The 72089-nt window shown below is 57.1% G+C and overlaps 3 protein-coding genes and 1 long non-coding RNA gene across 4 annotated transcripts; all 4 read right to left on the minus strand.

Moving 5' to 3' along the window:
* Positions 1-23714: 23714 nt before the first annotated feature.
* On the minus strand, positions 23715-26073 carry LOC121045887. The gene is made up of 4 exons (XM_040499310.1): positions 25873-26073; positions 25279-25361; positions 25038-25195; positions 23715-23908 (listed from the first exon to the last, which is right to left on the minus strand). The coding sequence occupies exons 1-4, from the start codon at positions 26071-26073 to the stop codon at positions 23715-23717; spliced, it is 636 nt and encodes a 211-aa protein (XP_040355244.1).
* A 1743-nt stretch (positions 26074-27816) lies between these two features.
* On the minus strand, positions 27817-28146 carry LOC120837058. The gene is made up of 3 exons (XR_005714799.1): positions 28053-28146; positions 27904-27939; positions 27817-27829 (listed from the first exon to the last, which is right to left on the minus strand). It is a non-coding gene; the product is annotated as an uncharacterized LOC120837058 (long non-coding RNA).
* Positions 28147-28751: 605 nt separating this feature from the next.
* Positions 28752-29708, minus strand: LOC120836981. Its single transcript, XM_040206137.2, has one exon. It carries the CDS (start codon positions 29706-29708, stop codon positions 28752-28754), a length of 957 nt encoding a protein of 318 aa, XP_040062071.2.
* Positions 29709-66617: 36909 nt separating this feature from the next.
* On the minus strand, positions 66618-67595 carry LOC120836985 (the record flags this gene model as incomplete). The annotated part of the gene is made up of 1 exon (XM_040206141.2): positions 66618-67595. A coding segment is annotated over exon 1 (978 nt), but the record flags the coding sequence as incomplete, so codon positions are not given.
* Positions 67596-72089: the final 4494 nt, after the last annotated feature.

A 72089-nucleotide genomic window follows, 5' to 3' on the forward strand; every position in this document is an offset into this window, starting at 1 on the left:
CGTCAAGGAACTGTGCCGCCAAGCCGAAAACGCCGATGCGGACGGCAAAAAGCCCCCTACGACCGCTGGGCGACGCGACCACTTCGACGACATTCCCTTCGAAGAGACGCGACGTCAAGGAACTGCGCCGACAAGCCGAAAACGCCGATGCGGACGCCAAAAAGCCCCCTACGACCGCTGGGTAACGCGAGCACTTCGACGACATTCCCTTCGAAGAGACGCGACGTCAAGGAACTGCGCCGACAAGCCGAAAACGCCGATGCGGACGCCAGAAAGCCCCCTACGACCGCTGGGTGACGCGAGCACTTGGACGACATTCCCTTCGAAGAGACGCGACGTCAAGGAACTGCGCCGACAAGCTGAAAACGCCGATGCGGACGGCAAAAAGCATAGAGATCATACATACTAACTCTAGAGGAAAAGGTCCGCCATTTTCCAATACATTCTGGCTGCCACAAGCGGCGCATCATGCAGGCAGACCCTCGGGGTCCCAAACATGGTTACATCATCAGAGCAGTTTCGTGAACTTCAACAATCCACGAACTTACCGGTGGAAAGATATTCGCGTTCCTTTCGAAGCTTTCTTTTTGCATAGCGCGCAGATGTACGGCCTCGCATTAACGCTAAACTAAACCATAAACCCGGCTTCGCCGGTGGGGCGCGGCTGTGCGCGGTTGAGGAATACGAAACTGTGCAACCACCAGATTTCCGAGATTTCGACAAAAGGGAAGTTAATGCAGCATAATGACTTTATTGCTTTTTATAAGCATTAGAATAGCTCAGAATTTTGTTTACGACATTAAATTATCACTGTTTATAATGCTGAGATTTTTCACTCTTTGCGTTTACCCCTGGCAACGTTGCATTCTTTCTCTCCTGTTCTGTCGCTCTCTTTTGCTATCGTTCACTCGGGACCCCGGGTGTCGGCGCACGGGATTTGCCACTCCTCCTCACCCACCTATACCCCCCTGGCAAAAAGCCCCCTACGACCGCTGGGTGACGCGAGCACTTCGACGACATTTCCCTGGAAGAGACGCGACGTCAAGAACTGCGCCGATAAGCCGAAAACACCGATGCGGACGCCAAAACGCCCCCTGCGACCGCTGGATGACGCGAGCACTTCGACGACATTCCCTTCGAAGAGACGCGACGTCAAGGAACTGCGCCGACAAGCCGAAAACGCCGATGCGGACGCCAAAAAGCCCCGTACGACCGCAAGGCGACGGGGGCACTTCGACGACATTCCCTTCGAAGAGACGCGACGTCAAGCAACTGCGACGCCAAGCCGAAAACGCCGATGCGGACGCCAAAAAGCCCCCTACGACCGCTGGGTGACGCGAGCACTTCGACGACATTCCTTTCGAAGAGAGGAGACGTCAAGGAACTGCGCCGACAAGCCGGAAACGCCGATGCGGACGCCAAAAAGCCCCCTCCGACCGCTGGATGACGCGAGCACTTCGACGACATTCCCTTCGAAGAGACGCGACGTCAAGAAATTGCGCCGACAAGCCAAAAACGCAGATGCGGACGCCAAAAAGCCCCCTTCGACCGCTGGTTGACGCGAGCACTTCGACGACATTCCCTTCGAAAAGACGCGACGTCAAGGAACTGCGCCGCCAAGCCGAAAACGCCGATGCGGACGGCAAAAAGCCCCCTACGACCGCTGGGTGGCGCGAGCACTTCGACGACATTTCCTTCGAAGAAACGCGACGTCAAGGAGCTGCGCCGACAAGCCAAAAACGCCGATGCGGACGCCAAAAAGCCCCCTACGAGCGCTGGATGACGTGAGCACTTCGACGACATTCCCTTCGAAGAGATGCGACGTCAAGGAACTGCTCCGACAAGCCGAAAACGCCGATGCGGACTCCAATAAGCCCCTACGACCGCCGGGCGACGCGAGCACTTCGACAACATCCCCTTCGAAGAGGCGCGACGTCAAGGAACTGCGCCGCCATGCCGAAAACGCCGATGCGGACGCCAAAAAGCCCCCTATGACCGCTGGATGACGCGAGCACTTCGACGACATTTCCTTCGAAGAGACGCGACGTCAAGGAACTGCGCCGACAAGCCGAAAACGCCGATGCGGACGCCAAAAAGCCCCCTACGACCGCTGGGTGACGCGAGCACTTCGACGACATTCCCTTCGAAGAGACGCGACGTCAAGGAACTGCGCCGACAAGCCGAAAACGCCGATGCGGACACCAAAAAGCCCCCTACGACCGCTGGGTATTGTGAGCACTTCGACGACATTCCCTTCGAAGAGACGCGACGTCAAGGAACTGCGGCGACAAGCCGAAAACGCCGATGCGGACGCCAAAAAGCCCCCTACGACCGCTGGGTGACGCGAGCACTTCGACGACATTCCCTTCGAAGAGACGCGACGTCAAGGAACTGCGCCGCCAAGCCGAAAACGCCGATGCGGACGGCAAAAAGCCCCCTACGACCGCTGGGTGGCGCGAGCACTTCGACGACATTCCCTTCGAAGAAACGCGACGTCAAGGAGCTGCGCCGACAAGCCAAAAACGCCGATGCGGACGCCAAAAAGCCCCCTACGACCGCTGGATGACGTGAGCACTTCGACGACATTCCCTTCGAAGAGATGCGACGTCAAGGAACTGCTCCGACAAGCCGAAAACGCCGATGCGGACTCCAATAAGCCCCTACGACCGCCGGGCGACGCGAGCACTTCGACGACATTCCCTTCGAAGAGGCGCGACGTCAAGGAACTGCGCCGCCATGCCGAAAACGCCGATGCGGACGCCAAAAAGCCCCCTATGACCGCTGGTTGACGCGAGCACTTCGACGACATTTCCTTCGAAGAGACGCGACGTCAAGGAACTGCGCCGACAAGCCGAAAACGCCGATGCGGACGCCAAAAAGCCCCCTACGACCGCTGGGTGACGCGAGCACTTCGACGACATTCCGTTCGAAGAGACGCGACGTCAAGGAACTGCGCCGACAAGCCGAAAACGCCGATGTGGACGCCAAAAAGCCCCCTACGATCGCTGGGTAACGTGAGCACTTCGACGACATTCCCTTCGAAGAGACGCGACGTCAAGGAACTGCGGCGACAAGCCGAAAACGCCGATGCGGACGCCAAGAAGCCCCCTACGACCGCTGGGTGACGCGAGCACTTCGACGACATTCCCTTCGAAAAGACGCGACGTCAAGGAACTGCGCCGCCAAGCCGAAAACGCCGATGCGGACGGCAAAAAGCCCCCTACGACCGCTGGGTGGCGCGAGCACTTCGACGACATTCCCTTCGAAGAAACGCGACGTCAAGGAGCTGCGCCGACAAGCCAAAAACGCCGATGCGGACTCCAATAAGCCCTTACAACCGCCGGGCGACGCGAGCACTTCGACGACATTCCCTTCGAAGAGGCGCGACGTCAAGGAACTGCGCCGCCATGTCGAAAACGCCGATGCGGACGCCAAAAAGCCCCCTATGACCGCTGGATGACGCGAGCCCTTCGACGACATTTCCTTCGAAGAGACGCGACGTCAAGGAACTGCGCCGACAAGCCGAAAACACCGATGCGGACGCCAAAAAGCCCCCTACGACCGCTGGGTGACGCGAGCACTTCGACGACATTCCCTGCGAAGAGACGCGACGTCAAGGAACTGCGCCGACAAGCCGAAAACGCCGATGCGGACGCCAAAAAGCCCCCTACGACCGCTGGGTAACGTGAGCACTTCGACGACATGCCCTTCGAAGAGACGCGACGTCAAGGAACTGCTCCGACAAGCCGAAAACGCCGATGCGGACTCCAATAAGCCCCTACGACCGCCGGGCGACGCGAGCACTTCGACGACATTCCCTTCGAAGAGGCGCGACGTCAAGGAACTGCGCCGCCATGCCGAAAACGCCGATGCGGACGCCAAAAAGCCCCCTATGACCGCTGGATGACGCGAGCACTTCGAAGACATTTCCTTCGAAGAGACGCGACGTCAAGGAACTGCGCCGACAAGCCGAAAATGCCGATGCGGACGCCAAAAAGCCCCCTACGACCGCTAGGTGACGCGAGCACTTCGACGACATTCCCTTCGAAGAGACGCGACGTCAAGGAACTGCGCCGACAAGCCGAAAACGCCGATGCGGACGCCAAAAAGCCCCCTACGACCGCTGGGTAACGTGAGCACTTCGACGACATTCCCTTCGAAGAGACGCGACGTCAAGGAACTGCGGCGACAAGCCGAAAACGCCGATGCGGACGCCAAAAAGCCCCCTACGACCGCTGGGTGACGCGAGCACTTCGACGACATTCCCTTCGAAGAGACGCGACGTCAAGGAACTGCGCCGACAAGCCGAAAACGCCGATGCGGACGCCAAAACGCCCCCTGCGACCGCTGGATGACGCGAGCACTTCGACGACATTCCCTTCGAAGAGACGCGACGTCAAGGAACTGCGCCGCCAAGCCGAAAACGCCGATGCGGACGCCAAAAAGCCCCCTACGACCGCTGGGTGACGCGAGCACTTCGACGACATTCCCTTCGAAGAGACGCGACGTCAAGGAACTGCGCCGACAAGCCGAAAACGCCGATGCGGACGCCAGAAAGCCCCCTATGACCGCTGGGCGACGCGAGCACTTCGACGACATTCCCTTCGAAGAGACGCGACGTCAAGGAACTGCGCCGACAAGCCGAAAACGCCGATGCGGACGCCAGAAAGCCCCCTACGACCGCTGGGTGACGCGAGCACTTCGACGACATTCCCTTCGAAGAGACGCGACGTCAAGGAACTGCGCCGCCAACCCGAAAACGCCGATGCGGACGGCAAAAAGCCCCTACGACCGCTGGGTGACGCGAGAACTTCGACGACATTCCCTTCGAAGAGACGCGACGTCAAGGAACTGCTCCGACAAGCCGAAAACGCCGATGCGGACGCCAATAAGCCCCCTACGACCGCTGGGAGACGCGAGCACTTCGACGACATTCCCTTCGAAGAGACGCGACGTCAAGGAACTGCGGCGACAAGCCGAAAACGCCGATGCGGACGCCAAAAAGCCCCCTACGACCGCTGGGTAACGCGAGCACTTCGACGACATTCCCTTCGAAGAGACGCGACGTCAAGGAACTGCGTCACCAAGCCGAAAACGCCGATGCGGACGGCAAAAAAAAAACTCTACGACCGCTGTGCGACGCGAGCACTTCGACGACATTCCCTTCGAAGAGACGCGACGTCAAGGAACTGCGCCGACAAGCTGAAAACGCAGATGCGGACGCCAAAAAGCCCCCTACGACCGCTGGGTGACGCGAGCACTTCGATGACATTCCCTTCGAAGAGACGCGACGTCAAGGAACGGTGCCGACAGGCCGAAAACGCCGATACGGACGCCAATAACCCCCTACGACCGCTGGGCGACGCGAGCACTTGGACGACATTCCCTTCGAAGAGACGCGACGTCAAGGAACTGCGCCGACAAGCTGAAAACGCCGATACGGACGGCAGAAAGCCCCCTACGACCGCTGGGTGACGCGAGCACTTCGACGACATTCCCTTCGAAGAGACGCGACGTCAAGGAACTGCGCCGACAAGCCGAGAACGCCGATGCGGACGCCAAAACGCCCCCTGCGACCGCAGGATGACGCGAGCACTTCGACGACATTCCCTGCGAAGAGACGCGACGTCAAGGAACTGCGCCGACAAGCCGAAAACGCCGATGCGGACGCCAAAAAGCCCCCTACGACCGCTGGGCGATGGGAGCACTTCGACGACAATGCCTGCGAAGAGACGCGACGTCAAGGAACTGCGCCGACAAGCCGAAAACGCCGATGCGGACGGCAAGAAGCCCCCTACGACCGCTGGGTGACGCGAGCACTTCGATGACATTCCCTTCGAAGAGACGCGACGTCAAGGAACTGCGCCGACAAGCCGAAAACGCCGGTGCGGACGCCAAAAAGCCCCCTACGACCGCTGGGTAACGCGAGCACTTCGACGACATTCCCTTCGAAGAGACGCGACGTCAAGGAACTGCGCCGACAAGCCGAAAACGCCGATGCGGACGCCAGAAAGCCCCCTACGACCGCTGGGTGACGCGAGCACTTCGACGACATTCCCTTCGAAGAGACGCGACGTCAAGGAACTGCGCCGACAAGCCGAGAACGCCGATGCGGACGCCAAAACGCCCCCTGCGACCGCTGGATGACGCGAGCACTTCGACGACATTCCCTGCGAAGAGACGCGACGTCAAGGAACTGCGCCGACAAGCCGAAAACGCCGATGCGGACGCCAAAAAGCCCCCTACGACCGCTGGGCGATGGGAGCACTTCGACGACATTGCCTTCGAAGAGACGCGACGTCAAGGAACTGTGCCGCCAAGCCGAAAACGCCGATGCGGACGGCAAAAAGTCCCCTACGACCGCTGGGCGACGCGACCACTTCGACGACATTCCCTTCGAAGAGACGCGACGTCAAGGAACTGCGCCGACAAGCCGAAAACGCCGATGCGGACGCCAGAAAGCCCCCTACGACCGCTGGGTGACGCGAGCACTTCGACGACATTCCCTTCGAAGAGACGCGACGTCAAGGAACTGCGCCGCCAACCCGAAAACGCCGATGCGGACGGCAAAAAGCCCCTACGACCGCTGGGTGACGCGAGAACTTCGACGACATTCCCTTCGAAGAGACGCGACGTCAAGGAACTGCGGCGACAAGCTGAAAACGCCGATGCGGACGCCAAAAAGCCCCCTACGACCGCTGGGTAACGCGAGCACTTCGACGACATTCCCTTCGAAGAGACGCGACGTCAAGGAACTGCGCCGACAAGCTGAAAACGCAGATGCGGACGCCAAAAAGCCCCCTACGACCGCTGGGTGACGCGAGCACTTCGATGACATTCCCTTCGAAGAGACGCGACGTCAAGGAACTGTGCCGACAAGACGAAAACGCCGATACGGACGCCAATAACCCCCTACGACCGCTGGGCGACGCGAGCACTTGGACGACATTCCCTTCGAAGAGACGCGACGTCAAGGAACTGCGCCGACAAGCTGAAAACGCCGATGCGGACGGCAAAAAGCCCCCTACGACCGCTGGGTGACGCGAGCACTTCGACGACTTTCCCTTCGAAGAGACGCGACGTCAAGGAACTGCGCCGACAAGCCGAGAACGCCGATGCGGACGGCAAAAAGCCCCTACGACCGCTGGGTGACGCGAGAACTTCGACGACATTCCCTTCGAAGAGACGCGACGTCAAGGAACTGCTCCGACAAGCCGAAAACGCCGATGCGGACGCCAATAAGCCCCCTACGACCGCTGGGCGACGCGAGCACTTCGACGACATTCCCTTCGAAGAGACGCGACGTCAAGGAACTGCGGCGACAAGCCGAAAACGCCGATGCGGACGCCAAAAAGCCCCCTACGACCGCTGGGTAACGCGAGCACTTCGACGACATTCCCTTCGAAGAGACGCGACGTCAAGGAACTGCGTCACCAAGCCGAAAACGCCGATGCGGACGGCAAAAAAAAAAACTCTACGACCGCTGTGCGACGCGAGCACTTCGACGACATTCCCTTCGAAGAGACGCGACGTCAAGGAACTGCGCCGACAAGCTGAAAACGCAGATGCGGACGCCAAAAAGCCCCCTACGACCGCTGGGTGACGCGAGCACTTCGATGACATTCCCTTCGAAGAGACGCGACGTCAAGGAACTGTGCCGACAAGCCGAAAACGCCGACACGGACGCCAATAACCCCCTACGACCGCTGGGCGACGCGAGCACTTGGACGACATTCCCTTCGAAGAGACGCGACGTCAAGGAACTGCGCCGACAAGCTGAAAACGCCGATGCGGACGGCAAAAAGCCCCCTACGACCGCTGGGTGACGCGAGCACTTCGACGACATTCCCTTCGAAGAGACGCGACGTCAAGGAACTGCGCCGACAAGCCGAGAACGCCGATGCGGACGCCAAAACGCCCCCTGCGACCGCAGGATGACGCGAGCACTTCGACGACATTCCCTGCGAAGAGACGCGGCGTCAAGGAACTGCGCCGACAAGCCGAAAACGCCGATGCGGACGCCAAAAAGCCCCCTACGACCGCTGGGCGATGGGAGCACTTCGACGACAATGCCTTCGAAGAGACGCGACGTCAAGGAACTGCGCCGACAAGCCGAAAACGCCGATGCGGACGGCAAAAAGCCCCCTACGACCGCTGGGTGACGCGAGCACTTCGATGACATTCCCTTCGAAGAGACGCGACGTCAAGGAACTGCGCCGACAAGCCGAAAACGCCGATGCGGACGCCAAAAAGCCCCCTACGACCGCTGGGTAACGCGAGCACTTCGACGACATTCCCTTCGAAGAGACGCGACGTCAAGGAACTGCGCCGACAAGCCGAAAACGCCGATGCGGACGCCAGAAAGCCCCCTACGACCGCTGGGTGACGCGAGCACTTCGACGACATTCCCTTCGAAGAGACGCGACGTCAAGGAACTGCGCCGACTAGCCGAGAACGCCGATGCGGACGCCAAAACGCCCCCTGCGACCGCTGGATGACGCGAGCACTTCGACGACATTCCCTGCGAAGAGACGCGACGTCAAGGAACTGCGCCGACAAGCCGAAAACGCCGATGCGGACGCCAAAAAGCCCCCTATGACCGCTGGGCGATGGGAGCACTTCGACGACATTGCCTTCGAAGAGACGCGACGTCAAGGAACTGTGCCGCCAAGCCGAAAACGCCGATGCGGACGGCAAAAAGTCCCCTACGACCGCTGGGCGACGCGACCACTTCGACGACATTCCCTTCGAAGAGACGCGACGTCAAGGAACTGCGCCGACAAGCCGAAAACGCCGATGCGGACGCCAAAAAGACCCCTACGACCGCTGGGTAACGCGAGCACTTCGACGACATTCCCTTCGAAGAGACGCGACGTCAAGGAACTGCGCCGACAAGCCGAAAACGCCGATGCGGACGCCAGAAAGCCCCCTACGACCGCTGGGTGACGCGAGCACTTCGACGACATTCCCTTCGAAGAGACGCGACGTCAAGGAACTGCGCCGACAAGCCAAAAACGCCGATGCGGACGCCAAAAAGCCCCCTACGACCGCTGGGCGACGCGAGCACTTCGACGACTTTCCTTTCGAAGAGAGCGACCTCAAGGAACTGCGCCGTCAAGCCAAAAACGCCGATGCGGACGCCAAAAAGCCCCTTACGACCGCTGGGTGACGCGAGCACTTCGACGACATTCCCCTCGAAGAGACGCGACGTCAAGGAACTGCGCCGCCAAGCCGAAAACGCCGATGCGGACGGCAAAAAGCCCCCTACGACCGCTGGGTGGCGCGAGCACTTCGACGACATTCCCTTGCAAGAGACGCGACGTCAAGGAACTGCGCCGACAAGCCAAAAACGCCGATGCGGACGCCAAAAAGCCCCCTACGACCGCTGGATGACGCGAGAACTTCGACGACATTCCCTTCGAAGAGATGCGACGTCAAGGAACTACTCCGACAAGCCGAAAACGCCGATGCGGACGCCAATAAGCCCCCTACGACCGCTGGGCGACGCGAGCACTTCGACGACATTCCCTTCGAAGAGACGCGACGTCAAGGAACTGCGCCGACAAGCCGAAAACGCCGATGCGGACGCCAAAAAGACACCTACGACCGCTGGGCGACGGGAGCACTTCGACGACATTCCCTTCGAAGAGACGCGACGTCAAGGAACTGCGCCGACAAGCCGAAAACGCCGATGCGGACGCCAAAAAGCCCCCTACGACCGCTGGGTGACGCGAGCACTTCGACGACATTCCCTTCGAAGAGACGCGACGTCAAGGAAGTGCGCCGACAAGCCGAACACGCCGATGCGAACGCCAAAAAGCCCTCTACGACCGCTGGGCGACGCGAGCACTTCGACGACATTCCCTTCGAAGAGACGTGACGTCGAGGAACTGCGCCGCCAAGCCGAAAACGCCGATGCGGAGGGCAAAAAGCCCCCTACGACCGCTGGGTGACGCGAGCACTTCGACGACATTCCCTTCGAAGAGACGCGACGTCAAGGAACTGCGCCGACAAGCTGAAAACGCCGATGCGGACGGCAAAAAGCCCCCTACGACCGCTGGGTAACGCGAGCACTTCGACGACATTCCCTTCGAAGAGACGCGACGTCAAGGAACTGCGCCGAGAAGCCGAAAATGCCGATGCGGACGCCAAAAAGCCCCCTACGACCGCTGGGTGACGCGAGCACTTCGACGGCGTTCCCTTTGAAGAGACGCGACGTCAAGGAACTGCGCCGTCAAGCCAAAAACGCCGATGCGGACGCCAAAAAGCCCCCTACGACCGCTGGGTGACGCGAGCACTTCGACGACATTCCCTTCGAAGAGACGTGACGTCAAGGAACTGCGCCGCCAAGCCGAAAACGCCGATGCGGACGGCAAAAAGCCCCCTACGACCGCTGGGTGACGCGAGCACTTCGACGACATTCCCTTCGAAGAGACGCGACGTCAAGGAACTGCGCCGACAAGCTGAAAACGCCGATGCGGACGGCAAAAAGCCCCCTACGACCGCTGGGTAACGCGAGCACTTCGACGACATTCCCTTCGAAGAGACGCGACGTCAAGGAACTGCGCCGAGAAGCCGAAAATGCCGATGCGGACGCCAAAAAGCCCCCTACGACCGCTGGGTGACGCGAGCACTTCGACGGCGTTCCCTTCGAAGAGACGCGACGTCAAGGAACTGCGCCGTCAAGCCAAAAACGCCGATGCGGACGGCAAAAAGCCCCCTACGACCGCTGGGTGACGCGAGCACTTCGACGACATTCCCTTCGAAGAGACGCGACGTCAAGGAACTTCGCCGACAAGCCGAAAACGCCGATGCGGACGCCAAAACGCCCCCTGCGACCGCTGGATGACGCGAGCACTTCGACGACATTCCCTTCGAAGAGACGCGACGTCAAGGAACTGCGCCGACAAGCCGAAAACGCCGATGCGGACGCCAAAAAGCCCCCTACGACCGCTGGGTAGCGCGAGCACTTCGACGACATTCCCTTCGAAGAGACGCGACGTCAAGGAACTGCGTCACCAAGCCGAAAACGCCGATGCGGACGGCAAAAAAAAAAACTCTACGACCGCTGTGCGACGCGACCACTTCGACGACATTCCCTTCGAAGAGACGCGACGTCAAGGAACTGCGCCGACAAGCCGAAAACGCAGATGCGGACGCCAAAAAGCCCCCTACGACCGCTGGGTGACGCGAGCACTTCGACGACATTCCCTTCGAAGAGACGCGACGTCAAGGAACTGCGCCGACAAGCCGAAAACGCCGATTCGGACGCCAATAACCCCCTACGACCGCTGGGCGACGCGAGCACTTGGACGACATTCCCTTCAAAGAGACGCGACGTCAAGGAACTGCGCCGACAAGCTGAAAACGCCGATGCGGACGGCAAAAAGCCCCCTACGACCGCTGGGTGACGCGAGCACTTCGACGACATTCCCTTCGAAGAGACGCGACGTCAAGGAACCGCGCCGACAAGCCGAAAACGCCGATGCGGACGCCAAAACGCCCCCTGCGACCGCTGGGTAACGCGACCACTTCGACGACATTCCCTTCGAAGAGACGCGACGTCAAGGAACTGCGTAGACAAGCCGAAAACGCCGATGCGGACGCCAGAAAGCCCCCTACGACCGCTGGGTGACGCGAGCACTTCGACGACATTCCCTTCGAAGAGACGCGACGTCAAGGAACTGCGCCGACTAGCCGAGAACGCCGATGCGGACGCCAAAACGCCCCCTGCGACCGCTGGATGACGCGAGCACTTCGACGACATTCCCTGCGAAGAGACGCGACGTCAAGGAACTGCGCCGACAAGCCGAAAACGCCGATGCGGACGCCAAAAAGCCCCCTATGACCGCTGGGCGATGGGAGCACTTCGACGACATTGCCTTCGAAGAGACGCGACGTCAAGGAACTGTGCCGCCAAGCCGAAAACGCCGATGCGGACGGCAAAAAGTCCCCTACGACCGCTGGGCGACGCGACCACTTCGACGACATTCCCTTCGAAGAGACGCGACGTCAAGGAACTGCGCCGACAAGCCGAAAACGCCGATGCGGACGCCAAAAAGCCCCCTACGACCGCTGGGTAACGCGAGCACTTCGACGACATTCCCTTCGAAGAGACGCGACGTCAAGGAACTGCGCCGACAAGCCGAAAACGCCGATGCGGACGCCAGAAAGCCCCCTACGACCGCTGGGTGACGCGAGCACTTCGACGACATTCCCTTCGAAGAGACGCGACGTCAAGGAACTGCGCCGACAAGCCAAAAACGCCGATGCGGACGCCAAAAAGCCCCCTACGACCGCTGGGCGACGCGAGCACTTCGACGACTTTCCTTTCGAAGAGAGCGACCTCAAGGAACTGCGCCGTCAAGCCAAAAACGCCGATGCGGACGCCAAAAAGCCCCTTACGACCGCTGGGTGACGCGAGCACTTCGACGACATTCCCCTCGAAGAGACGCGACGTCAAGGAACTGCGCCGCCAAGCCGAAAACGCCGATGCGGACGACAAAAAGCCCCCTACGACCGCTGGGTGGCGCGAGCACTTCGACGACATTCCCTTGCAAGAGACGCGACGTCAAGGAACTGCGCCGACAAGCCAAAAACGCCGATGCGGACGCCAAAAAGCCCCCTACGACCGCTGGATGACGCGAGAACTTCGACGACATTCCCTTCGAAGAGATGCGACGTCAAGGAACTACTCCGACAAGCCGAAAACGCCGATGCGGACGCCAATAAGCCCCCTACGACCGCTGGGCGACGCGAGCACTTCGACGACATTCCCTTCGAAGAGACGCGACGTCAAGGAACTGCGCCGACAAGCCGAAAACGCCGATGCGGACGCCAAAAAGACACCTACGACCGCTGGGCGACGGGAGCACTTCGACGACATTCCCTTCGAAGAGACGCGACGTCAAGGAACTGCGCCGACAAGCCGAAAACGCCGATGCGGACGCCAAAAAGCCCCCTACGACCGCTGGGTGACGCGAGCACTTCGACGACATTCCCTTCGAAGAGACGCGACGTCAAGGAAGTGCGCCGACAAGCCGAACACGCCGATGCGAACGCCAAAAAGCCCTCTACGACCGCTGGGCGACGCGAGCACTTCGACGACATTCCCTTCGAAGAGACGTGACGTCGAGGAACTGCGCCGCCAAGCCGAAAACGCCGATGCGGAGGGCAAAAAGCCCCCTACGACCGCTGGGTGACGCGAGCACTTCGACGACATTCCCTTCGAAGAGACGCGACGTCAAGGAACTGCGCCGACAAGCTGAAAACGCCGATGCGGACGGCAAAAAGCCCCCTACGACCGCTGGGTAACGCGAGCACTTCGACGACATTCCCTTCGAAGAGACGCGACGTCAAGGAACTGCGCCGAGAAGCCGAAAATGCCGATGCGGACGCCAAAAAGCCCCCTACGACCGCTGGGTGACGCGAGCACTTCGACGGCGTTCCCTTCGAAGAGACGCGACGTCAAGGAACTGCGCCGTCAAGCCAAAAACGCCGATGCGGACGCCAAAAAGCCCCCTACGACCGCTGGGTGACGCGAGCACTTCCACGACATTCCCTTCGAAGAGACGTGACGTCAAGGAACTGCGCCGCCAAGCCGAAAACGCCGATGCGGACGGCAAAAAGCCCCCTACGACCGCTGGGTGACGCGAGCACTTCGACGACATTCCCTTCGAAGAGACGCGACGTCAAGGAACTGCGCCGACAAGCTGAAAACGCCGATGCGGACGGCAAAAAGCCCCCTACGACCGCTGGGTAACGCGAGCACTTCGACGACATTCCCTTCGAAGAGACGCGACGTCAAGGAACTGCGCCGAGAAGCCGAAAATGCCGATGCGGACGCCAAAAAGCCCCCTACGACCGCTGGGTGACGCGAGCACTTCGACGGCGTTCCCTTCGAAGAGACGCGACGTCAAGGAACTGCGCCGTCAAGCCAAAAACGCCGATGCGGACGGCAAAAAGCCCCCTACGACCGCTGGGTGACGCGAGCACTTCGACGACATTCCCTTCGAAGAGACGCGACGTCAAGGAACTTCGCCGACAAGCCGAAAACGCCGATGCGGACGCCAAAACGCCCCCTGCGACCGCTGGATGACGCGAGCACTTCGACGACATTCCCTTCGAAGAGACGCGACGTCAAGGAACTGCGCCGACAAGCCGAAAACGCCGATGCGGACGCCAAAAAGCCCCCTACGACCGCTGGGTAGCGCGAGCACTTCGACGACATTCCCTTCGAAGAGACGCGACGTCAAGGAACTGCGTGACCAAGCCGAAAACGCCGATGCGGACGGCAAAAAAAAAACTCTACGACCGCTGTGCGACGCGACCACTTCGACGACATTCCCTTCGAAGAGACGCGACGTCAAGGAACTGCGCCGACAAGCCGAAAACGCAGATGCGGACGCCAAAAAGCCCCCTACGACCGCTGGGTGACGCGAGCACTTCGACGACATTCCCTTCGAAGAGACGCGACGTCAAGGAACTGCGCCGACAAGCCGAAAACGCCGATTCGGACGCCAATAACCCCCTACGACCGCTGGGCGACGCGAGCACTTGGACGACATTCCCTTCAAAGAGACGCGACGTCAAGGAACTGCGCCGACAAGCTGAAAACGCCGATGCGGACGGCAAAAAGCCCCCTACGACCGCTGGGTGACGCGAGCACTTCGACGACATTCCCTTCGAAGAGACGCGACGTCAAGGAACTGCGCCGACAAGCCGAAAACGCCGATGCGGACGCCAAAACGCCCCCTGCGACCGCTGGATGACGCGAGCACTTCGACGACATTCCCTTCGAAGAGACGCGACGTCAAGGAACTGCGCCGACAAGCCGAAAACGCCGATGCGGACGCCAAAAAGCCCCCTACGACCGCTGGGCGATGGGAGCACTTCGACGACATTCCCTTCGAAGAGACGCGACGTCAAGGAACTGTGCCGCCAAGCCGAAAACGCCGATGCGGACGGCAAAAAGCCCCCTACGACCGCTGGGTAACGCGAGCACTTCGACGACATTCCCTTCGAAGAGACGCGACGTCAAGGAACTGCGCCGACAAGCCGAAAACGCCGATGCGGACGCCAGAAAGCCCCCTACGACCGCTGGGTGACGCGAGCACTTCGACGACATTCCCTTCGAAGAGACGCGACGTCAAGGAACTGCGCCGACAAGCCAAAAACGCCGATGCGGACGCCAAAAAGCCCCCTACGACCGCTGGGCGACGCGAGCACTTCGACGACATTCCTTTCGAAGAGAGCGACCTCAAGGAACTGCGCCGTCAAGCCAAAAACGCCGATGCGGACGCCAAAAAGCCCCTTACGACCGCTGGGTGACGCGAGCACTTCGACGACATTCCCTTCGAAGAGACGCGACGTCAAGGAACTGCGCCGCCAAGCCGAAAACGCCGATGCGGACGGCAAAAAAAAACCTACTACCGCTGTGCGACGCGAGCACTTCGACGACATTCCCTTCGAAGAGACGCGACGTCAAGGAACTGCGCCGACAAGCCGAAAACGCCGATGCGGACGCCAATAACCCCCTACGACCGCTGGGCGACGCGAGCACTTGGACGACATTCCCTTCGAAGAGACGCGACGTCAAGGAACTGCGCCGACAAGCTGAAAACGCCGATACGGACGGCAAAAAGCATAGAGATCATACATACTAACTCTAGAGGAAAAGGTCCGCCATTTTCCCATACATTCTGGCTGCCGCAAGCGGCGCATCATGCAGGCAGACCCTCGGGGTCCCAAACATGGTTACATCATCAGAGCAGTTTCGTGAACTTCAACAATCCACGAACTTACCGGTGGAAAGATATTCGCGTTCCTTTCGAAGCTTTCTTTTTGCATAGCGCGCAGATGTACGGCCTCGCATTAACGCTAAACTAAACCATAAACCCGGCTTCGCCGGTGGGGCGCGGCTGTGCGCGGTTGAGGAATACGAAACTGTGCAACCACCAGATTTCCGAGATTTCGACAAAAGGGAAGTTAATGCAGCATAATAACTTTATTGCTTTTTATAAGCGTTAGAATAGCTCAGAATTTTGTTTACGACATTAAATTATCACTGTTTATATTGCTGAGATTTTTCACTCTTCGCGTTTACCATGGCAACGTTGCATTCTTTCTCTCCTGTTCTGTCGCTCTCTTTTGCTATCGTTCACTCGGGACCCCGGGTGTCGGCGCACGGGATTTGCCACTCCTCCTCACCCACCTATACCCCCCTGGCAAAAAGCCCCCTACGACCGCTGGGTGACGCGAGCACTTCGACGACATTTCCCTGGAAGAGACGCGACGTCAAGGAACTGCGCCGATAAGCCGAAAACGCCGATGCGGACGCCAAAACGCCCCCTGCGACCGCTGGATGACGCGAGCACTTCGACGACATTCCCTTCGAAGAGACGCGACGTCAAGGAACTGCGCCGACAAGCCGAAAACGCCGATGAGGACGCCAAAAAGCCCCGTACGACCGCTAGGCGACGGGGGCACTTCGACGACATTCCCTTCGAAGAGACGCGACGTCAAGCAACTGCGACGCCAAGCCGAAAACGCCGATGCGGACGCCAAAAAGCCCCCTACGACCGCTGGGTGACGCGAGCACTTCGACGACATTCCTTTTGAAGAGAGGAGACGTCAAGGAACTGCGCCGACAAGCCGGAAACGCCGATGCGGACGCCAAAAAGCCCCCTCCGACCGCTGGATGACGCGAGCACTTCGACGACATTCCCTTCGAAGAGACGCGACGTCAAGAAATTTCGCCGACAAGCCGAAAACGCAGATGCGGACGCCAAAAAGCCCCCTACGACCGCTGGGTGACGCGAGCACTTCGACGACATTCCCTTCGAAAAGACGCGACGTCAAGGAACTGCGCCGCCAAGCCGAAAACGCCGATGCGGACGGCGAAAAGCCCCCTACGACCGCTGGGTGGCGCGAGCACTTCGACGACATTCGCTTCGAAGAAACGCGACGTCAAGGAGCTGCGCCGACAAGCCAAAAACGCCGATGCGGACGCCAAAAAGCCCCCTACGACCGCTGGATGACGTGAGCACTTCGACGACATTCCCTTCGAAGAGATGCGACGTCAAGGAACTGCTCCGACAAGCCGAAAACGCCGATGCGGACTCCAATAAGCCCCTACGACCGCCGGGCGACGCGAGCACTTCGACGACATTCCCTTCGAAGAGGCGCGACGTCAAGGAACTGCGCCGCCATGCCGAAAACGCCGATGCGGACGCCAAAAAGCCCCCTATGACCGCTGGATGACGCGAGCACTTCGACGACATTTCCTTCGAAGAGACGCGACGTCAAGGAACTGCGCCGACAAGCCGAAAACGCCGATGCGGACGCCAAAAAGCCCCCTACGACCGCTGGGTGACGCGAGCACTTCGACGACATTCCCTTCGAAGAGACGCGACGTCAAGGAACTGCGCCGACAAGCCGAAAACGCCGATGCGGACGCCAAAAAGCCCCCTACGACCGCTGGGTAACGTGAGCACTTCGACGACATTCCCTTCGAAGAGACGCGACGTCAAGGAACTGCGGCGACAAGCCGAAAACGCCGATGCGGACGCCAAAAAGCCCCCTACGACCGCTGGGTGACGCGAGCACTTCGACGACATTCCCTTCGAAGAGACGCGACGTCAAGGAACTGCGCCGACAAGCCGAAAACGCCGATGGGGACGCCAATAACCCCCTACGACCGCTGGTCGACGCGAGCACTTGGACGACATTCCCTTCGAAGAGACGCGACGTCAAGGAACTGCGCCGATAAGCTGAAAACGCCGATGCGGACGGCAAAAAGCCCCCTACCACCACTGGGTGACGCGAGCACTTCGACGACATTCCCTTCGAAGAGACGCGACGTCAAGGAACTGCGCCGACAAGCCGAAAACGCCGATGCGGACGCCAGAAAGCCCCCTATGACCGCTGGGCGACGCGAGCACTTCGACGACATTAACTTCGAAGAGACGCGACGTCAAGGAACTGCGCTGCCAAGGCGAAAACGCCGATGCGGATGGCAAAAAGCCCCCTACGACCCCTGGGCGACGCGACCACTTCGACGACATTCCCTTCGAAGAGACGCGACGTCAAGGAACTGCGCCGACAAGCCGAAAACGCCGATGCGGACGCCAAAAAGCCCCCTACGACCGCTGGGTAACGCGAGCACTTCGACGACATTCCCTTTGAAGAGACGCGACGTCAAGGAACTGCGCCGACAAGCCGAAAACGCCGATGCGGACGCCAGAAAGCCCCCTACGACCGCTGGGGGACGCGAGCACTTCGACGACATTCCCTTCGATGAGACGCGACGTCAAGGAACTGCTCCGACAAGCCGAAAACGCCGATGCGGACGCCAATAAGCCCCCTACGACCGCTGGGTGACGCGAGCACTTCGACGACATTCCCTTCGAAGAGACGCGACGTCAAGGAACTGCTCCGACAAGCCGAAAACGCCGATGCGGACGCCAAAAAGCCCCCTACGACCGCTGGGTGACGCAAGCACTTCGACGACATTCCCTTCGAAGAGACGCGACGGCAAGGAACTGCTCAAAACAAGCCGAAAACGCCGATGCGGACGCCAAAAAGCCCCCTACGACCGCTGGGTGACGCGAGCACTTCGACGACATTCCCTTCGAAGAGACGCGACGTCAAGGAAATGCTCCGACAAGCCTAAAACGCCGATGTGGACGCCAATATGCCCCCTACGACCGCTGGGCGACGCGAGCACTTCGACGACACTCCCTTCGAAGAGACGCGACGTCAAGGAACTGCGCCGACAAGCCGAAAACGCCGATGCGGACGCCAAAAAGCCCCCTACGACCGCTGGGCGACGCGAGCACTTCGACGACATTCCCTTCGAAGAGACGCGACGTCAAGGAACTGCGCTGCCAAGCCGAAAACGCCGATGCGGACGGCAAAAAGCCCCTACGACCGCTGGGTGACGCGAGAACTTCGACGACATTCCCTTCGAAGAGACGCGACGTCAAGGAACTGCTCCGACAAGCCGAAAACGCCGATGCGGACGCCAATAAGCCCCCTACGACCGCTGGGCGACGCGAGCACTTCGACGACATTCCCTTCGAAGAGACGCGACGTCAAGGAACTGCGGCGACAAGCCGAAAACGCCGATGCGGACGCTAATAAGCCCCCTACGACCACTGGGCGACGCGAGCACTTCGACGACATTCCCTTCGAAGAGACGCGACGTCAAGGAACTGCGCCGACAAGCCGAAAACGCCGATGCGGACGCGAATAAGCCCCCTACGACCGCTGGGTGACGCGAGCACTTCGACGACATTCCCTTCGAAGAGACGCGACGTCAAGGAACTGCGCCGACAAGCCGAAAACGCCGATGCGGACGGCAAAAAGCCCCCTACGACCGCTGGGTGACGCGAGCACTTCGACGACATTACCTTCGAAGAGACGCGACGTTAAGGAACTGCGCCAACAAGCCGGAAACGCCGATGCGGACGCCAAAAAGCCCCCTACGACCGCTGGGTGACGCGAGCACTTCGACGACATTCCCTTCGAAGAGACGCGACGTCAAGGAACTGCTCCGACAAGCCGAAAACGCCGATGCGGACGCCAAAAAGCCCCCTACGACCGCTGGGGGACGCGAGCACTTTGACGACATTCCCTTCGATGAGACGCGACGTCAAGAAACTGCTCCGACAAGCCGAAAACGCCGATGCGGACGCCAATAAGCCCCCTACGACCGCTGGGTGACGCGAGCACTTCGACGACATTCCCTTCGAAGAGACGCGACGTCAAGGAACTGCTCCGACAAGCCGAAAACGCCAATGCGGACGCCAAAAAGCCCCCTACGACCGCTGGGTGACGCAAGCACTTCGACGACATTCCCTTCGAAGAGACGCGACGGCAAGGAACTGCTCAAAACAAGCCGAAAACGCCGATGCGGACGCCAAAAAGCCCCCTACGACCGCTGGGTGACGCGAGCACTTCGACGACATTCCCTTCGAAGAGACGCGACGTCAAGGAACTGCTCCGACAAGCCTAAAACGCCGATGTGGACGCCAATATGCCCCCTACGACCGCTGGGCGACGCGAGCACTTCGACGACACTCCCTTCGAAGAGACGCGACGCCAAGGAACTGCGCCGACAAGCCGAAAACGCCGATGCGGACGCCAAAAAGACACCTACGACCGCTGGGCGACGCGAGCACTTCGACGACATTCCCTTCGAAGAGACGCGACGTCAAGGAACTGCGCCGCCAAGCCGAAAACGCCGATGCGGACGCCAAAAAGCCCCTACGACCGCTGGGTGACGCGAGCACTTCGACGACATTCCCTTCGAAGAGACGCGACGTCAAGAAACTGCGCCAACAAGCCGAAAACGCCGATGCGGACGCCAAAAAGCCCCCTACGACCGCTGGGCGACGCGAGCACTTCGACGACACTCCCTTCGAAGAGACGCGACGCCAAGGAACTGCGCCGACAAGCCGAAAACGCCGATGCGGACGCCAAAAAGACACCTACGACCGCTGGGCGACGCGAGCACTTCGACGACATTCCCTTCGAAGAGACGCGACGTCAAGGAACTGCGCCGCCAAGCCGAAAACGCCGATGCGGACGCCAAAAAGCCCCTACGACCGCTGGGTGACGCGAGCACTTCAACGACATTCCCTTCGAAGAGACGCGACGTCAAGAAACTGCGCCAACAAGCCGAAAACGCCGATGCGGACGCCAAAAAGCCCCCTACGACCGCTGGGTGACGCGAGCACTTCGACGACACTCCCTTCGAAGAGACGCGACGCCAAGGAACTGCGCCGACAAGCCGAAAACGCCGATGCGGACGCCAAAAAGACACCTACGACCGCTGGGCGACGCGAGCACTTCGACGACATTCCCTTCGAAGAGACGCGACGTCAAGGAACTGCGCCGCCAAGCCGAAAACGCCGATGCGGACGCCAAAAAGCCCCTACGACCGCTGGGTGACGCGAGCACTTCGACGACATTCCCTTCGAAGAGACGCGACGTCAAGAAACTGCGCCAACAAGCCGAAAACGCCGATGCGGACGCCAAAAAGCCCCCTACGACCGCTGGGCGACGCGAGCACTTCGACGACATTCCCTTCGAAGAGACGCGACGTCAAGGAACTGCGCTGCCAAGCCGAAAACGCCGATGCGGACGGCAAAAAGTCCCCTACGACCACTGGGCGACGCGAGCACTTCGACGACATTCCCTTCGAAGAGATGCGACGTCAAGGAACTGCGCCGACAATTCGAAAACGCCGATGCGGACGCCAAAAAGCCCCCTACGACCGCTGGGCGACGCGAGCACTTCGACGACATTCCCTTCGAAGAGACGCGACGTCAACCCACACAACACACAGACATCCGCTGGACATCCAAAGGATGTCCTAACTGGGACATTAGGGACGTCCTGCGGATGTCCGAGTAATGTCCAGAAGACATCCGAAGTGAAACACCAAAGGACGTCCTCAGGATGTCCAGGAAAGGATGTTTCCTGGATTTTATTAGGACATATATAGGACATTGTATATTTTCATACTGGTGTACTAAATTACACTACAGTGGGATAAGACCACACAAGTCTCGAAACAAATAAAGCTTTATTATTTCAATGTAAAAAGCAAACACAGAGAAATAACATATGAGGTGGCATCAATAAGTATCTGAACAGCCACCACTGAACAAAAAGAAAATGCAGCACCACAGTGCGACACACCTGACCCTTCCTAGCAGGCTTGCCAGTCACTATGTGGTGACAAAATGAATTCCGAGCTGTGCTTGTTTGCTTAAAAGGTATTTCACAACTTTCTGACCGCATAAGGCAAATAAAAGGCTCAAACTGCACGTTTACATCAAATTTCCTGTGAGAATTGGGAAGAACATGTCAAAATACCACACACTCCTCACCAAGCATTTGGTGACCACGATTTAGTAAAAACATGTATAAGTGAGTGGCATGGACATTTTAGGCGAGGCCAAGAATTCCTTGGAGACGATGAAGAGAATGCCCTCCGAGAAACATAACATTTCAGAATGCCGAAAAAAAATCTATGTGTTATTTCACGAAGACCGTCGGAAGCGCATTTCGGATATTGCTGAACCATAAATAATGTTGAGTTGTTCAGCAATGTCCGAAATCGTTCTCAGAAAGTGTTACTGAATTAACGAGGATTTTTTCTGCATTTTTAAATGTTAGGTTTGTTGGAGGGCATCCTCTTGATTCATTGTTTTCAAGCGATTCTCAGCCTCACTTAAAATGTCCATGCCACTCACAGATTTGTGTAACCTAGATCAGTCACCGAATGCTTGCTGACGGAGTTTCTGAGTTTCTAATGTGTTCTTCTCGATTTTCACAGAAAATGATGTATGGACGTGGTTCGAGTTTTTCGTTTGTGTTTCACGATGAGAAAGTTGCAAAATCCCTTCTGAACAAACAAGCACAGCTAGAGATACTCTCGCCCTGCACAGTAAATTTCGGCACAGACTGCAAGCTTGTCAGGAAGTGTCAGCTGGTGTCACACTGCTGTACTTGTTTTGTTTTTGTTCAGTGATGCCAGTTCAGAAACGTTTTGATGCCCCCTCATATTATCACAGTATTTCACTAGAATGCTTACTTCTGCATATCACTCAAACATTTCCTTTGAAGTGCAGAAATTTAACATAGATTATGTTATCACAGTATTGCACTAGAGTTGTTAATTATAAAAAAATAACACATTATCTAAAACTGAAATACAGTTATGGCAAGGCATAGAAGCAGTACATGCCAAGTACTAAAAATGCAAGTTGCAGGACAGTAATGCCAGTAAAAATGACTAACCCCCTTTCAGCTTAGGTGCCAACAGTGTATAATGATTGTATGCAAATCGTGCAAACGAATTACTTTGGCAAAATCTAGAAAAAATATTGCCATGCGACCAAGGTCAGCAAGACCAGACATCTACATTAAATAATGCACAAAGTCTACAATAGCAGTCGAGCACTGAATAGCTAAATTTATACTAAAAGCAAGTGACATCAGTGACTCTGAACTTGCTTAATACAGGAAAAAAGCATGAACTGCATTGAAAAGAGTAGTGTAAGCAAGTGTGACAAATACATCTTGTATAAAGTATCACGAAACTGAAATGCCAGAATGGCTGTTAGAATGTTGAATCGATAGTGAATTGCCAAAAAAAAATTGGTGCACATCTTACATACAGGGCACTTCAAAGGAACTGTATAAATTGTTGTCTTAATGTACTGTGCTACAATTTACGACACTGGTATCCGTAGGTGGTGAAATTTTCCATCCAAATTTCAATGAATGGCTTTACCTGAGAAGAAAGTTAAAAAATAGGAATGTCTTCTCCTTATCTGCAGCATTCGCCTAACATCACAAGTCTGGCTGGTGAAACAGCCGAGATACGGCCCCCTCGGTCAAAGCAGACGGTCTTTCCAAACCAAAAATGCTATACGAGTATTTTATTTGTGAACTGCTGCTGCAGTTTATCAGCTGTTGCAACAATCAGATGTGTGCCATAAGCAAACAAACACCATATGTAGAGAAAAGCATTCAGACTTTTAAACTTTTACTCAATTAAGTTGTTTCTTTGAAAATGTAGCTCTCCAGATACATTACCACACTCCCTGCGGGCACCGCTGTTGCAAATTGTAGTGCAAAACGTTAAGAAACAGACTTGCATAGTTCCTTTCAAAGGGCTGCCCTGTTGAAGTGATTTCTTAGTCTAGTGTAAATGGTGTGGCGTCCTTCCTTCCCATGGACTTTTTTTCAGCCGCTGCCCGCTCAGCAGCATGACGGAGCCACGACATGCCTGCTTTTTCTATGTCCTTCTTAGTTGCCTTGGCTTCTTCCAAGTTTTGACGGTAGGTGAGGGTGCCTGCATATAAAAAAGTTGTTGTCAAGTTCAGCAAGATATTTTAGACTGGCAGAAAAAATGTGAGCTGCATTATGCAGTCAAGCTAACTGCCATATCAACAACTTCAGGCGAAGTATGCATAAGCAGGAACCAATTTCATTATTCTTGCAAACAAACCAAATGAGAAACACAACCCTTGAAGCAAATTTGTTTTGATGTGCCTGCGTCACTCTACAGCAGTAGCAATCCGTTCATCGAATGCTATTTCATTGACAGATCCTTCGACAGCCTCTTCTTCGCGACATAGCCTTGCATGTACTTCTTTGGTGGCCTGGATGTTGTTGGCATGTAATAAAGCGGAGCCTCTTTGCCGACATTCTGTTTCCGCCATCCCCATTTACTATCCTAGCCTGCTAAGCCTTTGGCGATTCCAAACAGGCTTACCAAAGGCGGAAGCCGGAGGGGATGTTAAACTCCCAAGCGGAGTGAAGCAAGGGATGACAGTGCGCAACACGGTCTGTTAGAAAGCCTAGCTTGCCGGAATCAGCAAAATAAAGCCAAAAGTCCAATGCAATCCACCTAGCGAAATAGTAAGTGACTAGCTCAAGATGCTAGTAACTGGTACTACTCTCATTAACAGAAACTAGTTGCAAGCACTACTTCTAAATAAAAACTGGTGCTCAAAGTAGCCAGAACAGCTAGATGATGCAGCGGCATGTGCTTTGTGTAAGCAGTGTCAATGAAATGTGTGTCAATAAAAAGTTGTCAGTGAAACGTGCATCTATGAAATGATACAAAACCCTTCTACAGGTAGCCATCACATTCCCGGGCATTGATTATGTGGAAAAGCCGATCCACGGTACCTGAAGGCTACGTCTCGTGGATCTAGGACCGTTACTGTGTACCATTTTAAAGAAATAAGAACATGTCTCTTTTTCTTCGGTGGTTGGTGGCGGGACAAGTGCAGGTGCCTGTTATAAACTGCTCTGCTGTATAAGAACATCAATGTAACACTGGAAAAAAAATGACTTACACACTGGAAAATATGCTCTAATTATTTCATTTGTTACACTCTTATATCAAGTTATATACCTAATTTTCCAAAAAGGTTTTGCACTATTCTTTTATATTAGACTTCAGTACATACTAAGAATATCACTTGTGCAGGTTCAGATATCTAACTTACTACACAGGATCTTGCAGATGTTGAGATCAGAAAACTTGTGTTTTCCCTTGGCGCCACACCAGCTGTACTCGGCTGCGACACTTGAAGATAGTATACTTCTCAAAATTCGGGTGGTCCGTTCTTTAGGTGTATCACCTCCTTGAACTAACATGTGTTGTCTATGGCAAAAAAGAATCAAAACAGCAATCAGATCAGAAATATGGGCTAACATTAAACTACTTTAGTATTTTAAGCATATCACAATCTTAGTGTGGTTTCATAAGCATAGTGGTTCTTAAGCGTTCTATCACCACTGGCACATAAAGCATTCACATTGTTTAAACTCTGAAAAATTTTCAAAATGTGCCGTAGTTCTAATAGCTATGTTGAGATATCGATTTTGATGGCATAGCAGGAACATCTTCCCTACGGATGCACATAAATCTTAGAAACAAAACCGCATGCTTAGAAGTATGGGCACTATGTGATCATTTCCGCCCAATTTTGACTCGCTTTCTCGGTACTGTAAGAGTGACCGACATATACACATGATGCAAATTAAAGTTAGGTATACATCTAAACTTAAAAAATAAGATTTTATTGACTACACTGAAGTACCTGTTCAGGAATTCAGTCATGAAATGTGATTACTAACACGAAATTGTGTTCATGCATCTAATGAGGTTCTAATATAAGCTATGCTTGTAACTGAACTCTGGCACCTGGTAAGCAAACCTTTATCACCTGAATATTTACAAGGTGGAGTTCCAAAAATACAGTTGCTCATAACAAAAAAAAAGTTCAATCATGCATAGATGCAAAATACAGAGCTTAGTTTAGAATAACCATAATTTACCATACGAAGCCTTGCTCTCTTGTCGACCTCCAGCTCTTTGTCGAAGTGCACAAAGTCCTGTTCTGTAGAAAAAGGCAAGTCCGGCAGGCCCTCTGGATCAAGTGGGGCATCTTCGGTGTTTCTGAGCAGCAAGCTAAAGTACTCGGAGTGGGTCTGCTGTGTCACCTTGATGGAATTCAGTGCCAACAGGATCCTTTTCATAAACACTGAAATGGACAGAACAGCGCTCCATCTTGCAGCCACAGTAGCATCCTCATTGCAGAACTGTTGACATAACATGAAATAGTAACTCTCCGTGATATAGCAAAGTTAAAGGAGTACGAAAGCAGTTTCTGAGAGTTCTTTAGTGACAATAACTCAATCTAAGTGCTCCAAGCGTTCTGAAAACCCGAAATTACACAATCAGGCGTGGCCCATTCTCCTACTAAAAACGCGATTAAAGATTGTTACACGCCCCCTTCTCTGAGATGAATATTATTGTGAGGCAGCCAACAAGGGTCGCTTGTCAGCCAATTGCTAGCGATGGCTTTTCGTGCAGCCAACGAGTGGCGTGATTTCTGAACGTGTGGATCGGACTTCTTTTCAAAACAAACTATAATAGTACAAACAGTCAAAATCTCCAGACATTCAAGTGTTTTCATTGCTCTAGTGTGTATAGTATGCATGTATTTCTGTTGCCTCGAGATACATAGGCAGTTTCGTAATTTGGCACTGGATATATTTATTAACTGGCACCTATAAAATAACATCAAGAACAATCTTATTCAGAAACCACCTTAGTGCCTCTTTAAATAAAAACGCTAAGATAAATACTGCTTCCTGACATATATTGTATGTTTTAGGAAAGCCATGCCCCTCACGACAACTCACATTCATTAGAAAAAAACGTTTCTAGACACAATACCTTTTCCGAATCGTCTTTGTCATGCACATAGCATAAGAAGTAGAAGCCCAGAAACCACTATCGCAAAATTTGTTTCCGATTGAAGATCTAAATAGATATTACATACCAGGCACCTGTGCATCCGTGTTTACCCGTCCAGTGCCAGGCTGAGACATGTTCATAGGGGTTACAGGTGCATCTGAAATTTTATAAAATGCTGTTCTTGTTACATCGAGTCGGTTCACAGGAGACCACTGGTCAAATCGGTTTAATCAATTCGGAGCCCGGCGTTCGTCAGCCCGCGCTCCCCGAGCCTCGAGCGCTCAGTGCCCACGCTCCTCGAGTGGCCACGAGCTGATAAGCGCCAGTCTGTCAGTCAGTACATAACAGTTCTCAGCTTCGATGTTATCTCGAAGGATATGAAAACTTTATCATTCACAAAATAAAACTCACCGTGGTGTTGCTGCCACAGTGTTGCCGCCGCTAGAGGGACATCATTGGCACCTGAAATTGACAAGCAATTTTGTACAAAATGCTGAATGCTATAAAAATATTTAAAAAGGTGAGAAAAAAATGAGTCAAATCTGTCGAATGCCACTTAAGCTGCAAGATATACCTGCAGGCCGGATGTTTGAGTGAGGTGTCCTGCTCCTGTATAGAGAGCACTGGGGGACGCTGTGGACACCTGAAACCAAAAGAGTTGGGCAAAATGTTCGCATATGGTGTGTGCACTGGTGGACCCAAGTCATCACCTCAAATTGAAAACAGATTCTCTACAAAATGCTGAATGTTAACAGGAAATTCAAGAACATGTGAGAAAGAAAGTAGTCGAATCCATAAAACATAACTTTAGCTGCAAGATCTACCTGTAGGCTGGATGCTCGGGCGGGACATCATCCCGTTCGTGTGGGATGCGTGTACAAGCGGGACATTGTCGAGACCTGGAATCAAAATTAAATTATATACAGAACACTCACCTTGTGCACAAGCAGTTACCTATGTACTGTGGCTGCATGCGTGAATACTGGGCATGTGCTTGGGATGTGGCTTGGGACGTGACTGTTTCGTACAGGGCTGCAGAGGAATTAGTCACACTTACTCAATCCATGTACCAGAACATGCACTGAAGAGACATAAGGTATACACACCAGAGTGATGCAGAGGTGACTTAGAGAAGTTGGCACCTGGAAAAGGAGGAATAGTTGGTAGTAAGCCGTTTGAAGTTACACTAGATGTTTTCAAAGAATTATTTTTTTCAACCACAATAGAGCATCGCCAACAATGCACGATGCCATACCTGTTTTCTTCCGTGGCTGGGGTGGCGTGGGTGGTTTTGGTGGTTCATATTCATCGTCGGAACCTGTAGTGTCGGTGCTGTCATCATAGTCAAAAGGAAAAGTCGGACGGCGTTTTCGCTGGCCACGACCTAGCTCTTCTTCACTAGTGAAGTCTGACGTACACTCCAGAGGCTGAAGTTTCTCCAGCGCCTTCTCATATGTGTCTGAAAGAAATTTACGCATTGAGAACTGGAAAGAATTTAGAGCAAAAAAGCACTTACCAGCCCAGTCCTTGATCAGGCATTTGACCTGCATCCAACTGTCTTGTGGTTTGACGCCTTCGATTGTCATTCGACGACGCTTGTTAGGATTTTTTTCCTTAGGCCAAAATGTCGTTTAAGTGTTTTCAACGAGCCATGTTTTGTGAATAATGGCCAAGCTGTGATCTTCTTCAGGAAATGCTACAATAGCAAACTTGTCACCTGAGCGAAGCAGGAAAGGCAAGCATTTGCATGTCCACCGAGTTATTTTTCCCTCTTTAATGCAGCATACTAAAACCGAACTAGCTTGTCCAGTTCATCTACAAACAATATCATAAACTAGATTATTAATAAACAAGCAGCCATAAAAAAGTTTCACTGTAGGTGCACCATTGGAATAACGGCAAATGTGTTTGCCAATGGGAGTCTCACACATTTCACTGCAATTTCTGAAAGTGGTCAGAAGTGAATGTCAGACAGTTCAGATGCAAGGAAGATGTTCAGCAATGATGAACTGCAGGGATAGCTGTAAAGGTCTTCTAGACTCTGGTACCTCCTTCCAACCAACACTGGTTGATAGTTCACTGCAATGCGTGCAATGTTTTCAACCTTGATGATACTCTTGTCTTTTAACATGCAAGTGCAGTCTTTTTTGTTTGTTTTGATAGTGATGCCAGCAGGAAACGTCACTGTCTTGTACTGAGGTCCAATGCATCCGAGCGGCAATGGTCGACCTTCATGCCTTGCTGTCAGCTTGAAACTTTCTCCTCCAAGGAATACAGAGGAGACGGGTGGAGTCGACGCTGCCGACTCTCCAGTGTTGACAGCAGGAGATGCAACCAAAAATCGTTCTTCTACGATTCGATTGTAGACTTGCTGCAAGGGCCTTTCTGGTTTGCGTACATAGCTTTTGAGTTTACGCATGTAATTTTCGAATGGGAAAGCACTATAGTTGTGAAGAGGTCCATGAACTCTTACGTCGCTTGCCACATGAATCAAGCCATGAACATTGTGAGAGACTGCATGTCTACCATATAGTGTTATGTAGGTCTCAACAAAATGCCTTAAGAGCCTTTCTACATACCCTAAGTGCTCTCTACAGAGTAATGGGCTGCAAAGTATGGTGACTGCACAGTTAAGTGTCATGAAGTTGTCCATCAGAGGCTTGGGGATCCTTGACCTCAGCACCGCTGGCCCCGTGTAAAGTACAAGCAAGCGAAATTCTGACGCTTTCCACCTATCAATGTCGGACAAGCTGCGTGGCTTCCGAGACATGTCTGATGGTACATAGTGCCTCATTTCAATGTTAGCTCCCGACACAGAATCTCTTGATGCACTTCCAATGCGGTAGGTTTTATCACCTTTCAGCCAAAGGAGTACAAGTTTGCGCACAACACCCAGACAGATGAGGTGCATATAGTCAAGTGGCACCTGGTCAACAATATCTATGGGAAGTTCTTTTAAGATATTTTCCATGATGTGGTGGTCCTCTTGCTCTGCACGCCTAAAGCTAGCATTTGTTCCTAATGGAGCATCAAGATCAGGGAAGCACATTCGTCCCCGCACAAATTCTCCTTCAGTCGTGCACTTTGAGCAACTGAAGTGGCCGCTGTGCCCTTTGGTGCCAAGAATGTATGACTTGGCAGGCGCGTCGCAGATTATTGCTCCAACTTGCACTCGGAAGACCCTGTTGCCAATAGCAACACCTTCAGAGAGAACACCTTTCAGGTCAGACACAAACGGACTAAGGAAGACATTTGACTGAAGAGCCTTACACCGGCCATGATAGACACCAACTGGAAATGGGTCACTGCCTGCACAGTTAGCAGCTTGGCAGAGAATGGGCCAGAACTGATCCCGCGTGCTTTTCGTCAATGGTAGTCCATCTACATTCACATGAAGGATTATTGGATCCGGTATATTGCGCACAGGTTGCAGCGCTGCCCTGAGCCCCTCACTCAAGCCTAAATGGCAGTAATGGCCGGAATCCATAGGCCTCACATTATCAGTGACTCTTGGTGTAGACAAAAGTGCCCTGGCACATGTTGGGAGGTCTGAGAAACAAGAATGCGAGTGCAGTATCTTCAGGAGCTTTGTAACGGTATCATGAGGAACAGCCCCCTCCACGCTCCACCGCCGCAGCTTTTCCTTGAAACGTGAAACGTCGGATTCCTCTGATTCAGACAATTCATCACACTCGACATTCCTTCGATTGTCTCTTTCTAAATGGTGTTCACGACTGTAAGGCAAGCCTTCCGAATCTACAGGGACGCCTCGTCTCGAGTGAATGGCGCTTGCACCGAAGACCGGTTCCGGAGTATCAGGCACAGTCTCAGAAAAACGGCACGTTGTCAGGACATCTTGCTGATACGAGAGACGTGATGGTTCTGCAATTAGTTCCGGCGATCCCGCGTGTTTTTGCGGCGCTCCTGCAACTAGTTCCGGCGACCCAGCGGGCCTTTCTACAGAAGCCTCATCCAAAGCTTCAGCTGAGCACATTGCATTTTCTCTACTAACTGACAGTATAAGTTTGAGATCGCTTTCCGCCGCACGACGAACGCGCCGATAAGCTGTTGTTCTGGGTAGAGCAGCCATATTGTCCATATCTACGATCTTCGAGTGGTTCGCCTTGTCTTGCAACAGCCAAGCTCTGCGAACGATGGAAATGTTGTAACACTTTCATTACTCGGCCTAAAGTCATGCCACTTAATACGGAGTATTAGCAAAGCGTTACTGTTGACTATTGCGAGCGCGGTAGCCCTCTGGCCGCGCGCTGCTTCAAAGGGGGCGCGCGAGCCTCAATACCGCTGTGGCGGATCAGGGGACCGGTTTGGTAAAAATCCCGACTGTCGCTCCAAACAAAACATTAAATCATACTTACTTCCTCCAGCCATGGTGGCTAGTGAGTTGTCAGGTTAGCGCAGTAGCACGGTAGCACGGTAGCACGGCAGCACGGCAGCACGGCAGCACTCCGGGCTGTAGTCGGCAGTAGGACTGCAGCTTTCCCGCGCGCACGCTATTAATGATGATGATGATTGCACAGCGGTGGCGATTGAAAGCTCTGCCTGAATTACTTAATTTCACTAATGTAATTATCAATGTTTTATTAAAAAATAATTTGTAAAAATATATAAGTATATAGCATAAAAAATGATTAATGTGAAATTAAAAATAGAAACTAACCGAGTTTTAGGACCGTTTCGGTTTCGCCATAGTTCCGCTTTCGAATGTATTTAAAGCGGTTCATTTTTTAACATAATTTTTGTTCTTGTGTGCCTGAGAATTTAAAAGAGCTGCCTTTAGGCTTTTTACTATCGCTCTTGCTCTTGGTGTGTCTGCGAAAAACGCGAGTGATTCTGTTGGCGACAAGACTCAAGAAATACGATAGGTCGCTTTTTCTGTTTTTGGCTCCCTCCGTTCGCCGTGGTTGCACGCCGGCACATTTATTGCGGAGAAAGGGCGGTGCAATTTGTAGGGGCGCGTACGCCGACTGTACGGCAAGCGCGGATGATCAAAACCCAAAATAACTTGAAACTGATTCTTCTAACGGCTAAACCAAAAGCGACGATTGCAATACGAGCCACGATCTTGTGCGGTGACAGTGCGTAAAGCCGCTGCTGTAATCGTCAAAAAAAAAATGCGTGTCCCGATCACAGTCGCGCTGAGACGTGTTCCGGATTATGCCGCCCCGGACATCCGTGGGACGTCCGCAGGACGTCAGCAATAGGACATGGGACGTTCGCACGTTTTTAGGACGTCCGAGGGACGTTTGGTGTTGTCTGGGAAGGAACTGCGCCGCCAAGCCGAAAACGCCGATGCGGACGGCAAAAAGCCCCCTACGACCGCTGGGTGACGCGAGCACTTCGACAACATTCCCTTCGAAGAGACGCGACGCCAAGGAACTGCGCCGACAAGCCAAAAACGCCGATGCGGACGCCAAAAAGCCCCCTACGACCGCTGGGCGACGCGAGCACTTCGACGACATTCCCTTCGAAGAGAGTGACGTCAAGGAACTGCGCCGACAAGCCGAAAACACCGATGCGGACGGCAAAAAGCACCTAGGACCGCTGGGCGACGCGAGCAGTTCGACGACATTCCCTTCGAAGAGACGCGACGTCAAGGAACTGCGCCGACAAGCCGAAAACGCCGATGCGGACGTCGAAAAGCCCCCTACGACCGCTGGGTGACGCGAGCACTTCGACGACATTCCCTTCGAAGAGACGCGACGTCAAGGAACTGTGCCGACAAGCCGAAAACGCCGATGCGGACGCCAAAAAGCCCCCTACGACCGCTGGGTGACGCGAGCACTTCGACGACATTCCCTTCGAAGAGACGCGACGTCAAGGAACTGCGCCGACAAGCCGAAAACGCCGATGCGGACGCCAAAAAGCCCCCTACGACCGCTGGGTGACGCGAACACTTCGACGACATTCCCTTCGACGAGACGCGACGTCAAGGAACTGCGCCGACAAGCCGAAAACGCCGATGCGGACGCCAAAAAGCGCCCTACGACCGCTGGGTGGCGCGAGCGCTTCGACGACATTCAATTCGAAGAGACGCGACGTCAAGGAACTGCGCCGTCAAGCCAAAAACGCCGATGCGGACGCCAAAAAGCCCCCTAAGACCGCTGGGTGACGCGAGCACTTCGACGACATTCCCTTCGAAGAGACGCGACGTCAAGGAACTGCGCCGCCAAGCCGAAAACGCCGATGCGGACGGCAAAAAAAAAACCTACGACCGCTGTGCGACGCAAGCACTTCGACGACATTCCCTTCGAAGAGACGCGACGTCAAGGAACTGCGCCGACAAGCCGAAAACGCCGATCGATGCGGACGCTAAAAAGCCCCCTACGACCGCTGGGTGACGCGAGCACTTCGACGACATTCCCTTCGAAGAGACGCGACGTCAAGAAACTGCGCCGACAAGCCGAAAACGCCGATACGGACGCCAATAACCCCCTACGACCGCTGGGCGACGCGAGCACTTGGACGACATTCCCTTCGAAGAGACGCGACGTCAAGGAACTGCGCCGACAAGCTGAAAACGCCAATGCGGACGGCAAAAAGCCCCCTACGACCGCTGGGTGACGCGAGCACTTCGACGACATTCCCTTTGAAGAGACGCGACGTCAAGAAACTGCGCCGACAAGCCGAAAACGCCGATGCGGACGCCAAAACGCCGCCTGCGACCGCTGGATGACGCGAGCACTTCGACGACATTCCCTTCGAAGAGACGCAACGTCAAGGAACTGCGCCGACAAGCCGAAAACGCCGATGAGGACGCCAAGAAGCCCCCTACGACCGCTGGGCGACGGGAGCACTTCGACGACATTCCCTTCGAAGAGACGCGACGTCAAGGAACTGCGCCGACAAGCTGAAAACGCCAATGCGGACGGCAAAAAGCCCCCTACGACCGCTGGGTGACGCGAGCACTTCGACGACATTCCCTTTGAAGAGACGCGACGTCAAGAAACTGCGCCGACAAGCCGAAAACGCCGATGCGGACGCCAAAAAGCCCCCTCCGACCGCTGGATGACGCGAGCACTTCGACGACATTCCCTTCGAAGAGACGCGACGTCAAGGAACTGCGCCGACAAGCCGAAAACGCCGATGCGGACGCCAAAAAGCCCCCTCCGACCGCTGGATGACGCGAGCACTTCAACGACATTCCCTTCGAAGAGACGCGACGTCAAGGAACTGCGCCGACAAGCCGAAAACGCCGATGCGGACCCCAAAAAGCCCCCTACGACCGCTGGGTGACGCGAGCACTTCGACGACATTCCCTTCGAAGAGACGCAACGTCAAGGAACTGCGCCGACAAGCCGAAAACGCCGATGAGGACGCCAAGAAGCCCCCTACGACCGCTGGGCGACGGGAGCACTTCGACGACATTCCCTTCGAAGAGACGCGACGTCAAGGAACTGCGCCGCCAAGCCGAAAACGCCGATGCGGACACCAAAAAGCCCCCTACGACCGCTGGGTGACGCGAGCACTTCGACGACATTCCCTTCGAAGAGAGGCGACGTCAAGGAACTGCGCCGACAAACCGAAAACGCCGATGAGGACGCCAAGAAGCCCCCTACGACCGCTGGGCGACGGGAGCACTTCGACGACATTCCCTTCGAAGAGACGCGACGTCGAGGAACTGCGCCGCCAAGCCGAAAACGCCGATGCGGACGCCAAAAAGCCCCCTCCGACCGCTGGATGACGCGAGCACTTCGACGGAATTCCCTTCGAAGAGACGCGACGTCAAGGAACTGCGCCGACAAGCCGAAAACGCCAATGCGGACGCCAAAAAGCCCCCTACGACCGCTGGGTGACGCGAGCACTTCGACGGCATTCCCTTCGAAAAGACGCGACGTCAAGGAACTGCGCCGCCAAGCCGAAAAAGGCGATGCGGACGGCAAAAAGCCCCCTACGACCGCTGGGTGGCGCGAGCACTTCGACGACATTCCCTTCGAAGAGACGCGACGTCAAGGAACTGCGCCGACAAGCCAAAAACGCCGATGCGGACGCCAAAAAAACCCCTACGACCGCTGGATGACGCGAGCACTTCGACGACATTCCCTTCGAAGAGATGCGACGTCAAGGAACTACTCCGACAAGCCGAAAACGCCGATGCGAACGCCAATAAGCCCCCTACGACCGCTGGGCGACGCGAGCACTTCGACGACATTCCCTTCGAAGAGACGCGACGTCAAGGAACTGCGCCGACAAGCCGAAAACGCCGATGCGGACGCCAAAAAGACACCTACGACTGCTGGGCGACGGCAGCACTTCGACGACATTCCCTTCGAAGAGACGCGACGTCAAGGAACTGCGCCGCCAAGCCGAAAACGCCGATGCGGACGCCGAAAAGCCCCCTACGACCGCTGGGTGACGCGAGCACTTCGACGACATTCCCTTCGAAGAGACGCGACGTCAAGGAACTGCGCCAACAAGCCGAAAACGCAGATGTGGACGCCAAAAAGCCCCCTACGACCGCTGGGCGACGCGAGCACTTCGACGACATTCCCTTCGAAGAGACGCGACGTCAAGGAACTGCGCTGCCAAGCCGAAAACGCCGATGCGGACGGCAAAAAGCCCCCTACGACCACTGGCGACGCGAGCACTTCGACGACATTCCCTTCGAAGAGACGCGACGTCAGGGAACTGCGCCGACAAGCCGAAAACGCCGATGCGGACGCCAAAAAACCCCCTACGACCGATGGGCGACGCGAGCACTTCGACGACATTCCCTTCGAAGAGTCGCGACGTCAAGGAACTGCGCCGCCAAGCCGAAAACGCTGATGCGGACGGCAAAAAGCCCCCTACGACCGCTGGGTGACGCGAGCACTTCGACGACATTCCCTTCGAAGAGACGTGACGTCAAGGAACTGCGCCGACAAGCAAAAAACGCCGATGCGGACGCCAAAAAGCCCCCTGGGACCGCTGGATGACGCGAGCACTTCGACGACATTCCCTTCGAAGAGACGCGACGTCAAGGAACTGCGCCGACAAGCGGAAAACGCCGATGCGGACGCCAAAAAGCCCCCTCCGACCGCTGGATGACGCGAGCACTTCGACGACATTCCCTTCGAAGAGACGCGACGTCAAGGAACTGCGCCGACAAGCCGAAAACGCCGATGCGGACGCCAAAAAGCCCCCTACGACCGCTGGGTGACGCGAGCACTTCGACGACATTCCCTTCGAAGCGAGGCGACGTCAAGGAACTGCGCCGACAAGCCGAAAACGCCGATGCGGACGCCAAAAAGCCCCCTCCGACCGCTGGATGACGCGAGCACTTTGACGACATTCCCTTCGAAGAGACGCGACGTCAAGGAACTGCGCCGACAAGCCGAAAACGCCGATGCGGACGCCAAAAAGCCCCCTCCGACCGCTGGATGACGCGAGCACTTTGACGACATTCACTTCGAAGAGACGCGACGTCAAGGAACTGCGCCGACAAGCCGAAAACGCCGATGCGGACGCCAAAAAGCCCCCTACGACCGCTGGATGACGCGAGCACTTCGACGACATTCCCTTCGAAGAGATGCGACGTCAAGGAACTACTCCGACAAGCCGAAAACGCCGATGCGGACGCCAATAAGCCCCCTACGACCGCTGGGCGACGCGAGCACTTCGACGACATTCCCTTCGAAGAGACGCGACGTCAAGGAACTGCGCCGCCAAGCCGAAAACGCCGACGCGGACGCCAAAAAGCCCCCTACGACCGTTGGGTGACGCGAGCACTTCGACGACATTCCCTTCGAAGAGACGCGACGTCAAGGAACTGCGCCAACAAGCCGAAAACGCCGATGCGGACGCCAAAAAGCCAACTACGACCGCTGGGCGACGCAAGAACTTCGACGACATTCCCTTCGAAGAGACGCGACGTCAAGGAACTGCGCTGCCAAGCCGAAAACGCCGATGCGGACGGCAAAAAGCCCCCTACGACCACTGGGCGACGCGAGCACTTCGACGACATTACCTTCGAAGAGTCGCGACGTCAAGGAACTGCGCCGCCAAGCCGAAAACGCCGATGCGGACGGCAAAAAGCCCCCTAAGACCGCTGGGTGGCGCGAGCACTTCGACGACATTCCCTTCGAAGAGACGCGACGTCAAGGAACTGCGCCGACAAACCAAAAACGCAGATGCGGACGCCAAAAAGCCCCCTACGACCGCTGGATGACGCGAGCACTTCGACGACATCCCTTCGAAGAGATGCGACGTGAAGGAACTACTCCGACAAGCCGAAAACGCCGATGCGGACGCCAATAAGCCCCCTACGACCGCTGGGCGACGCGAGCACTTCGACGACATTCCCTTCGAAGAGACGCGACGTCTAGGAACTGCGCCGCCAAGCCGAAAACGCCGACGCGGACGCCAAAAAGCCCCCTACGACCGTTGGGTGACGCGAGCACTTCGACGACATTCCCTTCGAAGAGACGCGACGTCAAGGAACTGCGCCACCAAGCCGAAAACGCCGATGCGGACGCCAAAAAGCCCCCTCCGACCGCTGGATGACGTAGCACTTCGACGACAATCCCTTCGAAGAGATGCGACGTGAAGGAACTACTCCGACAAGCCGAAAACGCCGATGCGGACGCCAATATGCCCCCTACGACCACTGGGCGACGCGAGCACTTCGACGACATTCCCTTCGAAGAGACGCGACGTCAAGGAACTGCGCCGCCAAGCCGAAAACGCCGTCGCGGACGCCAAAAAGCCCCCTACGACCGCTGGGTGACGCGAGCACTTCGACGACATTCCCTTCGAAGGGAGGCGACGTCAAGGAACTGCGCCGACAAGCCGAAAACGCCGATGCGGACGCCAAAAAGCCCCCTCCGACCGCTGGATGACCCGAGCACTTTGACGACATTCCCTTCGAAGAGACGCGACTTCAAGGAACTGCGCCGACAAGCCGAAAACGCCGATGCGGACGCCAAAAAGCCCCCTACGACCGCTGGGTGACGCGAGCACTTCGACGACATTCCCTTCGAAAAGACGCGACGTCAAGGAACTGCGCCGCCAAGCCGAAAACGCCGATCCGGACGGCAAAAAGCCCCCTACGACCGCTGGGTGGCGCGAGCACTTCGACGACATTCCCTTCGAAGAAACGCGACGTCAAGGAACTGCGCCGACAAGCCAAAAACGCCGATGCGGACGCCAAAAAGCCCCCTACGACCGCAGGATGACGCGAGCACTTCGACGACATTCCCTTCGAAGAGATGCGACGTCAAGGAACTACTCCGACAAGCCGAAAACGCCGATGCGGACGCCAATAAGCCCCCTACGACCGCTGGGCGACGCGAGCACTTCGACGACATTCCCTTCGAAGAGACGCGACGTCAAGGAACTGCGCCGCCAAGCCGAAAACGCCGACGCGGACGCCAAAAAGCCCCCTACGACCGTTGGGTGTCGCGAGCACTTCGACGACATTCCCTTCGAAGAGACGCGACGTCAAGGAACTGCGCCGACAAGCCGAAAACGCCGATGCGGACGCCAAAAAGCCCCCTACGACCGCTGGGTGACGCGAGCACTTCGACGACATTCCCTTCGAAGCGAGGCGACGTCAAGGAACTGCGCCGACAAGCCGAAAACGCCGATGCGGACGCCAAAAAGCCCCCTCCGACCGCTGGATGACGCGAGCACTTTGACGACATTCCCTTCGAAGAGACGCGACGTCAAGGAACTGCGCCGACAAGCCGAAAACGCCGATGCGGACGCGAAAAAGCCCCCTACGACCGCTGGGTGACGCGAGCACTTCGACGACATTCCCTTCGAAAAGACGCGGCGTCAAGGAACTGCGCCGCCAAGCCGAAAACGCCGATGCGGACGGCAAAAAGCCCCCTACGACCGCTGGGTGGCGCGAGCACTTCGACGACATTCCCTTCGAAGAGACGCGACGTCAAGGAACTGCGCCGACAAGCCGAAAACGCCGATGCGGACGCCAATAAGCCCCCTATGACCACTGGGCGACGCGAGCACTTCGACGACATTACCTTCGAAGAGTCGCGACGTCAAGGAAAAGCGCCGCCAAGCCGAAAACGCCGATGCGGACGGCAAAAAGCCCCCTAAGACCGCTGGGTGGCGCGAGCACTTCGACGACATTCCCTTCGAAGAGACGCGACGTCAAGGAACTGCGCCGACAAGCCAAAAACGCCGATGCGGACGCCAAAAAGCCCCCTACGACCGCTGGATGACGCGAGCACTTCGACGACATTCCCTTCGAAGAGATGCGACGTGAAGGAACTACTCCGACAAGCCGAAAACGCCGATGCGGACGCCAATAAGCCCCCTACGACCGCTGGGCGACGCGAGCACTTCGACGACATTCCCTTCGAAGAGACGCGACGTCAAGGAACTGTGCCGCCAAGCCGAAAACGCCGACGCGGACGCCAAAAAGCCCCCTACGACCGTTGGGTGACGCGAGCACTTCGACGACATTCCCTTCGAAGAGACGCGACGTCAAGGAACTGCGCCAGCAAGCCGAAAACGCCGATGCGGACGCCAAAAAGCCCCCTCCGACCGCTGGATGACGTAGCACTTCGACGACAATCCCTTCGAAGAGATGCGACGTCAAGGAACTACTTCGACAAGCCGAAAACGCCGATGCGGACGCCAATATGCCCCCTACGACCGCTGGGCGACGCGAGCACTTCGACGACATTCCCTTCGAAGAGACGCGACGTCAAGGAACTGCGCCGCCAAGCCGAAAACGCCGTCGCGGACGACAAAAAGCCCCCTACGACCGCTGGGTGACGCGAGCACTTCGACGACATTCCCTTCGAAGGGAGGCGACGTCAAGGAACTGCGCCGACAAGCCGAAAACGCCGATGCGGACGCCAAAAAGCCCCCTCCGACCGCTGGATGACGCGAGCACTTTGACGACATTCCCTTCGAAGAGACGCGACTTCAAGGAACTGCGCCGACAAGCCGAAAACGCCGATGCGGACGCCAAAAAGCCCCCTACGACCGCTGGGTGACGCGAGCACTTCGACGACATTCCCTTCGAAAAGACGCGACGTCAAGGAACTGCGCCGCCAAATCGAAAACGCCGATCCGGACGGCAAGAAGCCCCCTACGACCGCTGGGTGGCGCGAGCACTTCGACGACATTCCCTTCGAAGAAACGCGACGTCAAGGAACTGCGCCGACAAGCCAAAAACGCAGATGCGGACGCCAAAAAGCCCCCTACGACCGCTGGATGACGCGAGCACTTCGACGACATTCCCTTCGAAGAGATGCGACGTCAAGGAACTACTCCGACAAGCCGAAAACGCCGATGCGGACGCCAATAAGCCCCCTACGACCGCTGGGCGACGCGAGCACTTCGACGACATTCCCTTCGAAGAGACGCGACGTCAAGGAACTGCGCCGCCAAGCCGAAAACGCCGTCGCGGACGCCAAAAAGCCCCCTACGACCGTTGGGTGTCGCGAGCACTTCGACGACATTCCCTTCGAAGAGACGCGACGTCAAGGAACTGCGCTGCCAAGCCGAAAACGCCGATGCGGACGGCAAAAAGCCCCCTACGACCACTGGGCGACGCGAGCACTTCGACGACATTCCCTTCGAAGAGTCGCGACGTCAAGGAACTGCGCCGCCAAGCCGAAAACGTCGATGCGGACGGCAAAGAGCCCCCTACGACCGCTGGGTGACGCGAGCGCTTCGACGACATTCCCTTCGAAGAGACGTGACGTCAAGGAACTGCGCCGACAAGCCAAAAACGCCGATGCGGACGCCAAAAAGCCCCCTACGACCGTGGGCGACGCGAGCACTTCGACGACATTCCCTTCGAAGAGAGCGACGTCAAGGAACTGCGCCGACAAGCCGAAAACGCCGATGCGGACGCCAATAACCCCTACGACCGCTGGGCGACGCGAGCACTTGGACGACATTCCCTTCGAAGAGACGCGACGTCAAGGAACTGCGCCGACAAGCCGAAAACGCCGATGCGGACGCCAAAAAGCGCCCTACGACCGCTGGGTGACGCGAGCGCTTCGACAACATTCCCTTCGAAGAGACGCGACGTCAAGGAACTGCGCCGTCAAGCCAAAAACGCCGATGCGGACGCCAAAAAGCCCCCTACGCCCGCTGGGTGACGCGAGCACTTCGACGACATTCCCTTCGAAGAGACGCGACGTCAAGGAACTGCGCCGACAAGCCGAAAACGCCGATGCGGACGCCAAAAAGCGCCCTACGACCGCTGGGTGACGCGAGCGCTTCGACGACATTCCCTTCGAAGAGACGCGACGTCAAGGAACTGCGCCGTCAAGCCAAAAACGCCGATGCGGACGCCAAAAAGCCCCCTACGACCGCTGGGTGACGCGAGCACTTCGACGACATTCCCTTCGAAGAGACGCGACGTCAAGGAACTGCGCCGCCAAGCCGAAAACGCCGATGAGGACGGCAAAAAAAAACCCTACGACCGCTGTGCGACGCAAGCACTTCAACGACATTCCCTTCGAAGAGACGCGACGTCAAGGAACTGCGCCGACAAGCCGAAAACGCCGATGCGGACACCAAAAAGCCCCCTACGACCGCTGGGTGACGCGAGCACTTCGACGACATTCCCTTCGAAGAGACGCGACGTCAAGGAACTGCGCCGACAAGCCGAAAACGCCGATGCGGACGCCAATAACCCCTACGACCGCTGGGCGACGCGAGCACTTGGACGACATTCCCTTCGAAGAGACACGACGTCAAGGAACTGCGCCGACAAGCTGAAAACGCCGATGCGGACGGCAAAAAGCCCCCTACGACCGCTGGGTGACGCGAGCACTTCGACGACATTCCCTTTGAAGAGACGCGACTTTAAGGAACTGCGCCGACAAGCCGAAAACGCCGATGCGGACGCCAAAACGCCCCCTGCGACCGCTGGATGACGCGAGCACTTCGACGACATTCCCTTCGAAGAGACGCAACGTCAAGGAACTGCGCCGACAAGCCGAAAACGCCGATGAGGACGCCAAGAAGCCCCCTACGACCGCTGGGCGACGGGAGCACTTCGACGACATTCCCTTCGAAGAGACGCGACGTCAAGGAACTGCGCCGCCAAGCCGAAAACGCCGATGCGGACGCCAAAAAGCCCCCTACGACCGCTGGGTGACGCGAGCACTTCGACGACATTCTCTTCGAAGAGAGGCGACATCAAGGAACTGCGCCGACAAGCCGAAAACGCCGATGCGGACGCCAAAAAGCCCCCTCCGACCGCTGGATGACGCGAGCACTTCGACGACATTCCCTTCGAAGAGAAGCGACGTCAAGGAACTGCGCCGACAAGCCGAAAACGCCGATGCGGACGCCAAAAAGCCCCCTACGACCGCTGGGTGACGCGAGCACTTCGACGACATTGCCTTCGAAAAGACGCGACGTCAAGGAACTGCGCCGCCAAGCCGAAAACGCCGATTCGGACGGCAAAAAGCCCCCTACGACCGCTGGGTGGCGCGAGCACTTTGACGACATTCCCTTCGAAGAGACGCGACGTCAAGGAGCTGCGCCGACAAGCCAAAAACGCCGATGCGGACGCCAAAAAGCCCCCTACGACCGCTGGATGACGCGAGCACTTCGACGACATTCCCTTCGAATAGATGCGACGTCAAGGAACTACTCCGACAAGCCGAAAACGCCGATGCGGACGCCAATAAGCCCCCTACGACCGCTGGGCGACGCGAAAACTTCGACGACATTCCCTTCGAAGAGACGCGACGTCAAGGAACTGCGCCGCCAAGCCGAAAACGCCGACGCGGACGCCAAAACGCCCCCTACGACCGTTGGGTGACGCGAGCACTTCGACGACATTCCCTTCGAAGAGACGCGACGTCAAGGAACTGCGCCAACAAGCCGAAAACGCCGATGCGGACGCCAAAAAGCCCCCTACGACCGCTGGGCGACGCGAGCACTTCGACGACATTCCCTTTGAAGAGACGCGACGTCAAGGAACTGCGCTGCCAAGCCGAAAACGCCGATGCGGACGGCAAAAAGCCCCCTACGACCACTGGGCGACGCGAGCACTTCGACGACATTCCCTTCGAAGAGTCGCGACGTCAAGGAACTGCGCCGCCAAGCCGAAAACGCCGATGCGGACGCTAAAAAGCCCCCTACGACCGCTGGATGACGCGAGCACTTCAACGACATTCCCTTCGAAGAGATGCGACGTCAAGGAACTACTCCGACAAGCCGAAAACGCCGATGCGGACGCCAATAAGCCCCTACGACCGCTGGGCGACGTGAGCACTTCGACGACATTCCCTTCGAAGAGACGCGACGTCAAGGAACTGCGCCGCCAAGCCGAAAACCCCGACGCGGACGCCAAAAAGCCCCCTACGACCGTTGGGTGACGCGAGCACTTCGACGACATTCCCTTCGAAGAGACGCGACGTCAAGGAACTGCGCCAACATGCCGAAAACGCCGATGTGGACGCCAAAAAGCCCCCTCCGACCGCTGAAGACGTAGCACTTCGACGACATTCCCTTCGAAGAGACGCAACGTCAAGGAACTGCGCCGACAAGCCGAAAACGCCGATGAGGACGCCAAGAAGCCCCCTATGACCGCTGGGCGACGGGAGCACTTCGACGACATTCCCTTCGAAGAGACGCGACGTCAAGGAACTGCGCCGCCAAGCCGAAAACGCCGATGCGGACGCCAAAAAGCCCCCTACGACCGCTGGCTGACGCGAGCACTTCGACGACATTCACTTCGAAGAGAGGCGACGTCAAGGAACTGCGCCGACAAGCCGAAAACGCCGATGCGGACGCCAAAAAGCCCCCTCCGACCGCTGGATGACGCGAGCACTTTGACGACATTCCCTTCGAAGAGACGCGACGTCAAGGAACTGCGCCGACAAGCCGAAAACGCCGATGCGGACGCCAAAAAGCCCCCTACGACCGCTGGGTGACGCGAACACTTCGACGACATTCCCTTCGACGAGACGCGACGTCAAGCAACTGCGCCGACAAGCCGAAAACGCCGATGCGGACGCCAAAAAGCGCCCTACGACCGCTGGGTGACGCGAGCGCTTCGACAACATTCCCTTCGAAGAGACGCGACGTCAAGGAACTGCGCCGTCAAGCCAAAAACGCCGATGAGGACGCCAAAAAGCCCCCAACGACCGCTGGGTGACGCGAGCACTTCGACGACATTCCCTTCGAAGAGACGCGACGTCAAGGACCTGCGCCGACATGCCGAAAACGCCGGTGCGGACGCCAAAAAGCGCCCTACGACCGCTGGGTGACGCGAGCGCTTCGACGACAATCCCTTCGAAGAGACGCGACGTCAAGGAACTGCGCCGTCAAGCCAAAAACGCCGATGCGGACGCCAAAAAGCCCCCTACGACCGCTGGGTGACGCGAGCACTTCGACGACATTCCGTTCGAAGAGACGCGACGTCAAGGAACTGCGCCGCCAAGCCGAAAACGCCGATGCGGACACCAAAAAGCCCCCTACGACCGCTGGGTGACGCACGCACTTCGACGACATTCCCTTCGAAGAGACGCGACCTCAAGGAACTGCGCCGACAAGCCGAAAACGCCGATGCGGACGCCAAAACGCCCCCTGCGACCGCTGGATGACGCGAGCACTTCGACGACATTCCCTTCGAAGAGACGCAACGTCAAGGAACTGCGCCGACAAGCCGAAAACGCCGATGAGGACGCCAAGAAGCCCCCTACGACCGCTGGGCGACGGGAGCACTTCGACGACATTCCCTTCGAAGAGACGCGACGTCAAGGAACTGCGCCGCCAAGCCGAAAACGCCGATGCGGACGCCAAAAAGCCCCCTACGACCGCTGGGTGACGCGAGCACTTCGACGACATTCCCTTCGAAGAGAGGCGACGTCAAGGAACTGCGCCGACAAGCCGAAAACGCCGATGCGGACGCCAAAAAGCCCCCTCCGACCGCTGGATGACGCGAGCACTTCGACGACATTCCCTTCGAAGAGACGCGACGTCAAGGAACTGCGCCGACAAGCCGAAAACGCCGATGCGGACGCCAATAAGCACCCTACGACCGCTGGGCGACGCGAGCACTTCGACGACATTCCCTTCGAAGAGACGCGACGTCAAGGAACTGCGCCGACAAGTTGAAAACGCCGATGCGGACGCCAAAAAGCCCCCTACGACCGCTGGGTGACGCGAGCACTTCGACGACATTCCCTTCGAAGAGACGCGATGTCAAGGAACTGCGCCGACAAGCCGAAAACGCCGATGCGGACGCCAAAAATCCCCCTACGACCGCTGGGTGACGCGAGCACTTCGACGACATTCCCTTCGAAGAGACGCGACGTCAAGAAACTGCGCCGACAAGCCGAAAACGCCGATGCGGACGCCAAAAAGCCCCCTACGACCGCTGGGTGACGCGAGCACTTCGACGACATTCCCTTCGAAGAGACGCGACGTCAAGGAACTGCGCCGACAAGCCGAAAACGCCGATGCGGACGCCAAAAAGCCCCCTACGACCGCTGGGTGACGCGAGCACTTCGACGAGATTCCCTTCGAAGAGACGCGACGTCAAGGAACTGCGCCGTCAAGCCAAAAACGCCGATGCGGACGCCAAAAAGCCCCCTACGACCGCTGGGTGACGCGTGCACTTCGACGACATTCCCTTCGAAGAGACGCGACGTCAAGGAACTGCGCCGACAAGCCGAAAACGCCGATGCGGACGCCAAAAATTCCCTTACGACCGCTGGGTGAGGCGAGCACTTCGACGACATTCCCTTCGAAGAGACGCGACGTCAAGGAACTGCGCCGACAAGCCGAAAACGCCGATGCGGACGCCAAAAAGCCCCCTACGACCGCTGGGTGACGCGAGCACTTCGACGACATTCCCTTCGAAGAGACGCGACGTCAAGGAACTGCGCCGACAAGCTGAAAACGCCGATGCGGACGCCAAAAAGCCCCCTACGACCGCTGGGTGACGCGAGCACTTCGACGACATTCCCTTTGAAGAGACTCGACGTCAAGGAACTGCGCCGACAAGCCAAAAACGCCGATGCGGACGCCAAAAAGCCCCCTACGACCGCTGGGTGACGCGAGCACTTCGACGACATTCCCTTCGAAGAGACGCGACGTCAAAGAACTGCGCCGACAAGCCGAAAACGCCGATGCGGACGCCAAAAAGTCCCCTACGACCGCTGGGCAACGCGAGCACTTGGACGACATTCTCTTCGAAGAGACGCGACGTCAAGGAACTGCGCCGACAAGCTGAAAACGCCGATGCCGACCGCAAAAAAGCCCCCTACGACCGCTGGGTGACGCGAGCACTTCGACGACATTCCCTTCGAAGAGGCGCGACGTCAAGGAACTGCGCCGACAAGCCGAAAACGCCGATGCGGACGCCAAAACGCCCCCTACGACCGCTGGGCGACGGGAGCACTTCGACGACATTCCCTTCGAAGAGACGCGACGTCAAGGAACTGCGCCGCCAAGCCGAAAACGCCGATGCGGACGCCAAAAAGCCCCCTACGACCGCTGGGTGACGCGAGCACTTCGACGATATTCCCTTCGAAGAGACGCGACGTCAAGGAACTGCGCCAACAAGCCGAAAACGCCGATGCGGACGCCAAAATGCCCCCTACGACCGCTGGGCGACGCGAGCACTTCGACAACATTCCCTTCGAAGAGACGCGACGTCAAGGAACTGTGCTGCCAAGGCGAAAACGCCGATGCGGACGGCAAAAAGCCCCCGACGACCGCTGGGCGACGCGACCACTTCGACGACATTCCCTTCGAAGCGACGCGACGTCAAGGAACTGCGCCGACAAGCCGAAAACACCGATGCGGACGCCAAAATGCCCCCTACGACCGCTGGGTAACGCGGGCACTTCGACGAACTTCCCTTCGAAGAGACGGGACGTCAAGGAACTGCGCCGACAAGCCGAAAACGCCGATGCGGACGCCAGAAAGCCCCCTACGACCGCTGGGTGACGCGAGCACTTTGACGACTTTCCCTTCGAGGAGACGCGACGTCAAGGAACTGCGCCGCCAACCCGAAAACGCCGATGCGGACGGCAAAAAGCCCCCTACGACCGCTGTGTGACGCGAGCACTTCGACGACATTCCCTTCGAAGAGACGCGACGTCAAGGAACTGCGCCGACAAGCCAAAAACGCCGATGCGGACGACAAAAAGCCCCCTACGACCGCTGGGCGAAGCGAGCACTTCGACGACATTCCCTTCGAAGAGAGCGACCTCAAGGAACTGCGTCGTCAAGCCAAAAACGCCGATGCGGACGTCAAAAAGCCCCCTACGACCGCTGGGTGACGCGAGCACTTCGACGACATTCCCTTCGAAGAGACGCGACGTCAAGGAACTGCGCCGTCAAGCCGAAAACGCCGATGCGGACGGCAAAATAAAAAACCTACGACCGCTGTGCGACGCGAGCACTTCGACGACATTCCCTTCGAAGAGACGCAACGTCATTGAACTGCGCCGACAAGCCGAAAACGCCGATGCGGACGCCAAAAAGCCCCCTACGACCGCTGGGTGACGCGAGCACTTCGACGACATTCTTTTCGAAGAGACGCGACGTCAAGGAACTGCGCCGACAAGCCGAAAACGCCGATGCGAACGCCAATAACCCCCCTACGACCGCTGGGCGACGCGAGCACTTGGACGACATTCCCTTCGAAGAGACGCGACGTCAAGGAACTGCGCCGACAAGCTGAAAACGCCGATGCGGACGGCAAAAAGCCCCCCTACGACCGCTGGGTGACGCGAGCACTTCGACGACATTCCCTTCGAAGAGACGCGACGTCAAGGAACTGCGCCGACAAGCCGAAAACGCCGATGAGGTCGCCAAAACGCCCCCTGCGACCGCTGGATGACGCGAGCACTTCGACGACATTCTCTTCGAAGAGACGCGACGTCAAGGAACTGCGCCGACAAGCCGAAAACGCCGATGCGGGCGCCAAAAAGCCCCCTACGATCGCTGGGCGACGGGAGCACTTCGACGACATTTCCTTCGAAGAGACGCGACGTCAAGGAACTGCGCCGCCAAGTCGAAAACGCCGATGCGGACGCCAAAAAGCCACTACGACCGCTGGGTGACGCGAGCACATCGACGACCTTCCCTTCGAAGAGAGGAGACGTCAAGGAACTGCGCCGACAAGCCGAAGACGCCGATGCGGACGCCAAAAAGCCCCCTCCGACCGCTGGATGACGCGAGCACTTCGACGACATTCCCTTCGAAGAGACGCGACGTCAAGGAACTGCGCCGACAAGCCGAAAACGCTGATGCGGACGCCAAAAAGCTCCCTACGACCGCTGGGTGACGCGAGCACTTCGACGACATTCCCTTCGAAAAGAAGCGACGTCAAGGAACTGCGCCGCCAAGCCGAAAACGCCGATGCGGACGGCAAAAAGCCCCCTACGACCGCTGGGTGGCGCGAGCACTTCGACGACATTCCCTTCGAAGAGACGCGACGTCAAGGAACTGCGCCGCCAAGCCGAAAAGGCCGATGCGGACGGCAAAAAAAAAAACCTACGACCGCTGTGCGACGCGAGCACTTCGACGACATTCCCTTCGAAGAGACGCGACGTCAAGGAACTGCGCCGACAAGCCGAAAACGCCGATGCGGACGCCAAAAAGCCCCCTACGACCGCTGGGTGACGCGAGCACTTCGACGACATTCCCTTCGAAGAGACGCGACGTCAAGGAACTGCGCCGACAAGCTGAAAACGCCGATGCAACGCCAATAACCCCCTACGACCGCTGGGCGACGCGACCACTTCGACGACATTCCCTTCGAAGTGACGCGACGTCAAGGAACTGCGCCGACAAGCCGAAAACGCCGATGCAGACACCAAAAAGCCCCCTACGACCGCTGGGTAACGCGAGCACTTCGACGACATTCCCTTCGAAGAGACGCGACGTCAAGGAACTGCGCCGACAAGCCGAAAACGCCGATGCGGACGCCAAAAAGCCCCCTACGACCGCTGGGTGACGCGAGCACTTCGACGACATTCCCTTCGAAGAGACGCGACGTCAAGGAACTGCGCCGACAAGCCGAAAACGCCGATGCGGACGCCAATAACCCCCTACGACCGCTGGGCGACGCGAGCACTTGGACGACATTCCCTTCGAAGAGACGCGACGTCAACGAACTGCGCCGACAAGCTGAAAACGCCGATGCGGACGGCAAAAAGCCCCCTACGACCGCTGGGTGACGCGAGCACTTCGACGACATTCCCTTCGAAAAGACGCGACGTCAAGGAACTGCGCCGACAAGCCGAAAACGCCAATGCGGACGCCAAAACGCCCCTTGCGACCGCTGGATGACGCGAGCACTTCGACGACATTCCCTTCGAAGAGACGCGACGTCAAGGAACTGCGCCGACAAGCCGAAAACGCCGATGCGGACGCCAAAAAGCCCCCTACGACCGCTGGGTGACGCGAGCACTTCGACGACATTGCCTTCGAAAAGACGCGACGTCAAGGAACTGTGCCGCCAAGCCGAAAACGCCGATGCGGACGGCAAAAAGCCCCCTACGACCGCTGGGTGGCGCGAGCACTTTGACGACATTCCCTTCGAAGAGACGCTACGTCAAGGAGCTGGGCCGACAAGCCAAAAACGCCGATGCGGACGCCAAAAAGCCCCCTACGACCGCTGGATGACGTGAGCACTTCGACGACATTCCCTTCGAAGAGATGCGACGTCAAGGAACTACTCCGACAAGCCGAAAACGCCGATGCGGACGCCAATAGGCACCCTACGACCGCTGGGCGACGCGAGCACTTCGACGACATTCCCTTCGAAGAGACGCGACGTCAAGGAACTGCGCCGACAAGTTGAAAACGCCGATGCGGACGCCAAAAAGCCCCCTACGACCGCTGGGTGGCGCGAGCACTTCGACGACATTCCCTTCGAAGAGACGCGATGTCAAGGAACTGCGCCGACAAGCCGAAAACGCCGATGCGGACGCCAAAAATCCCCCTACGACCGCTGGGTGACGCGAGCACTTCGACGACATTCCCTTCGAAGAGACGCGACGTCAAGAAACTGCGCCGACAAGCCGAAAACGCCGATGCAGACGCCAATAACCCCCTACGACCGCTGGGCGACGCGAGCACTTGGACGACATTCCCTTCGAAGAGACGCGACGTCAAGGAACTGCGCCGACAAGCTGAAAACGCCGATGCGGACGGCAAAAAGCCCCCTACGACCGCTGGGTGACGCGAGCACTTCGACGACATTCCCTTCGAAGAGACGCGACGTCAAGGAACTGTGCCGACAAGCCGAAAACGCCGATGCGGACGCCAAAACGCCCCCTGCGACCGCTGGATGACGCGAGCACTTCGACGACATTACCTTCGAAGAGACGCGACGTCAAGGAACTGCGCCGACAAGCCGAAAACGCCGATGCGGACGCCAAAAAGCCCCCTACGACCGCTGGGCGACGGGAGCACTTTGACGACATTCCCTTCGAAGAGACGCGACGTCAAGGAACTGCGCCGACAAGCCGAAAACGCCGATGCGGACGCCAAAAAGCCCCCTACGACCGCTGGGTAACGCGAGCACTTCGACGAACTTCCCTTCGAAGAGACGGGACGTCAAGGAACTGCGCCGACAAGCCGAAAACGCCGATGCGGACGCAAGAAAGCCCCCTACGACCGCTGGGTGACGGGAGCACTTCGACGACATTCCCTTCGAAGAGACGCGACGTCAAGGAACTGCGCCGCCAACCCGAAAACGCCGATGCGGACGGCAAAAAGCCCCCTACGACCGCTGGGTGACGCGAGCACTTCGACGACATTCCCTTCGAAGAGACGCGACGTCAAGGAACTGCGCCGACAAGCCAAAAACGACGATGCGGACGCCAAAAAGCCCCCAACGACCGCTGGGCGACGCGAGCACTTCGACAACATTCCCTTCGAAGAGAGCGACCTCAAGGAACTGCGTCGTCAAGCCAAAAACGCCGATGCGGACGCCAAAAAGCCCCCTACGACCGCTGGGTGACGTGAGCACTTCGACGACATTTCCTTCGAAGAGACGGGACGTCAAGGAACTTCGCCGTCAAGCCGAAAACGCCGATGCGGACGGCAAAAAAAAAACCTACGACCACTGTGCGACGCGAGCACTTCAAAGACATTCCCTTCGAAGAGACGCGACGTCAAGGAACTGCGCCGACAAGCCGAAAACGCCGATGCGGACGCCAAAAAGCCCCCTACGACCGCTGGGTGACGCGAGCACTTCGACGACATTCCCTTCGAAGAGACGCGACGTCAAGGAACTGCGCCGACAAGCCGAAAACGCCGATGCGGACGCCAATAACCCCCTAGGACCGCTGGGCGACGCGAGCACTTGGACGACATTCCCTTCAAAGAGACGCGACGTCAAGGAACTGCGCCGACAAGCTGAAAAAGCCGATGCGGACGACAAAAAGCCCCCTACGACCGCTGGGCGACGCGAGCACTTCGACGACATTCCCTTCGAAGAGTCGCGACGACAAGGAACTGCGCCGCCAAGCCGAAAACGCCGATGCGGACGGCAAAAAGCCCCTACGCCCGCTGGGTGACGCGAGCACTTCGACGACATTCCCTTCGAAGAGACGCGACGTCAAGGAACTGCGCCGACAAGCCAAAAACGCCGATGAGGACGCCAAAATCCCCCTACGACCGTGGGCGACGCGAGCACTTCGACGACATTCCCTTCGAAGAGAGCGACGTCAAGGAACTGCGCCGACAAGCTGAAAACACCGATGCGGACGGCAAAAAGCCCCCTAGGACCGCTGGGCGACGCGAGCAGTTCGACGACATTCCCTTCGAATAGACGCGACGTCAAGGAACTGCGCCGACAAGCCGAAGACGCCGATGCGGACGCCAAAAAGACCCCTACGAGCGCTGGGTGACGCGAGCACTTTGACGACATTCCCTTCGAAGAGACGCGACGTCAAGGAACTGCGCCGACAAGCCGAAAACGCCGATGCGGACGCCAAAAAGCCCCCTACGACCGCTGGGTGACGCGAGCACTTCGACGAGATTCCCTTCGAAGAGACGCGACGTCAAGGAACTGCGCCGTCAAGCCAAAAACGCCGATGCGGACGCCAAAAAGCCCCCTACGACCGCTGGGTGACGCGTGCACTTCGACGACATTCCCTTCGAAGAGACGCGACGTCAAGGAACTGCGCCGACAAGCCGAAAACGCCGATGCGGACGCCAAAAAGCCCCCTACGACCGCTGGATGACGCGAGCACTTCGACGACATTCCCTTCGAAGAGACGCGACGTCAAGGAACTGCGCCGACAAGCTGAAAACGCCGATGCGGACGCCAAAAAGCCCCCTACGACCGCTGGGTGACGCGAGCACTTCGACGACATTCCCTTTGAAGAGACGCGACGTCAAGGAACTGCGCCGACAAGCCAAAAACGCCGATGCGGACGCCAAAAAGCCCCCTACGACCGCTGGGTGACGCGAGCACTTCGACGACATTCCCTTCGAAGAGACGCGACGTCAAAGAACTGCGCCGACAAGCCGAAAACGCCGATGCGGACGCCAAAAAGCCCCCTACGACCGCTGGGCAACGCGAGCACTTGGACGACATTCCCTTCGAAGAGACGCGACGTCAAGGAACTGCGCCGACAAGCTGAAAACGCCGATGCGGACCGCAAAAGCCCCCTACGACCGCTGGGTGACGCGAGCACTTCGACGACATTGCCTTCGAAGAGACGCGACGTCAAGGAACTGCGCCGACAAGCCGAAAACGCCGATTCGGACGCCAAAACGCCCCCTGCGACCGCTGGATGACGCGAGCACTTCGACGACATTCCCTTCGAAGAGACGCGACGTCAAGGAACTGCGCCGACAAGCCGAAAACGCCGATGCGGACGCCAAAAAGCCCCCTACGACCGCTGGGCGACGGGAGCACTTCGACGACATTCCCTTCGAAGAGACGCGACGTCAAGGAACTGCGCCGCCAAGCCGAAAACGCCGATGCGGACGCCAAAAAGCCCCCTACGACCGCTGGGTGACGCGAGCACTTCGACGATATTCCCTTCGAAGAGACGCGACGTCAAGGAACTGCGCCAACAAGCCGAAAACGCCGATGCGGACGCCAACATACCCCCTACGACCGCTGGGCGACGCGAGCACTTCGACGACATTCCCTTCGAAGAGACGCGACGTCAAGGAACTGCGCTGCCAAGGCGAAAACGCCGATGCGGACGGCAAAAATCCCCCGACGACCGCTGGGCGACGCGACCACTTCGACGACATTCCCTTCGAAGCGACGCGACGTCAAGGAACTGCGCCGACAAGCCGAAAACACCGATGCGGACGCCAAAATGCCCCCTACGACCGCTGGGTAACGCGGGCACTTCGACGAACTTCCCTTCGAAGAGACGGGACGTCAAGGAACTGCGCCGACAAGCCGAAAACGCCGATGCGGACGCCAGAAAGCCCCCTACGACCGCTGGGTGACGCGAGCACTTTGACGACATTCCCTTCGAGGAGACGCGACGTCAAGGAACTGCGCCGCCAACCCGAAAACGCCGATGCGGACGGCAAAAAGCCCCCTACGACCGCTGTGTGACGCGAGCACTTCGACGACATTCCCTTCGAAGAGACGCGACGTCAAGGAACTGCGCCGACAACCCAAAAACGCCAATGCGGACGCCAAAAAGCCCCCTACGACCGCTGGGTGACGCGAGCACTTCGACGACATTCCCTTCGAAGACACGTGACGTCAAGGAACTGCGCCGACAAGCCGAAAACGCCGATGCGGACGCCAAAAAGCCCCCTCCGACCGCTGGATGACGCGAGCACTTCGACGACATTCCCTTCGAAGAGACGCGACGTCAAGGAACTGCGCCGACAAGCCGAAAACGCCGATGCGGACGCCAAAAAGCCCCCTACGACCGCTGGGTGACGCGAGCACTTCGACGACATTGCCTTCGAAAAGACGCGACGTCAAGGAACTGTGCCGCCAAGCCGAAAACGCCGATGCGGACGGCAAAAAGCCCCCTACGACCGCTGGGTGGCGCGAGCACTTTGACGACATTCCCTTCGAAGAGACGCTACGTCAAGGAGCTGGGCCGACAAGCCAAAAACGCCGATGCGGACGCCAAAAAGCCCCCTACGACCGCTGGATGACGTGAGCACTTCGACGACATTCCCTTCGAAGAGATGCGACGTCAAGGAACTACTCCGACAAGCCGAAAACGCCGATGCGGACGCCAATAGGCACCCTACGACCGCTGGGCGACGCGAGCACTTCGACGACATTCCCTTCGAAGAGACGCGACGTCAAGGAACTGCGCCGACAAGTTGAAAACGCCGATGCAGACGCCAAAAAGCCCCCTACGACCGCTGGGTGGCGCGAGCACTTCGACGACATTCCCTTCGAAGAGACGCGATGTCAAGGAACTGCGCCGACAAGCCGAAAACGCCGATGCGGACGCCAAAAATCCCCCTACGACCGCTGGGTGACGCGAGCACTTCGACGACATTCCCTTCGAAGAGACGCGACGTCAAGAAACTGCGCCGACAAGCCGAAAACGCCGATGCAGACGCCAATAACCCCCTACGACCGCTGGGCAACGCGAGCACTTGGACGACATTCCCTTCGAAGAGACGCGACGTCAAGGAACTGCGCCGACAAGCTGAAAACGCCGATGCGGACGGCAAAAAGCCCCCTACGACCGCTGGGTGACGCGAGCACTTCGACGACATTCCCTTCGAAGAGACGCGACGTCAAGGAACTGTGCCGACAAGCCGAAAACGCCGATGCGGACGCCAAAACGCCCCCTGCGACCGCTGGATGACGCGAGCACTTCGACGACATTACCTTCGAAGAGACGCGACGTCAAGGAACTGCGCCGACAAGCCGAAAACGCCGATGCGGACGCCAAAAAGCCCCCTACGACCGCTGGGCGACGGGAGCACTTTGACGACATTCCCTTCGAAGAGACGCGACGTCAAGGAACTGCGCCGACAAGCCGAAAACGCCGATGCGGACGCCAAAAAGCCCCCTACGACCGCTGGGTAACGCGAGCACTTCGACGAACTTCCCTTCGAAGAGACGGGACGTCAAGGAACTGCGCCGACAAGCCGAAAACGCCGATGCGGACGCAAGAAAGCCCCCTACGACCGCTGGGTGACGGGAGCACTTCGACGACATTCCCTTCGAAGAGACGCGACGTCAAGGAACTGCGCCGCCAACCCGAAAACGCCGATGCGGACGGCAAAAAGCCCCCTACGACCGCTGGGTGACGCGAGCACTTCGACGACATTCCCTTCGAAGAGACGCGACGTCAAGGAACTGCGCCGACAAGCCAAAAACGACGATGCGGACGCCAAAAAGCCCCCAACGACCGCTGGGCGACGCGAGCACTTCGACAACATTCCCTTCGAAGAGAGCGACCTCAAGGAACTGCGTCGTCAAGCCAAAAACGCCGATGCGGACGCCAAAAAGCCCCCTACGACCGCTGGGTGACGTGAGCACTTCGACGACATTTCCTTCGAAGAGACGGGACGTCAAGGAACTTCGCCGTCAAGCCGAAAACGCCGATGCGGACGGCAAAAAAAAAACCTACGACCGCTGTGCGACGCGAGCACTTCAAAGACATTCCCTTCGAAGAGACGCGACGTCAAGGAACTGCGCCGACAAGCCGAAAACGCCAATGCGGACGCCAAAAAGCCCCCTACGACCGCTGGGTGACGCGAGCACTTCGACGACATTCCCTTCGAAGAGACGCGACGTCAAGGAACTGCGCCGACAAGCCGAAAACGCCGATGCGGACGCCAATAACCCCCTAGGACCGCTGGGCGACGCGAGCACTTGGACGACATTCCCTTCAAAGAGACGCGACGTCAAGGAACTGCGCCGACAAGCTGAAAAAGCCGATGCGGACGACAAAAAGCCCCCTACGACCGCTGGGCGACGCGAGCACTTCGACGACATTCCCTTCGAAGAGTCGCGACGACAAGGAACTGCGCCGCCAAGCCGAAAACGCCGATGCGGACGGCAAAAAGCCCCTACGCCCGCTGGGTGACGCGAGCACTTCGACGACATTCCCTTCGAAGAGACGCGACGTCAAGGAACTGCGCCGACAAGCCAAAAACGCCGATGAGGACGCCAAAATCCCCCTACGACCGTGGGCGACGCGAGCACTTCGACGACATTCCCTTCGAAGAGAGCGACGTCAAGGAACTGCGCCGACAAGCTGAAAACACCGATGCGGACGGCAAAAAGCCCCCTAGGACCGCTGGGCGACGCGAGCAGTTCGACGACATTCCCTTCGAATAGACGCGACGTCAAGGAACTGCGCCGACAAGCCGAAGACGCCGATGCGGACGCCAAAAAGCCCCCTACGACCGCTGGGTGACGCGAGCACTTCGACGAGATTCCCTTCGAAGAGACGCGACGTCAAGGAACTGCGCCGTCAAGCCAAAAACGCCGATGCGGACGCCAAAAAGCCCCCTACGACCGCTGTGTGACGCGTGCACTTCGACGACATTCCCTTCGAAGAGACGCGACGTCAAGGAACTGCGCCGACAAGCCGAAAACGCCGATGCGGACGCCAAAAAGCCCCCTACGACCGCTGGATGACGCGAGCACTTCGACGACATTCCCTTCGAAGAGACGCGACGTCAAGGAACTGCGCCGACAAGCTGAAAACGCCGATGCGGACGCCAAAAAGCCCCCTACGACCGCTGGGTGACGCGAGCACTTCGACGACATTCCCTTTGAAGAGACGCGACGTCAAGGAACTGCGCCGACAAGCCAAAAACGCCGATGCGGACGCCAAAAAGCCCCCTACGACCGCTGGGTGACGCGAGCTCTTCGACGACATTCCCTTCGAAGAGACGCGACGTCAAAGAACTGCGCCGACAAGCCGAAAACGCCGATGCGGACGCCAAAAAGCCCCCTACGACCGCTGGGCAACGCGAGCACTTGGACGACATTCCCTTCGAAGAGACGCGACGTCAAGGAACTGCGCCGACAAGCTGAAAACGCCGATGCGGACCGCAAAAGCCCCCTACGACCGCTGGGTGACGCGAGCACTTCGACGACATTGCCTTCGAAGAGACGCGACGTCAAGGAACTGCGCCGACAAGCCGAAAACGCCGATGCGGACGCCAAAACGCCCCCTGCGACCGCTGGATGACGCGAGCACTTCGACGACATTCCCTTCGAAGAGACGCGACGTCAAGGAACTGCGCCGACAAGCCGAAAACGCCGATGCGGACGCCAAAAAGCCCCCTACGACCGCTGGGCGACGGGAGCACTTCGACGACATTCCCTTCGAAGAGACGCGACGTCAAGGAACTGCGCCGCCAAGCCGAAAACGCCGATGCGGACGCCAAAAAGCCCCCTACGACCGCTGGGTGACGCGAGCACTTCGACGATATTCCCTTCGAAGAGACGCGACGTCAAGGAACTGCGCCAACAAGCCGAAAACGCCGATGCGGACGCCAACATACCCCCTACGACCGCTGGGCGACGCGAGCACTTCGACGACATTCCCTTCGAAGAGACGCGACGTCAAGGAACTGCGCTGCCAAGGCGAAAACGCCGATGCGGACGGCAAAAATCCCCCGACGACCGCTGGGCGACGCGACCACTTCGACGACATTCCCTTCGAAGCGACGCGACGTCAAGGAACTGCGCCGACAAGCCGAAAACACCGATGCGGACGCCAAAATGCCCCCTACGACCGCTGGGTAACGCGGGCACTTCGACGAACTTCCCTTCGAAGAGACGGGACGTCAAGGAACTGCGCCGACAAGCCGAAAACGCCGATGCGGACGCCAGAAAGCCCCCTACGACCGCTGGGTGACGCGAGCACTTTGACGACATTCCCTTCGAGGAGACGCGACGTCAAGGAACTGCGCCGCCAACCCGAAAACGCCGATGCGGACGGCAAAAAGCCCCCTACGACCGCTGTGTGACGCGAGCACTTCGACGACATTCCCTTCGAAGAGACGCGACGTCAAGGAACTGCGCCGACAAGCCAAAAACGCCGATGCGGACGACAAAAAGCCCACTACGACCGCTGGGCGAAGCGAGCACTTCGACGACATTCCCTTCGAAGAGAGCGACCTTAAGGAACTGCGTCGTCAAGCCAAAAACGCCGATGCGGACGCCAAAAAGCCCCCTACGACCGCTGGGTGACGCGAGCACTTCGACGACATTCCCTTCGAAGAGACGCGACGTCAAGGAACTGCGCCGTCAAGCCGAAAACGCCGATGCGGACGGCAAAAAAAAAAAACCTACGACCGCTGTGCGACGCGAACACTTCGACGACATTCCCTTCGAAGAGACGCGACGTCAAGAAACTGCGCCGACAAGCCGAAAACGCCGATGCGGACGCCAAAAAGCCCCCTACGACCGCTGGGTGACGCGAGCACTTCGACGACATTCCCTTCGAAGAGACGCGACGTCAAGGAACTGCGCCGACAAGCTGAAAACGCCGATGCGGACGCCAATAACCCCCTACGACCGCTGGGCGACGCGACCACTTCGACGACATTCCCTTCGAAGTGACGCGACGTCAAGGAACTGCGCCGACAAGCCGAAAACGCCGATGCAGACGCCAAAAAGCCCCCTACGACCGCTGGGTAACGCGAGCACTTCGACGACATTCCCTTCGAAGAGACGCGACGTCAAGGAACTGCGCCGACAAGCCGAAAACGCCGAAGCGGACGCCAAAAAAAAAAACCTACGACCGCTGTGCGACGCGAGCACTTCGACGACATTCCCTTCGAAGAGACGCGACGTCAAGGAACTGCGCCGACAAGCCGAAAACGCCGATGCGGACGCCAAAAAGCCCCCTACGACCGCTGGGTGACGCGAGCACTTCGACGACATTCCCTTCGAAGAGACGCGACGTCAAGGAACTGCGCCGACAAGCTGAAAACGCCGATGCGGACGCCAATAACCCCCTACGACCGCTGGGCGACGCGACCACTTCGACGACATTCCCTTCGAAGTGACGCGACGTCAAGGAACTGCGCCGACAAGCCGAAAACGCCGATGCAGACGCCAAAAAGCCCCCTACGACCGCTGGGTAACGCGAGCACTTCGACGACATTCCCTTCGAAGAGACGCGACGTCAAGGAACTGCGCCGACAAGCCGAAAACGCCGATGTGGACGCCAAAGAGCCCCCTACGACCGCTGGGTGACGCGAGCACTTCGACAACATTCCCTTCGAAGAGACGCGACATCAAGGAACTGCGCCGATAAGCCGAAAACGCCGATGCGGACGCCAATAACCCCCTACGACCGCTGGGCGACGCGAGCACTTGGACGACATTCCCTTCGAAGAGACGCGACGTCAACGAACTGCGCCGACAAGCTGAAAACGCCGATGCGGACGGCAAAAAGCCCCCTACGACCGCTGGGTGACGCGAGCACTTCGACGACATTCCCTTCGAAGATACGCGACGTCAAGGAACTGCGCCGACAAGCCGAAAACGCCAATGCGGACGCCAAAACGCCCCTTGCGACCGCTGGATGACGCGAGCACTTCGACGACATTCCCTTCGAAGAGATTCGACGTCAAGGAACTGCGCCAACAAGCCGAAAACGCCGATGCGGACGCCAAAAAGCCCCCTACGACCGCTGGGTGACGCGAGCACTTCGACGACATTCTCTTCGAAGAGACGCGACGTCAAGGAACTGCGCCAACAAGCCGAAAACGCCGATGCGGACGCCAAAAAGCCCCCTACGACCGCTGGGCGACGCGAGCACTTCGACGACATTCCCTTCGAAGAGACGCGACGTCAAGGAACTGCGCTGCCAAGGCGAAAACGCCGATGCGGACGGCAAAAAGCCCCCTACGGCCGCTGGGCGACGCGACCACTTCGACGACATTCCCTTCGAAGAGACGCGACGTCAAGGAACTGCGCCGACAAGCCAAAAACGCCGATGCGGACGCCAAAAAGCCCCCTACGACCGCTGGGTGACGCGAGCACTTCGACGACATTCCCTTCGAAGACACGTGACGTCAAGGAACTGCGCCGACAAGCCGAAAACGCCGATGCGGACGCCAAAAAGCCCCCTACGACCGCTGGGCGACGCGAGCACTTCGATGAGATTCCCTTCGAAGAGACGCGACGTCAAGGAACTGCGCCGACAAGCCGAAAACGCCGATGCGGACGCCAAAAAGCGCCCTACGACCGCTGGGCGGCGCGAGCACTTCGACGACATTCCCTTCGAAGAGACGCGACGTCAAGGAACTGCGCCGACAAGCCGAAAACGCCGATGCGGACGCCAAAAAGCCCCCTACGACCGCTGGGTGACGCGAGCACTTCGACGATATTCCCTTCGAAGAGACGCGACGTCATGAACTGCGCCGACAAGCCGAAAACGCCGTTGCGGACTCCAAAAAGCCCCCTACGACCGCTGGGTGACGCGAGCACTTCGACGACATTCCCTTCGAAGAGACGCGACGTCAAGGAACTGCACCGCCAAGCCGAAAACGCCGATGCGGACGCCAAAAAGCCCCCTACGACCGCTGGGTGACGCGAGCACTTCGACGACATTCCCTTCGAAGAGACGCGACGTCAAGGAACTGCGCCGACAAGCCGAAAACGCCGATGCGGACGCCAAAAAGCCCCCTACGACCGCTGGGCGACGCGAGCACTTGGACGACATTCCCTTCGAAGAGACGCGACGTCAAGGAACTGCGCCGACAAGCTGAAAACGCCGATGCGGACGGCAAAAAGCCCCCTACGACCGCTGGGTGACGCGAGCACTTCGACGACATTCCCTTCGAAGAGACGCGACGTCAAGGAACTGCGCCGACAAGCCGAAAACGCCGATGAGGTCGCCAAAACGCCCCCTACGACCGCTGGATGACGCAAGCACTTCGACGACATTCTCTTCGAAGAGACGCGACGTCAAGGAACTGCGCCGACAAGCCGAAAACGCCGATGCGGACGCCAAAAAGCCCCCTACGACCTCTGGGCGACGGGAGCACTTCGACGACATTTCCTTCGAAGAGACGCGACGTCAAGGAACTGCGCCGCCAAGTCGAAAACGCCGATGCGGACGCCAAAAAGCCACTACGACCGCTGGGTGACGCGAGCACATCGACGACCTTCCCTTCGAAGAGAGGAGACGTCAAGGAACTGCGCCGACAAGCCGAAGACGCCGATGCGGACGCCAAAAAGCCCCCTCCGACCGCTGGATGACGCGAGCACTTCGACGACATTCCCTTCGAAAAGGCGCGACGTCAAGGAACTGCGCCGCCAAGCCGAAAACGCCGATGCGGACGGCAAAAAGCCCCCTACGACCGCTGGGTGGCGCGAGCACTTCGCCGACATTCCCTTCGAAGAGACGCGACGTCAAGGAACTGCGCCGCCAAGCCGAAAACGCCGATGCGGACGGCAAAAAAAAAAACCTACGACCGCTGTGCGACGCGAGCACTTCGACGACATTCCCTTCGAAGAGACGCGACGTCAAGGAACTGCGCCGACAAGCCGAAAACGCCGATGCGGACGCCAAAAAGCCCCCTACGACCGCTGGGTGACGCGAGCACTTCGACGACATTCCCTTCGAAGAGACGCGACGTCAAGGAACTGCGCCGACAAGCTGAAAACGCCGATGCGGACGCCAATAACCCCCTACGACCGCTGGGCGACGCGACCACTTCGACGACATTCCCTTCGAAGTGACGCGACGTCAAGGAACTGCGCCGACAAGCCGAAAACGCCGATGCAGACGCCAAAAAGCCCCCTACGACCGCTGGGTAACGCGAGCACTTCGACGACATTCCCTTCGAAGAGACGCGACGTCAAGGAACTGCGCCGACAAGCCGAAAACGCCGATGCGGACGCCAAAAAAAAAACCTACGACCGCTGTGCGACGCGAGCACTTCGACGACATTCCCTTCGAAGAGACGCGACGTCAAGGAACTGCGCCGACAAGCCGAAAACGCCGATGCGGACGCCAAAAAGCCCCCTACGACCGCTGGGTGACGCGAGCACTTCGACGACATTCCCTTCGAAGAGACGCGACGTCAAGGAACTGCGCCGACAAGCTGAAAACGCCGATGCGGACGCCAATAACCCCCTACGACCGCTGGGCGACGCGACCACTTCGACGACATTCCCTTCGAAGTGACGCGACGTCAAGGAACTGCGCCGACAAGCCGAAAACGCCGATGCAGACGCCAAAAAGCCCCCTACGACCGCTGGGTAACGCGAGCACTTCGACGACATTCCCTTCGAAGAGACGCGACGTCAAGGAACTGCGCCGACAAGCCGAAAACGCCGATGCGGACGCCAAAAAGCCCCCTACGACCGCTGGGTGACGCGAGCACTTCGACAACATTCCCTTCGAAGAGACGCGACGTCAAGGAACTGCGCCGATAAGCCGAAAACGCCGATGCGGACGCCAATAACCCCCTACGACTGCTGGGCGACGCGAGCACTTGGACGACATTCCCTTCGAAGAGACGCGACGTCAACGAACTGCGCCGACAAGCTGAAAACGCCGATGCGGACGGCAAAAAGCCCCCTACGACGGCTGGGTGACGCGAGCACTTCGACGACATTCCCTTCGAAGATACGCGACGTCAAGGAACTGCGCCGACAAGCCGAAAACGCCAATGCGGACGCCAAAACGCCCCTTGCGACCGCTGGATGACGCGAGCACTTCGACGACATTCCCTTCGAAGAGATTCGACGTCAAGGAACTGCGCCAACAAGCCGAAAACGCCGATGCGGACGCCAAAAAGCCCCCTACGACCGCTGGGTGACGCGAGCACTTCGACGACATTCTCTTCGAAGAGACGCGACGTCAAGGAACTGCGCCAACAAGCCGAAAACGCCGATGCGGACGCCAAAAAGCCCCCTACGACCGCTGGGCGACGCGAGCACTTCGACGACATTCCCTTCGAAGAGACGCGACGTCAAGGAACTGCGCTGCCAAGGCGAAAACGCCGATGCGGACGGCAAAAAGCCCCCTACGGCCGCTGGGCGACGCGACCACTTCGACGACATTCCCTTCGAAGAGACGCGACGTCAAGGAACTGCGCCGACAAGCCAAAAACGCCGATGCGGACGCCAAAAAGCCCCCTACGACCGCTGGGTAACGCGAGCACTTCGACGACATTCCCTTCGAAGAGACGCGACGTCAAGGAACTGCGCCGACAAGCCGAAAACGCCGATGCGGACGCCAGAAAGCCCCCTACGACCGCTGGGTGACGCGAGAATTTCGACGACATTCCCTTCGAAGAGACGCGACGTCAAGGAACTGCGCCGCCAACCCGAAAACGCCGATGTGGACGGCGAAAAGGCCCCTACGACCGCTGGGTGACGCGAGCACTTCGACGACATTCCCTTCGAAGAGACGCGACGTCAAGGAACTGCGCCGACAAGCCAAAAACGCCGATGCGGACGCCAAAAAGCCCCCTACGACCGCTGGGTGACGCGAGCACTTCGACGACATTCCCTTCGAAGACACGTGACGTCAAGGAACTGCGCCGACAAGCCGAAAACGCCGATGCGGACGCCAAAAAGCCCCCTACGACCGCTGGGCGACGCGAGCAGTTCGATGAGATTCCCTTCGAAGAGACGCGACGTCAAGGAACTGCGCCGACAAGCCGAAAACGCCGATGCGGACGCCAAAAAGCGCCCTACGACCGCTGGGCGGCGCGAGCACTTCGACGACATTCCCTTCGAAGAGACGCGACGTCAAGGAACTGCGCCGACAAGCCGAAAACGCCGATGCGGACGCCAAAAAGCCCCCTACGACCGCTGGGTGACGCGAGCACTTCGACGATATTCCCTTCGAAGAGACGCGACGTCATGAACTGCGCCGACAAGCCGAAAACGCCGTTGCGGACTCCAAAAAGCCCCCTACGACCGCTGGGTGACGCGAGCACTTCGACGACATTCCCTTCGAAGAGACGCGACGTCAAGGAACTGCACCGCCAAGCCGAAAACGCCGATGCGGACGGCAAAAAGCCCCCTACGACCGCTGGGCGACGCGAGTACTTCGACGACATTCCCTTCGAAGAGACGCGACGTCAAGGAACTGCGCCGACAGGCCGAAAACGCCGATCCGGACGCCAAAAAGCCCCCTACGACCGCTGGGTGACGCGAGCTCTTCGACGACATTCCCTTCGAAGAAACGCGACGTCATTGAAACGTCGACCAGACTCGCCGGTGGCCGGGACATGAAAACGTGGTTTATTGTCAAGCGCTCTCTTTTTACCTCCCGCGCCGGTGACGTATGTCCGGCACGGGCATGCGCTGGAACGCGCCGTTCCTGGTTGCGGTGACGCAGCCGTACGGCGATACAGCATCCCCTCCCCCCTATAAGTTCAAACGGTCCGGCGGCTTCCGCAGGCGCGTAGAGCGCCTGAGAGGAACCGGGTCTGCTGTGGGCGTCACTTCGGGATCGCCGTTGGTGGCGACCTCTCTTTCGTCGGTGCTGGGCGGCCTTGCTCCCACCTCCGACCGGTCGGCGACTCGACGTGCCTTGTCAGCGCCTTCCGGGGACCCTGAAGCGTCTCGAAGTCGCAGCTGGTCCAGGTGCCGTCTCTGTTGGCCGTCCGGTGTGCGTAGAGTGACCATGCGCCGACCCTCACTGGAGACCACTGTCCCCGGGAGCCATCTCCGCCTCGGCTGGAACTGGCGTGACCAGACCGGCATTCCTGGCGAAAATGGCGGTGGTGTCGTGGCCGGGGCTTGCGGCTCGACCACGCTGTGCTGCGCTTCCTCGCCCCTCGAGAAGAAGCCGGTTAGCCTTGTCCTGGGCCTGAAGCCTAACAACAACTCGGCTGGCGACTTGCCCTCTTTCATGGGGGTAGATCTGTAACGACACAAGATCCTGGAAATACGATCTTGCAACGAGCCTTCCCTGTTCTTCTTTAGCCCCTCCTTGGTCGTGCGTACTGCCCGTTCGGCTAACCCGTTCGACTGAGGGTGGTAGGGCGCAGTGGTGAAATGACGTATATGGTTCGCTTGTAAAAATCGTGCCATCGCTGCACTTGAAAATTGCGGCCCATTATCGGAAAACACTGTTCGTGGCACTCCGAAACGCGCAAACAGTTCTCGGAGCACTCCAATTGTAGTCTCGGCCGAAGCTGTTTTGAGTGGTATGGCTTCAATCCACTTTGTTTCCGAGTCCACTCGTACTAGAACCATGTACCCTTCCAGTGGCCCCGCGAAATCTAAGTGCAAACGGGACCACCGTTGGTGGGTCTCCGGCCACTTGGAAGGAACCTGTGCCGCGGGCAGTGTCCAACACTGTATACATGTCGAGCAGTTATTTACCAGCTTTTCGATATCTTTGTCTAGACCAGGATACCAATAGAGGGAGCGAGCCAGACGCTTCATCGCAGTCATTCCCGGGTGGGTATCATGCAGTTCCGTCAGCATGAACGCTCGCGCAGCTTCCGGTAGAACTACGCGATGCCCCCAGTAAACCAGGTCGTGGCTCACTGTGAGTTCATACCTGCGGCTGAAGTACGGTAGGAACTGGTGCTGCTCCGGGCGCAGGTGCGACGGCCATCCGGCGTAAATCCAGGCTTTTACTTGGCGAAGCAGGCTGTCCCGCGTAGTCAGGGTGGCCATCTGCTGGGCGGACATAGGTTGGTCGTCCCACCCCCGCGTGTACAGCACATATTCAGTGAGCACTTCACTGCTGCCCTCCTCCTGCGCCGGCAACGGGAGACGACTAAGAGCGTCTGCATTCCCATTGTGGTCTCCTTTTCGGTACTCGAGATCGTACTGGTAGGCTGCGAGTAGTAACGCCCAACGCTGTACTCTAGCCGCCGCCATTTGTGGAATTGCTCTTTCAGGGTGGAACAGCGCTGTCAGCGGCTTGTGGTCTGTGACGAGCGTAAAGCGGTTGCCGAACAGATAATCTCGAAACTTGGTAACTCCAAAAACCAGCGCCAACGGCTCCTTCTCGAGCTCTGAATAATTACGCTCTGCCTTCGTCAGCGTTCTCGACCGGAACGCTATGGGGTAGTCTTTCCCATGCATGCGATGTGACAACACTGCACCCAAGCCGTCTGGCGACGCGTCGCATTCTAGCCGTAACTGTTGCCGGGGGTTGTAGTGAACCAGGAACTTAGCTTCGGACATAGCCTGCTTAGTCTTCCGGAAAGCCCTTTCCTGATCCCCGTCCCACTGCCATTGCGCTCCTTTTGCCAATAATCTATACAAAGGGGCCAAGGTGGTTGACAAGTTGGGCAAAAATTTGGCGTAATAGGTGACAAACCCAAGAAAAGACTTGAGCTGGCTTACCGAGGTCGGTCTTGGAGCTTCGGTCACTGCCTCGAGGTTGGTCCGCTCCGGATGAAGACCTTGGGCATCGATTCTGTGGCCCAAAAAGGACACTTGCTTTTCCCGGATACGGCACTTGGCTCGGTTTAACTTCAGGCCGTTTTCCCGTAGCCGCTGCAGCACCTGCCGGAGTGTCGACGTGTCGTGTTTCTTTTGTGCGATGACGATGTCATCCAAGTAGACTTGCACCCTTGGGAGCCCTTGCAGGAGGGACTCGATGCGCCATTGAAACAGAGCCGGTGCGGACGCAATGCCGAAGGCCAGACGATTGTAACAGTACAAGCCTTGGTGCGTGTTCAGCACAGTCATCTTTCGAGCCTATTCGTCAAGAGGAAGCTGATTGTACGCGTTGCGTAAGTCCAGCGTGGTGAAGAGTTCCCCCCCATATAATGCCGCAAAAATGTCGTCAATTTTAGGCAAGGGGTATCGCTCCAGGTGTGTAGCTGGATTTACCGTCAACTTAAAATCCCCGCACAGTCATATCTCGCCGTTTTTCTTTGCCACCGGAACAACAAGTGTAGCCCATTCCGACACGCTGACCGGCGAGAGCACGCCGTCCTTCTCCAGGCGGTTGATTTCCACCGACACCTTGTCGCGAAGCGCGTAGGGCACCGGCCTCGCCTTACAAAAACGGGGTCGCGCATCTTCCTTCCTGTACAGCTTTACTGGTGGGTCCTGGCAGCACCCCAGCTTCTCTTCAAAAACGTCTGCAAATTCTTCCAGTAGGTCCTGCCCCTCTGCGCCGGCCTGCACCATGTTCACCCCAAGCGGTGCCCCAGTTTCTTGAAGCGGTGCCCCTGCGTCGTAAAACGCCCGCAGCGTATTCCTACCGCAAAGCAGCGGCCCTGGGCAGTTCACCACAATCAACGAGCTGCGCACCTGCGTCTGTCCGTACTGTACACTCATGGTGATCTTGCCGACAACGGGCAGCGGCCCCAGGAAGCACGACAAGCGTAGGGGGGTCGTTTCCAGGGCCGGCCACCGTTTACGGTGTCTTTTGAAAGCGCTCTCGGGAATTACGCTGACTGGGGAGCCCGTATCCAGAATCATTCGCAGCTTCCTGCCTTCCCATAGCAAATCCCGCTCTATCGGCGGCGTCATGTCTTTGTTGGCTGGACTGTGAGCCACCAGGGCGTGAAGCATTTCCTCGCCACTCTCTTCCTCGGTGTTGATGTCCGCCAGCGCGTACGCACCTGGCTGACTGGGCCGACTGTACTTGCACACCCTCGCCAGATGTCCCTTGGTGCCGCACCTGTGGCATATGGTCTTGCGGTGCCGGCAGTCGTCCTCGGAGTGGTTCGCGTCGCACCTCCAGCACCAGGCGCGTCGATTCGCACCGCTGGTTTCTTGTCTTGGGGGCCTCCGGTTTTCTTGTCTTGGGGGCCTCCGCCGACCTTGGACGAAATGCGTACCGCCGGCTGAGTCCTGGGGGGCCGTTCCCATTGCCCTGACGTTGTTATCGGCCATCTCAGACGCGATTACGAATTCTTCCGCCTCTTCCCGGCTCAACTTTTTACGCGTCAGCAAAACCCGTCGCGCTTCGTCATCCCGTATGCCGCAGACGATTCGGTCTCGCAGCATCTGGTCCAGGGTGTCGCCGAATTTGCAATGCTTCGCGAGCCGCCGCAACTCTGCCACGAAGTCTTGTACTTTCTCCCCCTCTTCCTGTTTCCGCACGAAGAACGAGTAGCTAGCTGCAATCTCGTTGGCTTGCGGGTCGTAGTGTTCTTCTAGGTAGCCCACCACGTCTGCGTAGGACAGGCTGTTGATGGACGCCGATTGACAGCGGCCTTGCAGAATTCGGACCACGTTGTCACTTAGGGAAGACACCAGCAACGCGCGACGTTTCGCCGCGTCCGTGATACCCTGACCCTCGAAGTACGCCTCCAACCGGACCCGGTATGTGCCCCAGGTGCCTGCCGTCTCGTCGAACTGCGGCGGGCGTGCCGCGATATCGGTTTACCCTCGTCGCCACTGAAACGTCGACCAGACTCGCCGGTGGCCGGGACATGAAAACGTGGTTTATTGTCAAGTGCTCTCTTTTTACCTCCCGCGCCGGTGACGTATGTCCGGCACGGGCATGCGCTGGAACGCGCCGCTCCTGGTTGCGGTGACGCAGCCGTACGGCGATACAGCAGTCATGAACTGCGCCGACAAGCCGAAAACGCCGATGCGGACGCCAAAAAGCCCCCTACGACCGCTGGGTGACGCAAGCACTTCGACGACATTCCCTTCGAAGAGACGCGACGTCATGAACTGCGCCGACAAGCCGAAAACGCCCATGCGGACGCCAAAAAGCCCCCTACGACCGCTGGGTGACGCGAGCACTTCGACGCCATTCCCTTCGGAGAGACGCGACGTCAAGGAACTGCGCCGCCAAGCCGAAAACGCCGATGTGGACGCCAAAAAGCCCCCTACGACCGCTGGGTGACGCGAGCACTTCGACGACATTCCCTTCGAAGAGACGCGACGTCATGAACTGCGCCGACAAGCCGAAAACGCCGATGCGGACGCCAAAAAGCCCCCTACGACCGCTGGGCGACGCGAGCACTTCGACGACATTCCCTTCGAAGAGACGCGACGTCATGAACTGCGCCGACACGCCTATAACGCCGATGCGGACGCCAAAAAGCCCCCTACTACCGCTAGGCGACGCGAGCACTTCAACGATACTCCCCTCAGAGAGACGCGACGGCAAAAAACAGCGCCGTCAAGCCGAAAACGCCGATGCGGACACCAAAAAACACTCTACGACCGCTGGCCGGCGCGAGCGCTTCAACGATATTCCTTTCGGAGAGACAGAACGTCAAGAAACTGCGGCGACAGGCCGAAAACGCCGATGCCGACGCCAAAAAGTCCCTTACTACCGCTAGCCGACGCGAGCACTTCGACAACATTCCCCTTAGAGAGACGCGACGTCAAGAAACAGCGCCGACAACCCGAAAACGCCAAAGCGGACGCTAAAATATCCCTTACGCCCGCTAGCCGACGCGGGCACCCCGACGAAATTCACCTCGGAGAAGCGCGGCGGAACCCCAAGCAGACCTTGGTAAGGACGCACATAACAGAAACACCGACAACGCAGACGTGGTGGGCGCACGGACGAAGAACGTGAAAGCAGACAAGACAGTCTATTAGAATGCAGACGGCACGCCGCTATAAAAATACAAATTCGCGAGAAAAACAAACCCAAGCTCGTCAAATGAGCTCGGGTTTGTTTGTTAATATAACGACCAAAAGTAGGTCGTTATACTCTCGAACCCTATGAAGTTTCTGCGCATGCGCGAGCTTCGCCATCAGAGGCCGCTAGGTGGCGCCACCGGTACGAATCTGACGCCTGTCGACTGTTCGCGATAACAGTGTCGCGATGTGTACATAAGGGGCTCCTCGTGGCGAACTGGAGTCAGTTTCGCGCCAGCGTTCGGCTCTGGTGTTACGCCGACTTAGCCGCCCGCGACGCTTTGTTATTATCTTTTGTACCCGTTTATTTTTGGCACAAGTTCGCCACATTAAACGTTTATTTCTTTCTGTTTATTTGTTGTTCTTTTGATAACCACCCCTGACAATATTTCTGGCCCCGAGGCGCCCGAAACCATGTTTTTTTCAAACGTTCGTGGAACGGGTGAACTATATAAGGAGGCCGAGTTACCCCAACTCAATTCATCGACAATTCCAACAATTCATCGACTACATTGTGAACAAAAAATCTAAATATATAAAATACTGTTTTATCCCGTTTGTTGATTAGACAGCTACCTAACCTATTTTGCCTCGGTTCTAGTTTATCCAAAAGAACAATGTACCTAAACTAACGTTTTGTTTTTCCTATTCCCTGCCCCAAAACAAGAAAACAGCTTGTGAAGCAATTTATTCTGACAATCGGTTTGCAAACTAGTGTCGCTTAACTCCTGTTTGTTAATTGCACTGCTTGTGCGCGCTTGACGTGTATGTTATCAAATGGTCGCTGTTGTGTGTTATGTGGCGGTGATGTCCATATGCTGCTAATGATTACTTGTGTATATCTGCGACGTTTAGCACTGAATTATGGCTTTGTGTCTTTTCGTTTTTCTTGAAACACAGACTTACCAATGTTAACTTTAACCATTGCCTTGCCAAAAACACCGAAGCGCACTCCCCACGTATCGCTATAGTCGGTTACAAGTCAAGAAGGTAGGAGAAGCTCCTCCCACAAGTGTGATGCGCCCGTTTCAAATCTCCGCAGTCGAAAGAAGAGTTCACTGGAAACGCTCCTTGTTCCGCTTCAATGGATTCCAACTCGTCTCCGATCCCACTTTTTAAGAAAGCGACCTTTGTATTCATCGGAGAGGGAACCGAGCCCCTGAAAGCAGCCTTTGTATCCATCGGGGGGGAAGCTAATCCCCGAAGGTCGCATTTGTTTCCGTCGGTGGGGGAGAACTCTAATCTCCCTCTCGTGGCTTCCACAATGCTAAGTCAAAGTCGAAAGATAAAACAAATATGTACAGAAAGGCAAGACCCTCCTCGCGCGTTGGCCGCGACGTCACGGAAACGGTGGGACGCTATTGGATGCGAAGCTAGTGGAGGGATATCCGATTCCCTTTGAGGTGCATTTGCCGCTACCTTCTTAACCTGTAACTGACTATACATATCTAGCGCCCGTTCCACAATCACCAGATTAAGCAGTGTATTCGTATATATATTTTCTTGTAGAAAATTAGGTGCATACTTCGATGGCAAATACATGCCCATAGAGTTATTATAAGAAACGCTAGAGGATCAGCTGGCGCTAGTGTCTATGGAACTTCCGGTTGCAAATTGAAGCAGACATCATGCAGTCTACTTTTCCAGTCTTCCTGTGTATTCCTATGGGAAAACGCTCGTGAATTTTGTCTCTTCGCCGAAAAATAACATGAATAACTTTTGTCATTTCGGTTGTACCGGATAGTATGTATTTTTATTGGTATTGTGAGAGTGCAATTGCTTTAGTTACAACATTTTTCTTTACTACTGAACGATGTTAAACTTCGCTCTATTTCAGGCCCAAACCTCTGTTGCAAGAAAGGTATGTAAAAACGAGCGGCGATTATAAGCAAACTAACGATCGAGAGGAATGTAGAATGTGTTCAAGGTTTGCTAGCATTTCGGTGGTGCTTATATATTGCTAATATGCCCGTCCTGTCATTGAATGAAAGTGACTCTGTCGTGCACCTTTACGATCGGTTAAAGAAGCATTCGAACGCAAAAAATAAAGCACGTGAGCTACGATCGTTGTGTGTTTTATTATTACCTATGTCGGGCAGTTTTTATCGGGCGCCTGCTCTCTGGCTTCTCCCTATCTGCAAATATTTGGAGCGTGCGGGTGATGATTTGAACCCAGAACAAGCCTTTGCACATATGAGCAGAAAGAATAAATAAGTACTTATTTATTGCAAATCTAACTATATTACGTGGCTTTCAATTTATTTCGATCGTCTGCGTGCACAAGGAGTTACTTATCCAGTGTTACTGCGTAGCTCTTGCCGTCTCTCTTGGTTTTCCGCATGTCCTTCGATCGTTTGGCACGTATATCCCCCAGGCTGGAAAGCGTCGACGCCGTGTTCGCACTAACAGTGTCCGACAGTGCACATAAATACACGTACGAAGCGGTTTTAACACCGTTTTTCGTACCACGAATTTCAAATAAAAATACTGTAACTGACCAATTATTTCGTCTGCGTGATTGAGAAATGTTCCAATGTGCCTAGTACGTACTAATTATTAGTGATATTTGCTCTTATAATCGAGCGCAGAGAGAAAATGCACTCGCTTTTTCCCATAGAAATGCATTACCGGAAGTCAATTTCTGACTGCTTGCTGTCTGCTTCAAAATGCAACAGCACACTAGCGCCAGCTGAGCCTCTAGCGTTTATTGTAATAACTCTATGTACAGGCCTTCTAATTACCGAGAAATTGGCAAAAGGTGTATAGTTCAAACCTGCGCGCTACCGCAGCTGTGGCGTCAATTATACAATTTAAGCATTATTTGGGCAGACGCTCTAAGCATGTATTGAACAGAAGAGCTGCGTCAGCGTTCAGAGGGGACTTGGATCTATGAGC

Source organism: Ixodes scapularis, unplaced genomic scaffold, assembly GCF_016920785.2.
Source record: "Ixodes scapularis isolate PalLabHiFi unplaced genomic scaffold, ASM1692078v2 PGA_scaffold12__126_contigs__length_90152505, whole genome shotgun sequence".
Taxonomy (NCBI): domain Eukaryota; kingdom Metazoa; phylum Arthropoda; class Arachnida; order Ixodida; family Ixodidae; genus Ixodes; species Ixodes scapularis.

Bases quoted from the DNA above. Each gene is read 5' to 3' on its own strand.
- LOC121045887 (XM_040499310.1), bottom strand. From the start codon at position 26,073: ATGAAAAGGATCCTGTTGGCACTGAATTCCATCAAGGTGACACAGCAG. The intron at 25,362-25,872 runs GTAAATTATGGT...AAAATTTTTCAG, and splicing joins AGAGAGCAAGGCTTCGTATG to AGTTTAAACAATGTGAATGC. The intron at 25,196-25,278 runs GTGATATGCTTA...TTTTTGCCATAG, and splicing joins TATGAAACCACACTAAGATT to ACAACACATGTTAGTTCAAG.
- LOC120836981 (XM_040206137.2), bottom strand. From the start codon at position 29,708: ATGCACCTCATCTGTCTGGGTGTTGTGCGCAAACTTGTACTCCTTTGG.